Source organism: Natator depressus, chromosome 26 (assembly GCF_965152275.1).
Source record: "Natator depressus isolate rNatDep1 chromosome 26, rNatDep2.hap1, whole genome shotgun sequence".
Taxonomy (NCBI): domain Eukaryota; kingdom Metazoa; phylum Chordata; order Testudines; family Cheloniidae; genus Natator; species Natator depressus.
In genome coordinates, this window is record NC_134259.1 from 688,793 (window position 1) to 759,824 (window position 71,032).

A 71,032-nucleotide genomic window follows, 5' to 3' on the forward strand; every position below is an offset into this window, starting at 1 on the left:
GCTCTCTCCATTAGCTGGCATCCGAGAAGTTTGCTGCTTCCTGCAGGGAAGATGCAGTTCACTCTGTTGTGCAGCTTTGGGTTTTGTTTTAAGGGGAGTTGACCTGTATCTAGCTTATACCCAAATGAGCCTGTGCTAGGGAGGTGATTGGCTAATTGAGTCTGTGACTGACACTTGTAAATGAGTGCACTAGGAGCAGCTCAGTGCTGATTGGCTGGTGTGTGAGGCTCAGAAACTCTCTCCAACAAGAGCTCTGGCCATTCTCAGTCTGGCTGCCTCCAGAGTAGGTGCTCCAGGCACAGCCACCAGGCGAGGGAGGCTGCTTCCTTTGCTCAGGCACTCAGAGGCAAGGGAAGGAGGGCAGACCTCTGCCTTGCACCGGGCGGGAGGATTTCTCTGCAGACCTCCAACCCAGGAGGGGAAAGGAAGCAGAAAGCTCCTGGAACTTGATTTCATTCAGCTTAAAGAATGGGCAGAGTCCACAGTTCAGGAGGCCCCAGCTGGAGCGGAGCCGGGGCTCTGCTGGCCTTGGCGGCCGGACTCTTTGCTTGCAGTGATGCAAATGAATATGACTATGTGAGTTTCCAGTCCGACATAGGCTCTTACCAAAGTGGGCGATTTTACACCAAACCCCCGCAGTGCGTGGCCATCCCAGCGGACCTGCGCCTCTGTCACAGCGTGGGCTATGACAAAATGGTCCTGCCCAACCTGCTGGACCACGAGACCATGGCCGAGGTGAAGCAGCAGGCCAGCAGCTGGGTGCCCTTGCTCAACAAGAACTGCCACATTGGCACCCAGGTCTTCCTCTGCTCCCTGTTTGCCCCCGTGTGCCTGGACCGGCCCATCTACCCCTGCCGCTGGCTCTGCGAGGCCGTGCGTGACTCCTGCGAGCCCGTCATGCAGTTCTTTGGCTTCTACTGGCCAGAAATGCTCAAGTGCGACCAGTTCCCCCAGGACGACGTCTGCATTGCGATGACCACTCCCAACGCCACAGAGGCTTCCAAGCCCCAAGGTAAGACTCACTGGTGCTGGCCCTGTCCCTACTAACCCCTGGGTTCCCCCCTTTCCTAGCAGAGCAGAGGCTGGCCTGAGGGAGATGCAGCTCCAGTACAAAGAAGAACTCCCTCCAGAAGTGGTAGCACGAATCACCTGAACTCTGCTCCAGGGTAGCCGCCCCTCCTCCAGCCACAGAGGGGGGAAGAGAAGGGAAGCAAGTTCTCCCTTTAGAACTTGTCCCAGCTACCACTTTGCGAGCAACTCTTCTCTCTGAGTGTCCCCTCTCTGCAGCAAGCGTTCTGCCAAAGTTCAGTGTCTTAGACACTAGCAGGATCAGCCTCTAAGCATGTAAATGTTCTCCTCCGGGCTGGGCTCCTTCCTGGTGGTTCTGATTCTCTTAGACCGGAGCCTAGTATTGATATCTGGGACTCGTCTACCACTATTGACAGTGACGTGAAAGGGACGGCTGCTGCCTCTGTTCTAATGGACCTTTCTTCGCATTCCTAAGTCTCGTGGAACCATTTTAGAGTAATAGCCCAGGCCACACATCTAAACCTGGGGAAGCAGTGAAAATAAACCTGTCAGGAACACCCTGTTTTCCTAGCAGCGCTGAAGTTTGAGGCTGGATGGGCTTGCTTCAGTCATGCCACAAAGCAGCCTCAGTGCAGCAGGTTACACGTATTTAGAAAAACAAATCCTGTTCATTTCAGGTAAGGGCTGTAAACCTGGACCTGGGGCTGGAGTTTTGTACGGGGTAACATTTCTGATCAAGAATTTTATTGTAAGTTAAACAGACTTCCAGGTTGTTTGGACAAAGCAGAGGCAAACTGCTTGTTTGATTCTATTGGACAGCAAGTCTATTTGATATTCCATGGACTTGCGTGGATTGAGTTACACTAATCTTTGCAGTACTTGTGGCACCTTAGAGACTAACTAATTTATTTGAGCATAAGCTTTCGTGAGCTACAGCTCACTTCATTTGAGCTTATGCTCAAATAAATTGGTTAGTCTCTAAGGTGCCACAAGTACTCCTTTTCTTTTTGCTAATACAGACTAACACGGCTGTTACTCTGAAACTAATCTTTGGTTTGTTGCTTAAAACTTTTAAAACAAATAGAGGACCAGGTGTTTAGCTCTCCAGTTCTGGATCCTAAAAGTATTTCAAAGGTCAGTTGGAAAGAAAATATTAAAAAATGAAGACAATGTATTTAAAAAATGGGTTGCAGCTCTCTTCTTCTGGTGCCTCTAGCTTCACTTGGAAGGGACAGGATCACTTGGTTTTCCTGAGCTGCTTTTGGAGGGAGTTCGTGGCAGCCAGGGGAATAATTCCAGTGATTTATTCCCTGTGTGTCCAGGGTTCATCTGAAGATAAATTTGCCATTCGCTATAGCTGCTCAAGTGCAGTTACCTTTGGCAAACAAAGCACTTTATGTTCTGCTCAGTGCTGAGGGAGAGCCCTTGCCCAGCCAGCCTGGGTTTCTCCTCTCACTGCGGGTTATATAATATTATGCTACTTTCCACACCAGAAACTGTACTGCCCAGAATCCTCCAATTATCATTTAATTTCCACTCTCTAGGGCAGGAAATGAACGCAGTCTGGAATCAAGGAGTAACATCCTCAGAGTGTCTGTAAAAATGAGAGCACGGAGCACTTGCAGAGAGAGAGGCACAGCTCCGTTAACTCTTAGTGCTGAAAAGAGTGGGGAGCAGGGGGGTGCTTTCTCCCTGTCCATTCACAGCTAGGATCCCAGCCCCTGCCAACACGGGGGCTGCTCGGCTAGGGAAAAGAGTAAGAGTTCTGGTGCTTTCGTTCAGCAGGGATGGGACTGACCTGTTTCGCCATCCCTGTCCCAATGCAGCAGGGGCTTCCACAGAGTTTCCGATCTCCTGAGCCTTCCTTGGCAGGAGGGAGGGTGGCTCCTTGGAGAACAGGGAGCTGGATCGTCCCTGCTGCTGTGAATTAGAGCATCTTAGCCCTCAGTTTAACACTAGGTGGAAAAGGGCAGAGTGACGCCATGTTTGGGTTACAAACCTGACCCGGTGACAATGTGTGACAAGGAGTGTGGGGGGGAGACACCATCTCTCAGGGGGGCCCTGGTGCAGCTGCACCAGCGCAATCTGTCTGGACATCAGCATGTGGGGGGCATGACATGCACTGCAAGGTCCAGCCATGGCCAGTAAATGGTTGGGGGGAGGGGGGGAAGAGGCTCTTAGTCTGCTATCACGTCCCCATAGGGAACCCACCACTCCACCCATAGTCGAGGCAAGCTGGGCAGCCGAAGTGAGTTCCCAGGTACACTGAGAGTCCCACCTGACGGGTGAGTGCAAGGGGCAGGACATGGGGGAACAGCAGGGATTTGTGGAGCACAGTCTGCAATTTTCTGGCTTTTGCGGGGTTTTGTCCCAACTTTATCTCTTGGAAAAGTCCTTTACTTTGAAGGAAGGCTGTGAAATCACTGTCTTGAAAGGCTACGGCAACTCAGCAGAGCTGTGCTCTCGTCTTCTGAGAACGTAGGAGGACTTGTTCTGTGCCTCTTGGAATTCCCAGTGTAGTGCTGTCCCCATATGCTTTCCGCGGTAACCCCCATCATTACAGATTGCCACTGCTTTGGGTCAGCCCAGACTCAGCACTTCCCAACTTCTTCTTTTAAAATCAGTGCTGTTTTCAAGGGCTAGGAAAGAAGTTCTTTCCAAACAAACCGATTCTGCTCAGCTTTTCCATATAGGTTAGGCCATGTCTACACGGGAGACCTTACAGCCTCTCAGCTGTACCGCTGCAGCTGCGCCATTCTAAGGTCTCCCGTGTACCTGCTCTGTGCTGGCAGGAGAGAGCTCTCCGGTAGGCATAATTAAACCATCCCCAATGAGCGGCGGTAGCTACATTGGCAGGAGAGCTTCTCTGTGCTGCTGCTTCTGTCGGTGTAACTTATGTCGGTCAGAGGGGTGTGCTTTTTTTCACCGACAAATGCTTTTCCGACAAAAGTGCTAGGTGTAGACATAGCTTTAGAAATGTCCAAAAATAGTTTCGGATAAACACAGGATTTAAAACTCAGCGCCCTCCCCTGGGCAGTGCTGATGAGAACTGTCCCTCTCTAACCATTTCTAACATGCTCGCCGACACAATATAAATATCATTATGCTAATCACTGTAATCAGTAAAGTGACTTCGTTACAATAAATGATGTCAACTCTGGTTCCAAGCATTTGTGAATCCTCTTCTGTGGGTTGCAGAAAGGACCGAGGCTTGGCCCGCACTTAAAAGTTACCTCAACATAGCTACAGTGCTCAGGGGAGTGAAAAACATTCACACCCCTGAGTGCTCTGGTTAGGTCGACCTAGAAGTGGGTAGGTTGATGGAAGAATTCTTCTGTTGACCTAGCTACTGCTTCTTGAAGAGGTGGATTACCTACAGCGATGGAAAGACCCCTCCATCAGCATAGGAACCCGTAGCACCGTAGCAGTGTCTCTGTAGTGCCCGTAGTGTAGACGTGGCCCTGTCCTATCAGCACTTGAGAAACATGCCCATCACAAAAGCTTCTGGATCCATTGGCTGTTCACTTAAAAGCACAAATTAGTAACTAGGGTTGGGCAAGTTGTGGAAAGAAAGTACCGAAGTCCTCAGCTACACCCACACCTCTGTTAAATGGCATTCACACTCTTGTTTGCCATGAATGATCATACAATTGCTTTTGTTTGTTTGCAAAAACATTCCCAGAAAGCAGGAGTCTTTGAACGCTCATGTAAAAGTGTGTTCACATGAAGGCATGTGCTGGGAAAGTTCCTGCAGCCATCTTGAAATCCCTTTCACTTTCCTGGCTCCTGCTGGTAAGGTTTTAGTTGTGTCCATTTGGAGAAAAAACTACGATGTGACGTAGCTGACCAGTCATCCACCCGGTATAACAAATAGTGACTGCTTTGTGCCTATTCCATCGGCAGGGTATTTCTGCATCAGGCACATAGTTTCAAATAGAGAACATTTTGCAACAATCAGAGGGCTTGATCCTCAGCTGGTATCACTTAATATAGCTGCACTGATGTTAGTGGAGTGATTTTACAGTAGTGGGGGCTGGCCCACAGTCTCTTTGTGGGTAACTGACAAACAGAGAAGTGGGATCAGTTTCCCAGATGCATTATTTACTAAGAATTGTTTGCCCCCTTCTGTTAGAAACAAACAGCTAACAGGCAGAGTGAACTTGCAGGTTAATCCCAACCTACAGCAACTCTGGGACCCCTCCCCAGCCAATGTCTCGTACCCAACCTCCTAGCAAAGAGTTGGACCTTGGCCTGAAATCAATAAATGCAGGGGCCTGATCCTGCAGGGTGCTGAGCCTCTGCAAGTTCCCAGCACCTCACACTCCTGCAAAGAACCACTGCAGAGCGAGTTGCAGAGCACACTCTGAAAGCCCCCAGCCTCCCAGCTGTGGGCTGATAATGGACCGCTGGGGGGTGAGTCTGTTGCAGTATAGCAGCTCAGCCTGGGCTTTTCTGCTGCTGAACCGCTGGGGCTGTTGGGCTCCTCTGCTCCTGGGGGTAGATTTTTTTTTTTTTTTTTTTTAATAAAAAGAAAAATCCAAACTAAACTGGAGCCCCCCTTAGATTTCAGGTGCTGGGACTTGTTTCCTGTTGACTTAAATAAGGTCAGAGCCCAGCACTGCTCCCCCCTCCCATATTAATAAAAACGAACGAACCCTTTCAGTATTTTTCCCCATTAACACCTTAGCACTGGAATTTGGTTCTGCCTCTCAAAGAGCTGACCTGCTGAATTCCTTTCTCCTTAAGTAGGAGGCGGTAAAGCCTGCAGGCCTACAGGATGCATCAGGGGAGTCACAGATTAATATAGCATTACACATTCCTCTTCCTGCCCCTGGAGTAAGGCTGCTTGAAAGCTGAGCGGTAGGAAACGGGCAGCAGGGGAAAACCAGGCTGGGAACAGACTGAGGTTGTGTTCAGAAATGCTGTCAAATGCAGAAAACAGCGTGTTGGCCCAGTCACAACTCATACCAGCTAGGAGATGCCCAAGCCAGGCTTTGTCCAGGCCTCCGGTGATCTGAGCTCACTGTGTAGCCCGGGACCCCAGGCCAGCATCAATTTCCTTGCAGCCCCAGAGTGTTATTTTAGGCCAGGTCTGCACTACAGGGTTAGGTTGACGTAAGCTGCCTTGCATCAACCTAGCTGTGGAAGTGTCTTCACTTAAAGTTGGCTCCAGATGACGTAAGTGCCTCTCTAGCAAATTTGGTAACTCCACCTCCCCAAGCGGCGGAGAGTCACGGTCGATGCAGTTAGGTCGACGCAGTGTCAGTGTAGACACCGCGTTGCATCCGGCGACTGTTACTGACTGTCAGGGGCAATCCCACAATGCCCCACGCTGACAGTACCATCGCTACATGGTGAGTACCCGCACTGCCGACACCAGGAGCAAGTGTGCACACACGAGATTTAATAACTGCGGGGGCCGTATGCCGATGTAAGTTAGGTCGACGTAACTTCGGAGTGCAGACAGGGCCTTGGTGCTGCTGGATGTTGGTCCACGCCAGAGCCCGGTGTTGCCTTGCTCCCCAGTTTGTTCTGGGTTCCTCCTGGGCTCTGTGCAGGGGCAGTGAAGCTGGGCTATGGGCTGCAGGGAAAGACTCGGTCCTGTTACTGAATACATTCTGAGCAGCCTGGGGGCGAGTGACTGTTCAAAGTCAGACAGCTCTCACAAGTGCCCAGCGAGGAGTCTCGGAGTCTGAAGAGTCCCCTTTGTCCTTGAAGGGCATGCTCCCTCCCCCATGGCATCATGGGGTTAAGAGACACAACGCCTGGGAATCCTGCTTGGCCCAGATAACAAGTCACTTGTTTCACCCGAGTCCCTCAGGCATTTTGGGGTTGCCCTGCCCCACAGTGTCCACGCAACCCATTCCTGGGAGCCAGCCAAGTGCCAGCTTCTGAATATGTACTGCCAGTACACAGTGCTTAATTTGTAATGAAAGAGGGGCTGGGTCTCAAGCAATTTTTTTACATTCATAACTGATGTGGCAAGCCCAGATGTGCCAGGCTCTGAACTGCCAAGCTGAGAGGTGCTGGGCTGTGAACCTCCAGGCCCAGAGGTGCCAGGGCTCCGCCCTGCCAAGCCCTGGCACCAATTAATCACTGCCAGTACAGGAATATCCATCACCTTTCTCTCCCCCTTCCAGCTGGAGATCTCCAAGTGCTGTTCAAACAGTCGCATTAAATCCTCACGCCATCCCTTCAGGCAGGTAAATGTTACTAACCCCGGGGCAAGTTGGTGGCACAGGGCGGGGTGGTGACCTATCCAGGCGCATGCCCGGGGGCCAGTGGGACTAGGACCTCTGGTCTCTGCTCTTGTATCTGTGATGAGGCGATGAGTACATAGCTGGCTCCCATGTGCATTTCTCTGTGGGTTGCAATATCATTTGATAACCATAGGACAGCACATCCCGTACCTTAGCCTGCACCTCTCGGGCCACTGTCTCTGCCCTCATCAGGGGCCTGACAAGCAAGCAGGGTGAACTCCAGCAGGGTCCTGGGTACGGGATGTGATGGCCTTCTCCCCTCAATTGGAGCTGTCTGTGCACAGGACGGGGGGACGTGGCCGTTCAGGGTGGGCGAGAGAGAGAGGAGAAAACGGAGCTATCATTAGGAAACACCACGGAGGCGCTTGGTCTTAGTGCTGGTGGAGGTGGGGCTAAGCATGTGGCAGCCAAAGCCATGCAGAAAGAGAGAGAGAGTGTGTGTGTGCGTGTGTGTGTGCGTGTGTGTAAGCAAGCTTGGTTTGGCTGCTCTCTGCCACACCTTCCAGCATGGGGATTGCACAGTCCCTGTTCTGCGTCCTGCCATGCGGGGAAGCTTATGCAGAGCTGGTAATTGCTTTTCATGTTGAAAGGGATGTGGCCGAAAGACTTTAACTTCCATGAGGCACGCTGGGCGCTGCTCTGCCTTTAGATGGCAGCCTTTTCCCAGGAAGAACCAAAACATGGCTTGTGTGAAACTATGTGACAACCCCCGGGGGCAGATATTATCAGCAATTAGCTCACAGATAGGCTTGGCAGAATTCACTGCTTTTTATACAGTATTGATGGATAACGTCAATGTTTATTTTTAAGGATTTGTTTTTTCAATTTTTATCATTTAAATTTTCACAGTTGTGGGAAATTATGGGGGGTCAGACAATTATTTAATGACAGTAGATGTTGAGACTCAAAAAGTTAACTCTTTATAACTATTAAAACACAAAAAGAAAAACACAAAAATAAAAGACTTGTGGCACCTTAGAGACTAACCAATTTATTTGAGCATAAGCTTTCGTGAGCTACAGCTCACTTCATCAGATGCTGTAGCTCACGAAAGCTTATGCTCAAATAAATTGGTTAGTCTCTAAAGTGCCACAAGTACTCCTTTTCTTTTTGCGAATACAGACTAACACGGCTGCTACTCTGAAACCTATTAAAACACAAATTGTCAACATCATGTGTAAATAGACCATGTAAACAGCCTTAAATCAAACGCTAACAAGTTCTCGTGCAGCATTTTCTTCACTTTGCCTAGCTGTGAATTTCGATTATTATTGATGGAAATGTTTGTGGTCAGTTTGTTTGTGTACGGTGAAATCAGTGTTTATTGACACTTACTGATAAAAATCTAATCCTTCTGAGCCTGATGGCTCCCCACAGCACCGGCCCTTCAAGCCACAGAGAGCAGCAGCTGCTCTTTGGGCTTTCCTATGTTCAGCTTTGGTGTCATGTTCCTCAACAGTTCCCCTCTTTTGTGGGCACGCTGTAGAAGTAACTCCTGGAGCTCCTGACCAAGTGGAAAGCACCCTGCATTCGCTCTCGAACCAGCAGGAAGTTTAGTAATGGTCTGAGGACACTGATGCTATTGTCTATGCCTCACGGTTATCATCAGTAGGCTTCAAAGCACTTTACAAAGGAAGTCAGTATCATTAACCCCCTTTTACAGATGGGGAAACTGAGGCACGTAGATTGGAAATTACTTGCCCAGGTCACTGGCAGAGGTAGGACTAGAACCCAGGTCTCCTAAGGCCTAGGCTAGTGTTCAAGCCACTGCTGCTTTCTTTGGGTAAAGTCAGACTAGAAGCTATTCTGCAGGTGCTGGAAGTGAGAGGGGGCCTGTACGTTCCACCCCACAGATTGCACCTCCCACAAGATACAAAGCAGAGTGCCCCTGCCGGTGTGAGGCTGGTTCTGAGCTCACCCTGCACCTCAAACACCTACCTGCATGCATGTCCCAGGGATGTGGGGGCTGGCCCGACAATGGATTAAAGTGCAGTGGGACCAGACCCAGGAAAGCCAGTGGACAGCACAGGAGAGTAGAAGGTCCACTGGCAGCCCCAGTGTAGGTGAAACCTCTGTTCACAGGTCAGTTATTCTGTGGGAACCGGGAAGGACTCTGGCACCAGATTCCCTCTCAGCTAGCGCTTTGCTGGCTGCAGCCTGTGTCCGGGTCTGATGCTGGCTGGGACTTTCCGTGAAGCCAGCTGGAGATGTTTTCTTATCTACCAAGCTCATTCTCGATTGAAACAGAAATTGGCTTGATTCACCCCCACCCAACAACAGGTGTTGGCACCCTCCGGCTTCCAGGTGGGCTCCAGCAAGGGAGGGCAGCTTTAAAGTACAGTGAGCTGTCTTGGGAGAGGCTGCACAGGGGACGTGCTGAGTCAGCAGATTGACCAAAGGGTCAGTTACTTTCAGGACTTTTCTGCTGGCTCTGGGCCTTTGGTGTAGGGGGCACCTTGCACAATTGCTATGCACTTGGCCCCTGGGGTAATTCGTGCCACCAGGTAATTCTGCTGCCATAAACCCTGCAGCAAGTCTAGCCCTGCTGCAAACATCTTTTACAACTAGCCTTTTGGTGGTGAGTCTGCTAACAGGAGGAACGCAGTGAAAAGTCACACAGAATGATTGATTGACAGACACTGAGCGAGGGGATCGGGGAGTCTAGGGCGCAGGGCACTGGGCTGAGATTCAGGAGCTCTGGGCTCTGCTCTCATCTCTACCCTGCCCTGCTCTGTGACCGTGGTCGAGTCACTTCCCTGCTCTGCCTCCCTCCCTCCCCACTCTTCCTGTGGGTCTGTGCAGCACCCAGCACAACGGGGAGTCTCCGGGGCTCCAGTGACACGGACGCCTGCCCTCACTAGGGAAAAGCTGGGTTAACACATGGGAAAATCCTCGCGTGGACAAGGCAATTGTGGTTTTCATATGGGCTAACTGGCTTAACTCTTCAGCTCCCCCCAATGTTTGCCTCAGCCCATTAACAGGTGTGCAAATGACACACTGCCCTCGCCACACAGCTGTTTCCAGGTGTGAGCTAATACGTGGGTGGTGCGTGTGAATAGGGGTAATTCAGCTGTGCGACTAACCTCCCAGCTCTGAGCTGTTCTCGGAACATGTGGCTGAAGGCCTCCTGGCTCTCAGTCCAAGCACTTGGAGGAGAATGCCCTGGCGAGGCCCTGTGGCTTCCTCTGTCCATTTCATACAGTTCATTAAGGTTTGGAGGCTGGATGGAAATCTTTCTTGACTGCTTATTGAAAAATAACTTCCTGGGGAGTTAACAGGCCCTGGCTAAAGCTGCGAGGGCTGGATCCTGCTCCTATCAAAGTCACTTGTAAATTGAAAAGATAGAAGTGGTGATTGCATGGTATTGTTTCACAAGGGGCCTGCGCCATACATCCTGCCCACTCCTCCTCCCACCCGTGGTGGAGAAAGAGAGACAGAATCCATGGACACATGGATCATGAGATGAGCTAAATTCTAGATGTTATATGAACACTGTGGTTAATTATTTGTTCCCCAGTAGCATCAACAAACTTGACTGAGATCAGGGCCCCATTGGGCAGGGACCTGCACATGCAAATAGTAACAGACAGTCCTTGACTTAAAGCATTTAGAACCTACATAGAAAAGGGAAGGTTTATCATCCCCATTTAACAGAAGGAGACAGAAGTACTATGTGACTTGGACAAGGCTGTCCAGGGAGCCAGTGGCAGAGAACTGACCCTCTGCGTTCCTGAGTGGCAGGACAGTGCCTTAAGCACAAGACCATCCTTCTCCTCTGAGTTTACACCTCACTTCATTTGGGATCTGTCTGTTTCTTTGTCCAATAATCCTGAAGGCCGTCAAGGAGGGATGCCCATCCTTCTGCCCTCAAGAGCCCGGGGGAAAGCCATCCCCTCACAGAGTAACAGATTCCAGATCCAGAAGGGACCACTGTGATCATCTAGTCTGACCTCCTGGGTAGCACAGGCCAGAGACCTGCTGCAAAATAACTCCCGTAGCAGATCTTTTAGAGCAACAGCCAGTCTTCATTTAAAAATGGTCAGTGAGGGAGAATCCACCCTGACCCTCAGTGACTTGTTCTACTGGTGAATTATTCTCGCTGTACGTTGTACCAGGCAGAGGTGTGTTCTTATATTCCCTGGGAATCGCTCTCCCGTGGAAAAGGGCCCTTGAGTTTGCTGGACCAAGAGCAGAAGTAGCGTCTCCCTTTTCGATAAATGTACCCGTCAGCGGCATACACCTGTGGTCTGGGTGACCACAGCCCGTCTGCCGAGAGCTGGCTGCAGGACCTGGAAACAGGGCTGTAGGTCAGGGCACAGTGTCACCGCGTCACAGGGCAGACCTCAGGAAATGACCCGGGATGGCATGTCCCACCCTCCCCTAAGAGCCCCGCTGCAGTCCAGGACGAAGCCAGGGCTCAGAGTGAGACATGGGTGGGAGGAGCGTAGCTGCCTTGCTGCCACCCAGGGTGGGCTTGTTCTGGGGATAAACTCCAGCCATTAGGGCTGTCAGACCTGCAGGCCCCCGCTGCGGCTGCAGGAGTCCAGCCTCACCCCTCCTCTGCATTGTTAGTTCCGGATCTTACCCGGCGGAGCCGTGCTGCCCGTCTGGGGCTCCGGTGAGCTCCAGGATGTCACTTATGGGGATGCCCTTTCCCCCCATTCATTGGAAGCGTTGGAGGCAATATGGAGTGACGCTGCTTAGGGTCTGGCCCAGAACAGCTTCTCCCTGCCAGTTTGGCAGCAGCCTTCCCCGGCCGGCTCCTCACCTGGCCCAGCAGCTCAAAGCCAGGCCACTGTTCTGTGCGTGTCTTGGCTGGGTGCACCGTATCGCTCTTAGGCCACCCCGGGGAGGGCCTTGTGCCCCTGCTGCAGCAGAGAACCCCAAGTGCAGTCAGACCTTTAGGAGCAGGAGCAGAGACTAGTTTCTCAAGAGCACAGCCGTGGGGCTTGGGAGTGGGGAGGGGCAGAGAAGCACCAGTGCAGCCCAGAGCGTGGCTCATAACAAGGAGGGACGGTGTGAGTGCGGTGCAAAAGGAGAAACAATGGGTCCCGTGCTTCCCTCCACTTCTCAAATAAACAAGCTCGCCTGTACTTGGTGGGAATTCCTGACACATGCTCAGAGGGGACATGCTCAGCAGGTGACACGGTGCTAAAACCTTCCTGACTCACAGAGATATTGTGTGACACACAGACCCCCAGCACACACTCACGCTAGCGGTGAAAGGGTTTTGTTTGCTCAGGGAGGGAGGGGAGTGAGCTGAGTCACCCTGAGGAATTTCTCCTCAAAGCGTGTGGAAAGTAGCACCACTGCAATAGGACCAGTAACAGGTAAAAGCCACATCTCAGTCGAATAATTTCCTCCCCTCCATCCTTTAAATCTAAAACCAAACCTCTGACTGGGTAACAAGCTTTCTACAAGTTTGGGTAACCCTTTACGTCCCAAGTTGGGCCACCAAAAAGGTGGTATTAATGTAGATGGAATAACTCCATACATTTCCGGTTCCATAGCTTCTGTTCTTACCAGGCAGGATTTCACCAGTCAGCCACAAGAGTGGCAGGTCTGGCCCATTCGCTGAGCAGTGACTTGTGGCACTCAATCCCAGCCGGCAGCCTTTAGCTTTCAGCTCCATTGTACAGGGAGGTGGGAACTGCAGAAGGAAGTTGGTGCAGAGAACTCCTGTCTGTAGGAGGCTGTAGCTGTAAGCCCCACTTCACCACAGAAAGTTCCCGGCCAGGGCTCTGGGAACCTGTTTCAGCAGAGTTCCTTAGGTCTGGTCTAGACTAGAAAATTAGCTACGTTGTTCAGGAGCGTGAAAAATCCACACCCTGGAACAATGTAGGTAAGCCAACCTAAGTCCCTGTGTAGCACTTGGGAGGAGCCAGAAGAATTCTTCCGGGGTGGGAGAACCCCTCCTGTCGGCATACATAGTGTCTGCGCTGTGGTGTTTTAAATGTAGACCAGCCCTTTACCTGCACACCAAGCCAGGCTCCTCATCCATCTGAAAGCGGCTCCTTTAGGCCTTCCCATGGGCTTCAGGTGGCAAAATGTTTCCCAGGCCTCAGATCCTCCCCAAGGCTGGGCCATTGGTCCAGCACGTCATGGGATGCATAGAGAATGCCTTGTGGGAGGGTAGCCCTGGTGGGAACTGGTCTAAGAACGTAACCAGTTTGGCACCAAATCTCTCCAGTTTGAGTGTGCTCTGTACTGATCCCATCTCTCCTCCCTGGCTAGGAACGGCTGTGTGTCCCCCCTGTGACAACGAGATGAAGTCGGACGCCATCATTGAACACCTGTGTGCCAGTGAATTCGGTAAGGAAACATTCCGGCCTCCTCTTCTCCCTTTTCAGAGTTTCATTTACACGAGGGAGGAGAAACTCGATATCATGCCGAGCCCCCTCTCCTTGGGCTGCTCAGCTAATTACTGACAGTTTCCTGTCTTGGTTAGGAATTGCCATGGTGCAGTAAATTCGATGAAGGAGGAGCAGCTCCCTCCTAGCATGCTGGGAGCACTGCATGGCTGCTGCAGGGCCATCATGCTTTGCCTTTTCTTTCTGGTGCTTGCATCAAAAACTAATGCGGATCCACCCTGCTGAGCCAGCAGGAGCCCGGCTGGAAGTTCCCCTGGGGCGGCCATGGCTGTTCCGCTGAGTCTCGTTATCAGACTGGAAGTGCACTGCCCACAAAGTGTCTTTGGTGCTGGAGCTGCATGGAGCCGAGTCTGGGACTGCTCCCTCTGAGCTGTGCAGAAGAGAGCTAATCGCACCCAGGAGCAGGGCCTGACCCTGTACGTGTCCTTTGCCCATGTCATCGTCTACCCCAGTGCCCAGGGCTACTGGCCTGGAGCAGCGGAATGGCACCCCAAGTTGGCAGTGGGGAGCATGGCCACTCAAGTAGCAGGGCAGTGGGGGATTGGCCCCCTGGGGTGCCTCCCCGCGAGGCCCAGGAAGCTGCAATGTCACCCCAGCCGGGCCTCCCTGAGGCACTTGGGTGGCAGGTTTCTCTCTAGGAAATGGACGTGCCCCTAGATGTCACTGTTGTGCTGTGGGAGGCCGGGAGAGGGGAGCGGAGAGATCAGGAGGCTAACGGGAGGGCAGGCAGTGAGGGATAAAAAGCTCGGGTGCTTACAGCCGGGACACAGCTGGGCCCTGGAGTTTGAGTGACTCAGACTTAGCCACACAGGGAAGCTGGGGAGGTGGCGGCAGTGGGAAGTGGAAGGGGCGCATTCCCAGATCGTGGATCCTGCCTGGCTTTGCTAACCTGGGCCCACGTGCAGCTGAGTTTTGGGGCTGGGATTGTGGAGGGGGAAACTCTCCCACTCCTGTTCGGGGGGGAGAGAACTCGGTTTCCCCTGTGGTGCTTTGCCCTTCTCCGCCTTACACAGCGGGCCCTGTGGTTATTCATCCAAAACCAAGACTTTTTTTCTGCAGAGTCCTCCACTCCGCACAATTACATGCAGTCCCGGGGCCTGCCCGCCTGGAGCGGAGGCAAGGACAGCAGGGGGTCTCGCAATCTCTCTGACCTGGCTATTGTGATTTCACAGGACTTGATAAGGTCTCTGACAGCCAGAAGTCACTTATTGTTCCCTGTCCCACTCTGCAAACCCCAGCCATCACCCACCTCACCCAGATTACTTCTTCCCTTGTCTCTCCAGAGCTGCAATGGCCTGGCTCCAGTTCTACTCCTTCACCCAACAGCCTCCCCACCGCCCGTGCCTGAAGGCCCTACTCTTCGCCTATCTCTTTCTCTGGGGGCTCTCCTTGGGAGGCCGTGCATCCCTGCTAGACCCTGCTTGGGGCATTTCATGGCCTTGCCTCTAGCGCAGGCGGGTCCCCTGTGCAGAAATGGGGCAGCCCCTCCTGAATAACGCCTCCTCACCCTGTTAACTCAGCACTGTAGGAGACATCGCCTAGTGTCTGTGTCGGTCACAGGGCGCGGAGGGGGCTCGGTGGTTGCTGTAAAGATTGTTCGGCGCTCCAGGGTTAACGTGTCTTCCCCGGAGCCTTAGCACATTTGTGTTTTGACAGTGTCTCTGGCTCTAAAGCCATCCGTGTGGGGAATTTGTGTCCTGGCCAGTCAGCCTGTGGTCTGCCTTGGGGAAGGCTGCAGCCGAGCTGAGCTGGCTCTCTGCCTAGAGCGTAAGTAAGATTAGTAACTGTGAGTGACATCCCAGGAGTCTTGCACCTGCAGCCTCGGCTGGAGGAGAAGGGAAGAGTGTATTCCCCACGCAGAGAGATGCAGCCTCCCAGCTGGGCTGAGCTGCTCTGCAAAGAAGGGGCCCAGCGCCCACTCTCTGCTGGAGCTCTGGCACTGCTCACTGTTCAAGCAGGAGCATTTTTGACCCACGTGGGAAGGAAACTCCCTCCAGATGCCTCCCAGTCACCAGTGATTCTTACAGAGTAAACTTCTAGCAGGTTTCCCTGGCCATGTGTGAGACGGGGAGGAGTCTGCAGGATTTCTAGCAGGATTCCCTGGCCATTGCAGAGAGGAGGCCAGCTTGGTCCGGCTGAAGTGGAGGGGACAGAGCCAGGCTGTCAGCAAAGTGGTTGGTTCGGGGACATCGTCTGTGCTGGGCTGCACCCCTGCTGGCCAGTCTAGAGCTTCAGGGGCTCAGGTGTGCCCGTCAGGTGGCCGATGAGTCCAGGACTGGTTGAAGTGAATGCTCTGAGCTCCCTGGCTGATGTGGGACAGGCTGGTGCTGCTGACACATCGTAGAGCCAGCCAGTGTCCTCAGTTACTCCATTTTCATGTAAAATGCAGCATTTCCCCTCCAAACTGCCCTGGCCACCGTCCTCTGCCAATTGCGGGAGCCATCCAGACTTCAGCCCCCTCGCCCCCTCCTCCTGCAGCCCCATGGGGCAGCCTGTGTGTTTACAATAGCTACTCTATTGCTCACAGAGCCCCCGTCTCTGCTTGGAGCCAGAGGTCAGGAAGGTTCAGCCAGTCAGTTATCCTGATTGGCCGGCCATTCACCAGCGCCGGGGAGCAGGGGTGTCCAGGCACAATCCCGGTCAGCGCTGAGATGGACAGTTCTATGGAGCCAGCGCAGAGCAGAGGAACCACAGCCTTTCCAAAGATCCTCCCAGGCCACTGTCTTTGTGATAATTCCTCCTCATTCGGTAAAAAGAGGAAGCTGTCAATCAGCATTGCCCCTGCCTGAGAGAGAGAGAGAGATCTCCCTATGGCTCCACTCAGTGGGTCACTCTGCCTTTCTCCTCTGGTCCTCAAATGAATAACACCCCAGGAGACACCCTGCCCCACCCTGGCACCTGGTAAGCCAGAATGCTGGGTACTTTAAACTATTGCTTTAAGACATCGTCCAAAAGTCCTAGGGCAGGTGTCCCCATTGTTGAATGGGGGTGTGTGTGTGAAGGTTTGGACTCAAATGGGGGTTTCTTGAATGTGGCTGTAACTCCAACTGGCTGAGCTGTGATGTTGATAGGGCTTCAGCTTTCCTGGGTGAGTCTGTGTGCTGCAAGAGGTCAAACTAGATGATCATATTGGTCCTTTCTCACCTTAGAGTCTGTGAAGAGTCTAGAGTCTGTTGCTAGCTGGTCCCACAATATGCAGCCTAAAGCCCACAAGGCAAGTGTGTGCCACATGGCTAGTGCAGTGCAGGAAAGTGTGAGCAGGGTCAGGGGAACTACGTTGCCTTGTCCCATGACTCCTTGCATTGCCTAGCACATCTGCCCGGGGGCTCCCATGGGGCGTGGGGCTGCAGGGTGACAGCCTGGCTTAGAACTTCAGAGTCATCCAGATGCACCCAAAAGTTTGGATGCTTCTCTGAGCTCCTTTTGGCCTGCCAGACTGCTCTTCAGGACTTGCAAGGCCTCCTCGTGCTCGGATATCTAGGCAGAGGACACTAGCTGAGAAGGCTGTGCTGTGCTGCTCCCCCCTGCCCCTTTTGGAGCAGGAAGGAGGAATACCACACCAGACTTTCTGAGCCTCCTGAAGGCTTGTGGTAGGCTTGGGGTGGGAGATGAAGAGGGAGGCCTGTCCTGAGTGGCTGTTCAGGCGTGGCTGTGCAATGAATTTGGTTCACTCCATTATCTACTTCAAAGTGTCACATTCCAGCTTTGATTCTTGCTTTTGTGGACAAGACACAAACTTGCAGCAATGAGCGAGTGAAAATCCCCAATGGTGGCCTGTTCTGCTGGCTTCCTTTTATCAACTCTGCGTTCGTCTGCCAAACCCATGTGCCACTTTTGCAGCTATGGAAAGCAAAAATAAGCCCTTATGTTGCTAGTGTTGAGCAATGAGGAAAAGAATGCAGAGCTGGTGGCTTAGGATGTGAGGCAGACAATCATAGCTAAACAGAACTTAATGAAAAATAGTGTAGGGAAAAATATTAGTTTTCTCAGATCAAACCAGCATTAACTGTTTTTGACATCCTTGCTGGTAAACGTAACTTTCCTGGAAGGTTCTTAAAGGCCTTATGAACAAGGTGTGCATTCCTCAGGGATTAGCATTTGTGCCAAAGGGTGCTATGCAATCCCAAACCTGCTCAGCATGCAGGCCTCATTATCCTTTCTGCTGGCAATGAATGCGTGACTCTCCGCAGGTTTGATTGGCCAAATGTCCCAAGTTCAAGGCAGATTTTTTCCAACAGGGAAAAACAGACAGGAAAACCTATGTAATTGTTTCCCAGGAATGCATATGCTTCAGACCAGATCAAGTAACAGATGGGGAAGCCAAAGTGGAGTTTGAATTCAATATGGCAGCCAGCCTGCTGTCTTTAGAAATGTTCAGGGGAGAGAAGGCAGTTTGAGTTCTGCCCCGTTGCACGGGTCTCCTCTCAGTCTCCTGAATCATAGAATATCAGGGTTGGAAGGGACCTCAGGAGGTCATCTAGTCCAATCCCCTGCTCAAAGCAGGACCAATCCCCAACTAAATCATCCCAGCCAGGGCTTTGTCTGACTTTCATGTTGAGACTATTGATTACTGTAGAGAGAGATGAATAAGGGGGGACATGGTTAAAGTATTCAAAATAAATAATGGGACAGAGAAGGCTGCTGGGGATTGTCTCTTGTCCCTGTCTCAAAGCACTGGAACCAGGAAATGGAAAGGAGGCTAATTCCAAACTGATCAGAGGAAATATTTTTTCACACTCGCAGTTATCTGGTGGAACTCACTGCCACAAGATATTATTGAGGCCAAGAGTTTAACAGCATTCAAAAAGGGATTTACATTCATACAGGTGAAACTAATATCTAGAGCTGTTGCAGTAAATATTGAACAAATTTTGGGAAGGGATACAAACTCTCCTGCTGTAGGGCAGGCACCATTCTCTAGCTATTGGGGGTAGGGAGGAAACTTCCTGGGGGCAGGTTAGCCCATCACTCCCACACTGCAGGGTTCTTGCACCTTGCTTTGGAGCAGCTGGTACCAGCTACTGCCAGGGACAGGATACCAGGCTAGATGGGGCCCTGGTCTGATCTGGTCTGGAGATTTCTGTGTTCCTAGAAATCAGGCTACATGATCATTAGCAGCTGAACACCGACGTCTATAATTTTGCTTATTCCAGGAGAGGAATGGAAAATGTCATTCCTGTTTTCCATAAGATCATGTCTCTGCACTGGACTGTCGACTCCGTCTATCTTCTCCCACTGTTCAGCAATTCCCTTTTGGCCTCTCTAGCATTACATGGTGATAGAGCTTTCCCAGAGGTGTGTCACATCCTTCTCCCATCGAGTCTCAGATGCAGCTTCTCCTCATTGCTGGGCTTGATCTCAGACAGCAGCACTTGCTGCCTGCTGTCTGGTTTGCTCTGTCTATAAACAGAGGCTTTTCTTTGCTGTTAGACGTCTCCCTTGTCTTTTAGCAATCCTATTTCCTACACTGATCATGCCCGCTCTTTATATTGCGGCTCAGGTGCACTTCTGGACTTTGCAACTCAGCCGCTGAGTTGACTGCAGCAATTGGAGCCAGCACTACATTGCACACCCAGTCTTTGCTCTTGCTTAGTCTGTGTTTGGAAAGGGGCAGACTGCACTTGGGACCAAAGCAAATGCCATGGTATTTTGTTAGACCTAGCTATGGCTTTGCCAGAAGAGAGGAGGGGTCCATGCCTGCTGAGCCCCATGGGTAGTGAGTCAGCAAAGAAACTTCCAAGCAATTGCTAGTAAACCCAGAACGCCAATCTGTACTTCATGTTTGAGTGCAGGGAACAGCTACAAGCAATGCCTTGGCACCAGAGTAGGTGCACTTAAAGGGGAAGTGTAGCATCTAGAAACCCACTTCGCTCAGAGCAAAAATAAATAAACCTGGGAGGAAGAGCTGTTCCCCTGAAGTCGGGCTGGCAGGCTCAGAACAACTGTTTCTCATTTTTCCTGGAAGTCCCTGCAATGCACCTTACATCCACAGAGACTGGAATGTGAGGAATGAGCCATTATGGCATCTCCATAGCGGGCAAACAGTGGGAAGGGAAATAAACATTTAACCACACGCTTGTCATCAGTGTCTTGTTCTGAATATTCTTCCCAAATGCTGGGACGGTTACACAACACACCAGGGTGGCCAAACCAGAAGTATTCAGGCCCTTAGTGGAGCAGCCCAGGACATTAACTAACCCATATGGCAGTCTGATTATTGAGAAACTCTGTTGCAACAGAGTCCATGGGGCGGAAATACTCCTTTGGAGACAATTTCCTGGGCCAGGCTGCCCATGTAGCTGCCTCCCCTCAGGTCTCGTAGTGTTTGTGGGGAGATGAAGCAGTTGGGTTAAACTTAGAACAGGCTCTAGGACCCTGCGAGGTGGGAGGGTCCAAAAGTTCAGACTGCAACCAGAGCCCAGTCGTCTACACTGCAGTTAAACAGTCCTTTGGCCAGAGCCCCATGAGCCTGCCATGAGCTGCGGGGGTCTAACTGCAGTGTAGGCAGACTCTTAGATGCTGCCAGAGGGCTCGTGCCCCAACCAGCAGCTCTCAGGAATATTCCTATTGGCTCTACTCAGATATTATTCTGGGGTATAAAATATATAAATCACTTGGGAGTGGAAGGTGGGGGGAGTCCCCCTCAAACAATGTAGATCTAGAACCCTGGGGTTAGTGGTATGTGCCAGCACTGCTAAAATCTACCTAGAGTCCATTGCCCATTGGCAATGCCTGCATATGCATATCAATTGAAATATAATTATAAAAATTCATATGCTCAGAACCAGAGTTACGGCATCTTCAGATCACTGTAAGATCCTGAAGTTTTACTGTGATTTGACAGATCTTGAATTCCTGGTGTCCTCAGGGTCCCAGACCATTTGGAGTTCAATAACCAGATCTGAAAACCCACCGCAGTGTGTGTGGCTGCAGGATAATGTAGTCTCTGGGACTCATTTTATTTGGCCTGAACTTTTCATAGACTGGACTATTATGGAAATACATGTGCCATGTCTGGCCATTTTTAAAAAATAATGTTTTTTATTAATTTTTCAAGAAAAATGCAAAATCAAACCAATGCAATGAGCGAGATATTTAAATGAATAAAACAAACATCATGACAACACCAAACTACTGCAGCATACTTTCAACTTCTTTGTTAGTCCCAGATACAGGAAAGAGGCATAGGGTTAGTGTGTACTGGTCGCAAATGTAATCTGAAAGAAAGTTGTTTTAGCAATGACATCACACAGGAGCTCTGTTACATCATAACGGCGTGAATGCATCCATCTGGCACCAGATACTAGTGTATTTCCCCATGTTGTCATTGGTAGATTTTTCTCTCCCAAGCCTGGGTTGGACAATTCTTTCAGCCATTCCAAGTCACCTAGAAGTCAGTCTTTGTTTCCCAAACCAGCATGACTCTGAGGTGTATCTGTATTTTTTAAACAAGCGCTGAAACTGTTGCAGGTCTGAAGTGCAACCCACTCCTCTCTTTTCCCAAAGCCTCTTTCCCCTGGCTGTCCCAGAAACTGTTTCTATTTGAAAACAAAATGCTCTCCCAAGTCTAGGAAAGGTTCCAATAAGCTGATCAGCACATGACTGGTGTCTGTTGTGGATGAGTTTCCTGGTCCTGCCCGGCAGCTGGTGAATCTCAGTGACAATGGGAAGGTGGCCGGGTTTTTTATATCCTTTCGTGACCATGTCCGTTTTCACTGCTGTTCTTCTGGGGACAGATTCACGGTTCATGCAGCTGTAGTTCATGTTCCAGCTCCTGCTGCTGTGTTTTCTTCTCTCCGTTAGGTGGAAGTCCTGAGGAGGGTTAATAATGCTGCTTCCAAATCTGCCCAGTCAGGAGGGTGGGAATAAGAGACACTTAACGACTTAGTTAATTCAAGGTAGCTGCAAATGTGCTGGTGGGCAGCGTGTTCCATTCATACTGGGGAGTGGGAAGTGGGGCAGGATGGAATTCTGTGAACACCTGCCAAGACTTCATGCCATAGCTGGAGGGGGCGTGAACCTTTCGTGTCTTGCTCCCTTGTTCATGTGGCAGGGAGATCTGGGCATCGGACCTCTGGCTCAACTCTGGCCACTCTTGCATGAAAGAGGGTCAGCAGCAGGTGAAGCTAATTCACCAGTCGTCTTTATCCATCCTGCCATTCACTTCATGGCTTGTCCTTGTTTTGACCAACGAATGTCTTTTGTCTATGTCATTTACTTGTAATGACGAGGGAGCTTGCAGTGGTTGGTCATGGGATAGCAGACTACCCAGCCAGGCTTTGTGCAAGGACCTGGGTTACCGTGTTATACTTTTATAAAAATCTTTTTGGTGTGTGACAGGGTCGGGCCAGATGGCTACAGGAGAGTAATAGAAGGCAGATATATTAGCCCCAGGTTAAGTAGGTCCCTTTTCCCTGGGTAAGGTAACAGGGAAGGTTCCAGAACAACCAGGAACCTTTTGGAGACAATTAAGACAGACAGGCTGATTAGAACACCTGCAGCCAATTGAGAAGCTGCTAGAATCAATTAAGGCAGGCTAATCATGGCACCTGGGTTTCAAAAAGGAGCTCATTTCAGTTTGTGGTGTACGTGTGAGGAGCTGGGAGCAAGAGGCACTAGGAGCTGAGAGTGAGAACGTGGACTGTTGGAGGACTGAGGAGTACAAGCATTATCAGACACCAGGAAGAAGGTCCTATGGTGAGGATAAAGAAGGTGTTGGGAGGAGGCCATGGGGAAGTAGCCCAGGGAGTTGTAGCTGTCGCACAGCTGTGCCAGGAGGCACTCTAGACAGCTGCATTCCACAGGGCCCTGGGCTGGAACCCGGAGTAGAGGGCAGGCCCCGGTTCCCCCCAAATCCTCCCAACTCCTGGTCAGACACAGGAGGAGTCGACCTGGACTGTGGGTTCAGAAAAACGGCCAAGCTGAGGGCTGCCGTGAAGCTCCAAGGCGAGCAAATCCGCTGATAAGTCCAAGACCCAGCAAGGTAGAGGAGGAACTTTGTCACAGGTGTCACTAAAGACTTGCCAGGCAAGTGAAGGTGACACAGAGGCAGGATTCTGATTTGCACGGAGACAATTGGCTTCAATACTTCCCATGGCACCAGGAGGAGATGTCCTAGCATCTTGCTGCTCCTGCTTTAGCTGCACAGTTTCAAACAGCGCATGAGCCTGTTACCAATTTCCTCTCCAGAGGAAAAGCTGGGAACTTTCAGAAGTGCCTAGAGCCCCAATCGCACCATCACATCTGTCTGCAGTGTCTTTCTTCATCTATCCAGCCCTTTCTTTTTAGCCCAACCATAGGTAAGGCATCTGCTTAGCTGTTCAGAGAGGTCTCTCCCGTTCACCTACAAGAAAGACTTTGGAGGACAAGTCATTTTTTCAGTGAATGGCTCTAATGTTCTTGATTCTCGTCCTCTCCATCCCTGGAACTGTGTAAGTTCATTTCCTCTCTCCCCACAGATGTTCCTGGTATTTAGCTAACACCTTTAGCACCCTTGGCAAGCAGCACCATTTAGAAACAGTAAATCTTACCTGTGGCCTTAACAGAGAGGAAAGTGACAGGAGGAGTGTCAGCACATTTCAGATCCTGCCCTGGGCATCTGCTCCAACCTGTTAAGAGCAACCAATTAAGGATGCATTAGCTTTTGGAAAGTTCCTCAAAGAGCTCTGGATTGTGCTTGAGATCTTTGTTTAGTCTTTGAGGGGTACTGTCACATGGGTGATTTATCAAGCAGAACTGTTTATCTGGCACTAAAATAAACTCTAAGCTGTTCAGATTGAGATTTCTCGTGAATTTCCACCAAGGTAAACACTGGTAACTGGCAGGTTACAGATTCTCTGTCAAAGCCAGACACATACAATAAATGTTTAAACTAAAACTTGCTATAAAGGGCAGCTGTCACTGGGTCCACCACACCTCTCTGCTCTCTGCAGCCTTTTCCCATTCATTCCTGTAATTCTAGTTTACACTTCTAAAGCTTTGCCTGCATCCCCATGGCATTTACAGACTAGGCTTAAGAATTGTCTCACCCCCTGCTGAAATGCAGTCATGTCTGGGGTGGGAGGCAGCAGCAGTTTAACAGCACACAGCAACACTATGCAGCTAATTAGGACATGGAGTGAAGAACGCTGTATCCATTTGAAACCACAGGAGGAATGTTGGGGAGTCAGGACATTGGGGTTCACACGCTGAGGCCTGGAAAAAGTGCTAGGGGGATCTTTTATGAGCACAAGTGGTGAGGAGCCCAGTGTTGCATTTCATGTGGAAGACGGCACCTCCAGCAGCCCCCTAACACCAGCACTGACTCACTGGGAAGCGCCACTTCCTGGAGAGCCGATGGTTCCCTGGAGGCTTCTCCTCTGAGTTCTGGTGCAGCCAGACCTTGCTACACTTCTGATGTCTGATGGGGTCACAGCCCCCTGTACTTTCCCAGGGGCTGCCCAGAGAGCTTTCTGTTGGCACTTTGGGGTCTATTTTCACACAGCCTTGAGCGATGAACCCCTGATGAACCCAATGAACTGAATAGCTTCACTGCAAAATGTGATTTTTTTCCCTTGTTATGAATAGGAAGCATTTCCCTATGTAACCAGAAGGCTGATGGCGGGTGAGGTTTCCACAGCAGCTGGGTGGTGTGAAAGTGGTGCTCACACATTTCCAGCTATGATGGCAAACGCTCTGCCAGAACAGCTCTCCCCTCCTCACCTTCTTATAATGGTGAAATAACCGGCAAAATACTTCACAACTCTCCGAAGAGGAGAGTCGTTGGGTCTAGGAGTCGAGCCTGGAAGGAGTTCTGAAAGGTAGGGCCTGGCATGGTTCATAGGAGTGGGAAGATAAAGGAGAACATTCGCAACTCAGCCTGTCTGTGACACCTGGCTGCAAAGCCCGGCACCTGTTGGGAATCCCAAGGTCAAAGGCAGGGCCATGCACAGCTAAGTTGAGGCTAGAGGAGCTGCTTTTCCTAATGCCCTTTCTCGTAACATCAGTGCTGCTGGGAAGAAATGGGGCTTTGAATGGTTCTTCCAGCCCTTGTAATGCACGTGGGACTTTGTTTCCTTAACACCTGTGATGATTATTGTTGTTATTACGGTAGCATCGAAAGACCCATCTCAGGGGTCAAGGCCCCATTGTGACAAACCCTGAACTACGGAATACCTGGCCCTGCCCCAGGCAGCTCGCAGTTTCTCTGTGCAAGGGTAACATCTCAGTTATGCAGCTGCACCCAGCTTTAACAACCACCTTCAAGGTTGAGATTGTTGAAAGTGGCCCATGGGATCAGCCTTGCCTCAGCAGCAGGCACTGCACCTCGTCAGGTGCTTTCCCCCGACCACCTGCTAAGGGCATGTGGTCCTAACCGCAGCAATCGTGTGAAGGACAAAGGGACGGTTGTAACTCCTCAAGGTGGCAGTTTAGTGGGATCATGGCATGGGACTGGGGTGTTCTGTGTGTGGGAACGGCGGCTAATGTTACAGTCTGTGCCTGCAAAGGAAGGCCAGCTCTGCAAACAGGTGTCACGTGAACACTGATGTGTTAACAGATGCTTGTGGTTGGGATTGTGCTGTCCTCACTCTTCCATTGCGGGAAGGGGAGCGGGACCCTGTCATGGAGTGACACTTCTCCCCCATATCCAAGGGGAGAAGCACAACCCGCCAAGGAGCAGAGCCAGAGAGCCATGCCCTGGCTAGCCACTTCTCAGGGACCAAGCTGATGTTCACTCCAGAGCTGTCTGAGGGGAGTGAGGTTGGAAGAGGGGGAATAGTTCACTCCTGGCAGGGGTGAATCTCTGATCCAGGCTTATCTTCCCTGACTCCCAGTCGCTTCTGACAAGCTCCTGGGTCCCGGGCTGCAATAGACGCTTCTTTGTGATTCATTCCCCTCTCCCTGAGCAGTGCGGGGAGCAAGCCAGGCAGCCCCAGTGTAACTGGGGTGTGTTGGGATGATACGCCCCAGGTCCAGCAGGCTCCTGCCCTGTGCGCTTCCACACACAGGCCTCGTGTGGGTGCAGCTGCAGTTAGATGTTCATGGCTCGAGCGCTGTGCTTGGTCCAAGGCCTGTGTTTTTGGAAGGCAGTTGGCAGAACTGGGGCTGGCACTGCTGTATCTGCCGTGGGGTGAACCCTCTGTGTGGGATCTCTGAGATCCCTGTGTAATATGAGCACAGGTTCACTAGCTCACGCGGGGGTGACGTTTGGAGGATTGCTTACTGGCTGGTAACAAGGCTGGAGAATGCACTTGCCAGTGTTAAAGACGTTTCTTTGTGCTTTAGAGAGAGCCTCAGTCTGATGTGGGATAACTCACATGACTGGAGTACTGTCATGGATGGATATAAACTGTTCAGGAAGGACAGGCGGGGCAGAAAAGGTGAGGGAGTTGCACTGTATGTAAGGGAGCAGTATGACTGCTCAGAGCTCCGGTATGAAACTGCAGAAAAACCTGAGTGTCTCTGGATTAAGTTTAGAAGGGTGAGCAACAAGGGTGATGTCATGGTGGGAGTCTGCTATAGACCACCGGACCAGGGGGATGAAGTGGACGAGGCTTTCTTCCAGCAACTAATGGAAGTTACTAGATCGCAGGCCCTGGTTCTCATGGGAGACTTCAGTCACCCTGATATCTGCTGGGAGAGCAATACAGCGGTGCACAGACAATACAGGAAGTTTTTGGAAAGTGTAGGGGACAATTTCCTGGTGCAAGTGCTGGAGGAACCAACTAGGGGCAGAGCTCTTCTTGACCTGCTGCTCACAAACCGGGAAGAATTAGTAGGGGAAGGAAAAGGCGATGGGAACCTGGGAGGCAGTGACCATGAGATGGTCGAGTTCAGGATCCTGACACAGGGAAGAAAGGAGAGCAGCAGAATACGGACCCTGGACTTCAGAAAAGCAGACTTTGACTCCCTCCGGGAACTGATGGGCAGGATCCCCTGGGAGAATAACATGAGGGGGAAAGGAGTCCAGGAGAGCTGGCTGTGTTTTCAAGAATCCTTATTGAGGTTATAGGGACAAACCATCCCGATGTGTAGAAAGAATAGTAAATATGGCAGGCGACCAGCTTGGCTTAACAGTGAAATCCCTGCTGATCTTAAACACGAAAAGGAAGCTTACAAGAAGTGGAAGATTGGACAAATGACCAGGGAAGAGTATAAAAATATTGCTCGGGCATGCAGGAGTGAAATCAGGAAGGCCAAATCACACCTGGAGTTGCAGCTAGCAAGAGATGTTAAGAGTAACAAGAAGGGTTTCTTCAGGTATGTTAGCAACAAGAAGAAAGTCAAGGAAAGTGTGGGCCCCTTACTGAATGACGGAGGCAACCTAGTGACAGAGGATGTGGAAAAAGCTTATGTATTCAATGCTTTTTTTGCCTCTGTCTTCACGAACAAGGTCAACTCCCAGACTGCTGCACTGGGCAGCACAGCATGGGGAGGAGGTAACCAACCCTCTGTGGAGAAAGAAGTGGTTCGGGATTTAGAAAAGCTGGATGAACACAAGTCCATGGGGCTGGATGCACTGCATCCGAGAGTGCCAAAGGAGTTGGCGGATGTGATTGCAGAGCCATTGGCCATTATCTTTGAAAACTCATGGCAATCGGGGGAGGTCCCGGACGACTGGAAAAAGGCTTATGTAGTGCCCATCTTTAAAAAAGGGAAGAAGGAGGATCCTGGGAACTATAGGCCAGTCAGCCTCACCTCAGTCCCTGGAAAAATCATGGAGCATGTCCTCAAGGAATCAGTTCTGAAGCACTTAGAGGAGAGGAAAGTGATCAGGAACAGTCAGCATGGATTCACCAAGGGCAAGTCATGCCTGACTAATCTAATTGCCTTCTATGACGAGATAACTGGCTCTGTGGATGAGGGGAAAGCAGTGGACATGTTGTTCCTTGACTTTAGCAAAGCTTTTGACACGGTCTCCCACAGTATTCTTGCCAGCAAGTTAAAGAAGTGTGGGCTGGATGAATGGACTATAAGGTGGATAGAAAGCTGGCTAGATTGTCGGGCTCAACGGGTAGTGATCAATGGCTCCATGTCTAGTTGGCAGCCGGTATCGAGCGGAGTGCCCCAAGGGTCGGTCCTGGGGCCGGTTTTGTTCAGTATCTTCCTTAATGATCTGGAGGATGGTGTGGATTGCACCCTCAGCAAGTTTGCAGATGACACTAAATTGGGAGGAGAGGTAGATACGCTGGAGGGTAGGGATAGGATACAGAGGGCCCTAGACAAATTAGAGGATTGGGCCAAAAGAAATCTGATGAGGTTCAACAAAGACAAGTGCAGAGTCCTGCACTTAGGACGGAAGAATCCAATGCACCGCTACAGACTAGGGACTGAATGGCTAGGCAGCAGTTCTGCAGAGAAGGACCTGGGGTGACAGTGGACGAGAAGCTGGATATGAGTCAACAGTGTGCTCTTGTTGCCAAGAAGGCCAATGGCATTCTGGGATGTATAAGTAGGGGCATTGCCAGCAGATCGAGGGATGTGATCGTTCCCCTCTACTGGACATTGGTGAGGCCTCATCTGGAGTACTGTGTCCAGTTTTGGGCCCTACACTACAAGAAGGACGTGGAAAAATTGGAAAACTTCCAGCAGAGGGCAACAAAAATGATTAGGGGACTGGAACACATGACTTATGAGGAGAGGCTGAGGGAACTGGGATTGTTTAGTCTGCAGAAGAGAAGAATGAGGGGGGATTTGATAGCTGCTTTCAACTACCTGAAAGGGGGTTCCAAAGAGGATGGATCTAGACTGTTCTCAGTGGTAGCAGATGACAGAACGAGGAGTAATGGTCTCAAGTTGCAGTGGGGGACGTTTAGGTTGGATATTAGGAAACACTATTTCACTGGGAGAGTGGTGAAGCACTGGAATGGGTTACCTAGGGAGGTGGCGGAATCTCCTTCCTTAGAGGTTTTTAAGGTCAGGCTTGACAAAGCCCTGGCTGGGATGATTTAGTTGGGAATTGGTCCTGCTTTGAGCAAGGGGTTGGACTAGATGACCTCCTGAGGTCCCATCCAACCCTGATATTCTAGGATTCTATGATTCTGTGATATGGGCCTCTCAGACCCGCTGCTTTGGCTTTCACTGTGTGCCAGTAGCAAGGGGCATTTTGGCTCTGTGTTTTTAAATCAGGTCTCAGAGATCTGCAGGGAGCAGAGGGGTGTGCAGAGGGGCCTGGAGGGGCTGGGGCAGTGAGCAGAGACCTTCCGAGAAAGGGAGGTGGGACTTTTAAAGTCAGAGCAGTAGTTTTGCCCCAGACTGTCAATTGGCAAAGCCAGGCAAGGCGCAGTTCCCATCAAAGCAGAGGCTTTCTGAGTCCCAAGGCCACATGGTGCCTTCAGGTTGCCCCTGTGCCAACCCCACTGACTTCCATGCAGCAGAGCAGCATTTGTCTCAATCTCCATTATGAATCAATGGTGACCGCTTTGTGTGAGATGGTGACATGAAGCGTTTCCACGCCTTCAGTGCTCTTTGCAATCATCCTCACAGCTCCATTCTGCAGGGGGGAAACTGAGTCAGAGCAGGTCACCAGCAGAGCATCTGTGCCACAGCTGGGACTAGGACCCACCAGGAACTCTTGGGTCCTGTCCTGAGCAAGCAGCCGTCTCTGAAGCAGAGGAAATGCTGTAGTGCACGCGGACGTTCTCCCTGGAGGAGACACAGCTCTGCAGGAGGGGGCAGAGCGTGTGTTGCAGTACCTGAACTCCCAAGTACTTGGCACGGCATGGCTCAAGCCCTGATACTCTGCGAGCGCCTGGAAAATTCACTATGGGGCGGTTCAGACTGTCGGAGGATCAGTGGGGAAATGTCCCCTGCCACGAGCCCAGGAGAACAGCAGTCCTGGTGTGTGGCTCCAGAGCACCAGCGGTTCTTGAGGTACCCATGTGGCCTTGGCCAGCGGATGGGTTGTGCAGACCTGTCCTCGCTGGGACCAGGACTGCGGCTCTCTGCCGCCATGGTTGGCGTCCCCCTCATCCACGGAAGGAGCGGGGCTCTGACCCTTGGTAATGGAGGCCTCGATTCATTGGAGCGAATTAATGAGACTTTGAGGTTTGCATTGCCACAGGAGCCACGAGGGATCATCCCTTCAAGGCAGCTGGATGCCTGGAGATTAGCACTGGTTTTTATTTGTGTTATATTAGCAACGTCCAGAAACTGCCTTTCGTCTCCTTCACAAGGCCCTTCCTGGAGAGGGAATCTGCGGAGAACCCCGAAATGCGCTTTCAGGGTGATCCTTCAGGGTTTTTGGAAGGAGACAAGATGGGAGCATTGGGAAGCTTCTTCAACCAGACTTGGTAATCGAAGGGTCTCCCTTAAAATCCATTCTCCCTCCCCTGTTGCAACTGTCATTTCTCAGCTCCTGCCAACAGCTGGGACTTCTTTCCTGGAGCTCTAGGCTCTGATAGTTCTGAGCTCTGCTTTTATTAGGCTGTCAGCTCTCCAGGAGAGGGACTGTGTTTGCAGCGTGCTCAGCACAAGGTCAGCAGAGTGGGGCCATTCCTGGACGGGGTGGGCAGGCAGCAGTGGGTTCTGAGGAGGGGGACGTTGCGTGGTAGGCAGGATCTGAGAGCACTATGGGTACAGGCGGCAGCAGAAGGGGAGTCAGAGACAGAGCAGCGATTTGCACTGCATTGGGAGCTGAGTGGCTGTCCCAGCAGAATGGGTCCCAGGTTCAAAGTGGGGGAAAAGGACGACTCAAAAAATGAGATGTGCGTCTCCTGTCAACACCATTGACCAAACAGTGCACTCTGGTGTTGAAGGCACAAACCGAGAGCATCTCAGCCCTTATTGCCACCGCTTGGCCAGGGTCTTGGCACCGTTACTCCTGCCCATGCACCCAGCCATCCCTGCTCTTCCTACCCCACCAGGACCCTGCATCTCTCCTCATTCCAGGGGATGGCGAGACCAGCCGGGAGCTCAATCATTTTATACACTGGGAATGTCACAAACTCCTGAGAGCTACCAGTTGACGGGATGTCAACCTGAAGAGGTGCCTGGTTAACGGGGCTGGTCCCAGCCTGAAAGGGCTCGGCACTGCAGGTCATTGCCCCAGCTGGGAGATAAAATCTAACAATAAAGTCATCTTCCCCGTTCAGTGCTTCTCACCCCCAGTGGGTAAAATGCTGAGCTTTGGGTGCGAGAGCCCATCCAGGGCCCTTCACAGGAGCAGGTGTGTTAGCCTCTGGAGTCATGGCTACAGATCCAGCCGTGCCAGCAGCCTCCCTTCAGCTCCTGCTGTGGGTCTGGGAGAGAGGGCTCTTTCACTTCCCTTGCTAACCTCATGGGTTGTGTTAGCCTGCTGCCATGTCCCACCCTGGGCTTGGCTGCCTGTCAGTGGTGGGCCAAACGACTGCTGTGGGTTGGACCTGGTCAGCGCAGGGTTATTGTGCCTGTAAAGGGCTTGGGGATGCCGTGAGCTGGAAGGCAGCAGAGACTCGCATGAGATTATTTAATGTTTGCTGGTGCTACAGACCAGCTCCAGGACTGGTCGTGTCAGAGACTTTCGGGGGAAGTGCTGCTTAGGTTTCAGTGTGCCTCCATCATGCGGAGGGCACTGACAAATGAAGGCTGGAATGCAGGGATGCCCTCCTGGGCCTCCCACAACTCCTCCCAGGAATCTCGCTCCCCGACATGTGACCAGACTTCGCTTCTCACTCCTCACTCGGGCCGGGCCAATCCTGGAGCCTCCTGGGATTCATTCCTGGGTCTGTTTCTCTGGGTGATTTTATTTATTGTTCTTGCCCTTTCTCTGGGGTGGGAGGGGATCCTGCTGAACCCGTGGCTCTGATTGCAGTGGCAACTGGAGTAAAATCAATACACTCTATTTATTTTCCTCCTTGACTGACAGCTCCTTGCCTGCAGCCTTCTTCTCTTACAGTCCTAATGTGTCTCCTGGCAGGTTTCCTTGCTTTGAGTGGTTTTTAAAGGAAGGAGCAGTTAGGCTGAAGGAAAAGCCGAGTTTTTCCGTTCTCTCTTTCCCCCACCCCCCAGTGGTGCTGGAGTGGGGCCCTGCCAGCACGCGTTGGGAAACTGCAGCAGATGGAGGAGGATTTTCCCTAGTGCCTGACTCCACATTCTGGACAACGGCAGGGACTGCAGATGCATGTAATGCCACAGGGCTAATAGTTTAGCTGCAGGGTCACAGTAAGCCATGGTACACTTGACTCTTCTGTAGATTGGTGGCTTGTGGCTGGGAGCTGACACTAAGTCTTTTAGTGTAGGCTAGTGTAGGCTTGGCTTTAGCAGAACGTACTGGTGGTTAGCAAATCTCTCTTTTCACCTGGGCACTTGCCATGCTGTCAGCATTAGACCTAGGGTAGTTACCTGCCTTCCCCAGCTGCTAAGCCCCGTGTTTTCTAGTACCCAGAGCTTGCCAGGAATACAGGTCCCTTATACCCCAGTTGCTTGTTATTACAGCGACCCAATGGCTTTCAGTGCAGTACAAGTATGGAGGTGCACCGGGGAAAATTACTTTGTCTTTGAGTTTCCTTTCAGCCTTCTCTGTGTTATATTCAGAGGCGTGTGTTGGGGAGGGATGGCAAGGTCACTCGCCTGTGCCCACCCTGCTGGTTTTGTCACAGGTCACATGAGTTAGCCTTGCTGGAGCTGACAGAGTTTGAATGTTCGTGACCAGTGGAGCCAGCCCTGGGATGGTAAGGGCCCTCTGTCACATTGCATCATCAGCAGGCTCAGCCAGAGCATCCAGAGAATTAAAGCTGGGATCAAAAATAAAAAAGGAAAACGTGATTCTCCTGGTTTGGTTTTGTACTTGGAATTTTCATCAGCTCTAGAAGGGTGGAAAAACTGGGAAAATGTCATCAATGATTTTCCAGTTTTTGTTTTAAAATTTTTAAATTTTAATTGAAAAATTTTGACCAGCTCCACCAAGAATTATTTGTGGAACCCAAGTGTCAGGGCCAGGACAGGTTCTGGAGCGTAAGAACCGTATAGGAGAGCCTGGGAACTACAAGGACGTGGGGCTATTTTGCCAGACTTCAGTGAATCAGCAGGAGCAGCATAGCTAGACACAGCAGCCTGGGCTTTCTGTGCTGGAGGTTACTTTACACAGCCATCATGTTCACCTTGACTCCTACTTCTTGGCCCACCAGGAGTTCAACTGGCTGCAGCCTCTCTGAGGTGAGTAAATAGAGAATCTGATTCTAACTAGAGATGGAAGAGCCAGTCACAGCTGAGCTCCCCGTATGGCACAACACCTACCTCAGAGGGACCTGACTGAGATTTTTAGGGATGGAGTGTTTCTTGTGCTAATCCTTACAAAGAAATCTGGCATGCATCCCGCAAAGGGGGGGAGGGGATCTCTCCCTGTATTGGGGTGGGGTGGGGTGATTCCCAGCATGTGTAGACTTACCCATGGTAGCTCTGTGCAGGCTAGTGCAGGAGCAAAAGCAGTGTCGCTGGGCAGCACTGGCAGCAGCTGGGGCTGTGGACCCAGGGGTCCCCGTGGGGCTGTCCTGAGGCCTTGAGCCCAGCGCCCCGGGTACTCCAGCCACAATGCTGTTTCCTAGCACTAGCCCCAGCGGAGCTAGCACGAGGACATCGACGTGAGCTGGGACTCACCCCTCCTAGCTTGCAGGTAGGTGTCGCTGCCTCCCCTGATCCTGCCGTCGGAGCTGAGCCGGCCCAGGCCCCTCGCTCCTGCTCCTGGCATAGAGATTCTCTGTCAGAGGGGCGTCCCATTTAGGAGGCAACACTAGGTTACAGGTGAGCTCTACTGACCCCGGCAGACCAGGGTTAGCTTCCTCTGCAGGCAGGGGGTGGGGATTGGGCAGGGCAGGCGGCCAGCGCAGGTGTTCAGCGTTAAGCCAGGAGCGCTATAAAACCTGCTCCCCGCCAGTGGGATGGAGGGTTGTGGTTCCAAAGGTGCCTGGGTCTTGCACCAGACCTGGCTCCTCGCAGCTAGAGCCTTGGAGGTTGGGGGACTCTTGTTTCAGTGCTGTCTCCTGCGCTCTTGGAACAGGCTGCCCATTCTGTCAGTTCACCCTCACTGTGGTGAGTGTCTGATGGAGGCATCTGGTTTGTGGCCTTCCCTACCATGCCCAGTGTGGGGCGTTTGCCTGGCCACTCACCAGCCCACCTCCTGACTCGAGAGAGGAGCGCAGTTTAGCCTGTAACCTGTCATGGCTATTGTAGTGGATTGGCTTAGGGAGATGAATAAATAGACTCCAGTGCTCTGACACCCCACCCTCCTCCCGAGGTAGAAGGAGCATGAGATCCATAGTGTCAGCGTTGGGGTGCAGCCTGGGTAGCCAGGTGGAGGAAGAGCTTTGAAAGGTGTCCCTTGGTAAGAGACAAGGCAGCTGGATCCCACCGAAGCTTCTGGTGCTGCACAGAACTGCAAACAGGGTAAGGTCACCAGACTATCAGGGGTTGCTAGTGGGGCTTGGCCAGACCAGTTCCTTTGGCAAGAGGTAAAGAACTGGGGACAAAGCAGAAGACAAAGTGTAGCTCGGGGAGGAGAAAAATGTTCCTTAAATCCTGCCCATCCCAGTCGACCTCCCCTCCCCTCTGCCGTTAGCGCTCATCCGGAGAAGGGAATGGAGCAGCAGCAGAGCCCGGTTCACCTAGGAACCTTTTCCTCACAAATCACAGGCCTCTCTACCAAGGACTGGCAGCTCCTCTGAGCAGGAACGGTGCCTTCTGGGTGTGTCCTGTGGCGCACTGAGGGCACTGTTGAGTGCTGTGAAACAAAGAGCAAACTAGACAATCCCAGCTCAAGGGGCGTTGTGGGACAGCACGGCCTTCCCTGCTCACAGGGGTGTGATGAGGTGCTCTGGCAGTCACACGGCCATGGGGGCCACGTAAGTGCCACCGACAGATAGCCGGAGGGGTGTGCCTGGGGAGGGGTCGCCAACCCGCCCGCCAGCACTGGCTGAGTCTGATATAAGCAGACCAGACATCCCACCACACAGAGGGCATCTGGGCACAGCCACGCTTCTTACAACATGGTGCTTGCAAGTGCTGAAGATGTCACTACAGCTTTCCAGAGAATTTCCTGGGGAAGGGAATTTGGCAGGTCTGGGGCTGTGGGAATGTGAGGCCAGGTTTATCTCAGCTCTCAGGAAGCACCAAGGCAAAGCATCTCGTTTGCTGGAGAGACTGAGTTTCCTCCTTCCCCATTTGGGAGATGGGGTTTGACAGCCTGAGCCTTGAAGACTATTGATAAAGAATTGCAGGAGCGATGAAAAATGTCTTGCACTCTCCCAGACTGGAGCCCTACCAACTTCTGGGGGCCTTTGCTCTTTCTGGAGCTGTTGCTGCCAAGACTAATTTCATTCTGAGTGAACAAACATTTTCATAGATCCTGTTTCATGTGAGCGGAAATCAGAAGGGACACTTTTATATCTTCAGTGCTTACTGCTCTATCTGCATTAGTGATAGCAGAACTATGCTACAATCTGATACAGGCCCTTTGTAGTCAAGGCCAAATTCCTGGCTTCAGTCTAACCGGGCTGCATGTTGTCTTAGCAGAGGAATACTGCTCCGGGAGACCCAGATTCATGGTGGTGTCAGGGCTGAGCTCCTAGAGCCACTGGCTTGTCCCTCTCAAACGTGCTCTTTGTGCTCCAGGAAGTGAGACAAAAAACAAAAGGACAAAGTAGAAAGCAAAGCTGGATGCACAGCAGGGCGAGGGGCCCAGATGGGGATGCCAGGGCACGGCAAGGGGCCCATGGGGGATGCTGGGGCAGGACAAAGGGCCTGCCTGGCTGGGAAATGTGACCCAGTGCAAACCACTAATGTGGACATGCTACACTGGGAAAAGCAGGGTCTGCCTGGAGGCAGCTCAGTCCCCTAACAGTCTGGCGCTGGCCTGCTGCAGCCCGTCTGCACTGGGGCTGTGCCAGTCTAACCAAGTGGAGGTCATTGCTGGTGTGAAGATCCTTATTCAGGCAGAAAATTGGACTGAACTTTGGTTTCACCCACCCATAGGGTGCTGGGGGGCTCCCGATTGCCAGCTGCCCTCTGGAAGGGGGGCTCTGAACATCGTGACTGGAGCCATCTCAGACAGCAGCCCCCCAGGAGGGGTCTGTGGGAGTCTGCTCTCCTGCCCTGGTGCAGTGTCTTGAGGTAGGGATGCTGGGGGAGAATCAGCTCCATGCACACACTCGGGCTGTGAACCCACCCCACTCCCTCGGCGTCAGAGTCCGAGCTCCCGCCTGAGCCCTAACTTCAAAGTGCTGTCTCGGCAGCTATTTTTAGAGCACTAGTGTGAGTCCTGCTAGCCTGAGTCTGTCAGCTGGGGCAGCGGCTTGCTCCCAGTCACTCCAAAATGCAGGGTAGACGTACCCTGTGTGGGCCTGGATGTCACACTGCCACCCCTTCTGGTTATGCTGTTGTGGCTTGGGTCCTTTTAGTAGCTGCTGTCCAGACCCTAGGTCTGGGGAAGTGCAGGTGAGTCTCTCAGCTGTTCAGGATTGTATCGGGGTGAGCCCTGGTGCAGCCTGTGAGTTGATACCCTGGGTTAGAATTTGTTGTTGTAAAAACAATATGGTTGAAATATGTTGAGGTCTGAGATTAAAAATATTTCCTATAATCTGGCCTCGTTCCCCCCCAGATGATTCTCAGCCTGAATAAAGCTTGAACTTTCGGGCATTCTGGGAAGAGGCTTTGAAGTGGGTGGTTGGAAACTTGTGCTCACAGTAGTAAACTTTCGTAACTCACCAGTAAGTGTCCTCAACCGCAGTACTCACAGGGACGGCGTGTTTCATAACGGCATCTGGTATGAAATGAAATCCTAACCCAAACAGGAACACCACCACTCCTTGTGCCCAGTACTCCACTTCAGCACGGGACTGGGCAACAGGGCATGGATCACTCGATGATTGTCTGTCCTGTTCATTCCCTCTGGCGCACCTGGTGTGGGCCACTGTCAACAGGCAGGATACTGGGCTAGAGGGACCATTGGTCCGGCCATGTATGGCCATTCTGATAGCCCCAGTTTTGCTGTGGGAGGAGTTCCAGGGCCTTCAGTGGCACTACTCAGATGCTTAAAGTTAAGCACGTGCGTAATTATCTTGCTGTGTTGTGGCCAAAGCACGGAGTAGGTTTTATAGCTGGAATGCCGCACGGAACAGGTGGCTTGTAGGAAATTACCCAGCAAACTAGAGAGGACGACTGGTCTTGGGGTCGGGGCTCTGGATTGGGCCTCCAGTGACCTGGCTTCAATTCTGGGCCTGTCACTGAGTTCCTGTGGGACGTCTCAGTCCTGGGAGAATGCTTACTAGCTGCTGCCTTGTTCACGTAGTCTGTCAACTCTTTGGGGCAGTGACTGCTTCTTGCCTAGCACCATGGGGTGCCAGCCTGGGTTGCGGGGCCACTTTTAATATGACCAATGAATAATAATAATGACATCCAGCTGGGTCCCTGTGTGACTCTCACTGGCCCCATCAGGTCTTGCGTTACTATTCTGGGAAAGTGATCATGGCTCTGGCATTCCAAACAGGAAATGCTACAGGGGAGATTCCATTCTGGGACTGCATCGCCTCATCAAGCCCGATGCGCCTCTCCCTGGGGCAGTCGCACATTGATTGACAAGTCCTCTCAGCAGACACTACTTTTAAAAATTGTATTTGGATTTTCAGATCCACATAAGTAACATCTGGAAACAATGACGCACAGGGTGTGTGCGTTCTGGGAGAGAGGCTCAGGTGAGGAGCCATGTGCTCGCTAATGCTGGTGCAGGGGGACACTTTGATCTCGGCAGGATTGGTCATGGAGACCTAGAGCAGGCCTGGACCAGTTCTGTCGTGAGAAAGCGTCCTATGCAGCGTCCTTGCTTGGGAACGATTGTGGTCAGGTTGAGGTTGAGTTTCTAGTGTCGACAAGCCTGGAGAGAAAGGAACACACTAAATTCGACTCAGTTCTGTACAGGTTCTTATGTCGGACTCATCACCATAGTATCTGAGTGCCTTCCAGGTGTTCATTAAGCGATGTGACTAACATCTGTCACGTGTTTGTGTGCAGGGGAGTGTCTTGCGTTGGAATTTATTTTAGAGAGATGATAGATACACTCTCTGTCTCTCACTCACACACACACACACACACATTTGTGTTGCTCTGTGTTTCTGTTGGAGAAGACAGGTCAGAGAAATGCACCTTGCACTGGGATTGGAAGCTGGTGAGGTTTGGGATGGCCCTTAGTTACGGGGGCGTTCATTCCACAGTCTTGGGCCAGCCCCCAAGAAAGCTCCGTCTGTGTCTCCTAAACAGGACTGGGGATGCTGCACACACAGCAGTGACCCCCATGTCATATCTCTGAGTTGTCTGTCTATGTGAGACAAGGTGGGTGAGGTAATGTCTTTTATTGGACCGGCTTCTGTTGGTGGCAGAGACAAGCTTTTGAGCTTACACAGAGCTCTTCTTCAGGTCAGTGTAGGTGTGTGTGAGCTCGAAAGCTTGTCTCTCGCCAATAGAGGTTGGTCCAGTAAAAGATATTGGCTCCCACACCTTGTGTCTCTAACATCCTGGGACCAACATGGCTACAACAACACTGCACGGATCTGTATATACGTATCCTTGTTGGCGGACCGGGTACCAGACTAGATGGATCATTGCTCTGACCCAGTGTGGCTGGTCTTATGTTCTCATATTGCAGCTCACGCAGCGTCTCAGCAGCGGTGTGATGTTGCGTACAAGAGCTGGTGTAATGGCCTGATCTTAAGTAGATCACAAGCGAAGGGCCTTTTCTTGTAACCGTCTCTCCTGGGGTGGGGCAGAAGCTTTGCTGTGTGCTGGGCACTAATCCCAACGACTCCCCGTAGCTCTGAGTTTGTTGCTGGGGATGGTGGCGGATGTCGTTTGCTCAGCTGTCAGACAGTGCTGAAGGATGGCTCAGTTCGGGGCAGCCAGTGGGGAGGGAGCAGTAATTACTGCACGTTCTGTCACTCCTGGAAGTTAACAGCTCCTCATTGACTAAATCTCAACTGATGTGAGAGTTCGTGTGTGTGTGTGTGTGTGTGTGTGTGTGTGTGTGTGTGTGTGCGCGTGCGCGCTGCTTATCTGGTTTAAAAACTGGTTTCATGCTCAGCTGAAAAGGAAATGAAACATTAAACCAGAATCCCATTTGCTAACATCCTTTTCGCCTTTCTCGGCGAGAAGGGTTAATGGCCAGCCTCGCAGGCTCATTCACGCGTGTCTGGGGGCAAGTGAAGTGAGTGCGGCTGGCTGCATGGAGCAGTGCTTGGAAGATGGTGGGGAGAGTCTGTAAAACCCCCCTTTATGGTGACTTACATTAATAATACTGGTGTGACCACACCTACCCATACCCCTCTTAATCTCGCTTACCCAGCAGATCGAGGGACGTGATCGTTCCCCTCTATTCGGCATTGGTGAGGCCTCATCTGGAGTACTGTGTCCAGTTTTGGGCCCCCCGCTACAAGAAGGATGTGGAAAAATTGGAAACAGTCCAGCGGAGGGCAACAAAAATGATTAGGGGGCTGGGGCACATGATTTATGAGGAGAGTCTGAGGGAACTGGGATTATTTAGTCTGCAGAAGAGAAGAATGAGGGGGGATTTGATAGCAGCCTTCAACTACCTGAAAGGGGGTTCCAAAGAGGATGGATCTAGATTGTTCTCAGTGGTACCAGATGATAGAACAAGGAGTAATGGTCTCAAGTTGCAGTGGGGGAGGTTTAGGTTGGATATTAGGGGAAAAAAATTTCACTAGGAGGGTGTTGAAGCACTGGAATGGGTTACGTAAGGAGGTGGTGGAATCTCCTTCCTTAGAAGTTTTTAAGGTCAGGCTTGACAAAGCCCTGGCTGGGATGATTTAGTTGGGGTTGGTCCTGCTTTGAGCAGGGGGTTGGACTAGATGACCTCCTGAGGTCCCTTCCAACCCTGATATTCCATGATTCTATGATTCTATACCCAATGGCACTATGGCTATCTGAACTGTACCAGATCTGCTGGTGTGCTATCATGTTGGTTTGGTCAGCTCTGGTGTGTCCCACTTCAAAGAGCCCCCATGAAGGAAGGGACTGCGAAATACAATCCTCCACCTCTTCCACTACAGGCACTGTAGAAATACCTTAGATAGGGGAGCTGGAAAACAGCCGGTTCAGGTCCCAGCTCTGCTATTGATCTGGGCATGTCACTTGGCCTCTCTGTGCCTCAGTTCCCCATCTGTAAAATGGGGATACTCCCTTTGTCTGGCTTGTCTAGTGAGACGGCAGGGACAGTCTCTTAGCAAGGCCATGTCCACATTGCCCCACAGGTCAGACTACAGAGACATGAATAGCAGAGAGCACCAAAGTGCTGCTCTGTAACTGCCTCATGGGGATGCTACGGGCCTGAACTAACAGGTTCCTAGTTCGCACTCGTGCAGACTACACTAGGAGCCTTTTGGTCAGGCCCACAGTGTCCACACGGGGGACCTTCCAGTGCAGCACTTTGGTGCGCATTGCTGTTCAGGCCTCCACAGTCCGAGCTGTGGGGCAGAGTAGACAAGCCCTGCATGTCGATGCATCACCCAGCACCGCAGAGCCTGGATCTTAGCTGGGGCTATCGGCACTGCTGCAATGCAAATAACACATGAGAACAGAAACAATAAGGTGTCCGTTCTGTAGAGCCATGCCACTGTTAAAGTGCTGAGTGCTCCCATGAGTCAGCTGGATGTGGGGGTGCTCTGTGCACCTCTGGAAACCAGGCCCATCATGACTGGCAAAGGGGGGTTCAGAAATGTAGCTGTTAATGGATCAGCGCTGGCCTGAACATGATTGGGGTTCTGCTGCAGCAACTGGGGGGTTGTAACGTGCAGCTAGCCCTGCAGGGCCCGCTATACAGAGAGGGGCTTGTGCGCATTTCCATGTGAATTCAAGCCGCTTCACTGCATGGCACTGCCTGCCCATTTTGGGTTTGATTCCTAAATGAGAGCTGGCACCAGGCTGCCCTGGAAATCCTTGGTGGGCAACTCGCCCCCTTCTCCCGAAGAAATGCTGGGCAGGACCATTGTCCCTCACTGGAGAAAGCTGCCTCCATTTGGCTTGCTGTGATGTTACAGGGAGATGGGAGCATTTCTCACTGGGTCCTGAGCCTTCTGCTGGTCTCTGCTCTCTTCCTGCCAAGTGACCTGCCATGACCCCGCCATGGAAGTTTTCTGTCCCACTGCACTAATTAATACAGGGGCACAGCCCTTCCCAGACTTGACTGGTAAAACTCAAGTACTTGTGCTGAGTCACTGGTGGAAGGGGAGGGGAGCAGGAGCTCTCCCCAGACACTTTGCAAGTGTAGATCGTGCTTGGTCAGTGGTGGGGCAGTACTGCCAACCACAAGTGTTCAAAAATCGTGAATCGGGCTCACCAAAAATAATGAGGTTATGTAAAAATAATAGATTTGGAGTTCTGTGTCATTGCCTTCTGCTCTTAGAGCCTTTAGGGTGCACTGGGGACACATTCTGAAGCTTTCTCCACAGCCACGAGGGCTCAAAACTAAGTTTTTCTTTAAGAATGAAGGCTGAAATCATCACAGATCCACTTGACTCCAGGAGCTGGGGCTTTAAGGAAAACAATAATTGTCATGAGACTCGTGACAAAATCATGCGAGTTGGCAGCAGTTTGCCCAGATGCAGGGCTCGGGCTGGAGCAGCCCCCTCCAGCCAGTCCCCATTCGTGCTCTCTTTGCAGGCGAGAGGCAGGCAGCCCAGCTCCTGGGTTGGGAACGGCTGCAGATGCTATAGTGCTATAAATAGCTCTTTGTGCTGAGCTCTCTCCGGGGTCGGTACCTGCCTGCATGAGATGGCTGAAAACCGAGGCAGTGTGAGCAAGAGCTTCCTGGGGACTGGAGTCAATTTCAGTTCCTCCAGCCCCAATCTCCCTGACTCCCATCTGGCATTAGGTTGTCAAGACCATCTCAAGCTGAGTTTGGTTTAATGCTGGGGGAGCTGGAGGGCTGGGGCTCCGAGGGAAGGAAGCTGTTTGTGTTGGCAGCGCAGTTAGACCCTGGAGCCAAGATTCAATCCGTCCTGATGACTGACTTTATTTAAACCCGTCTCCTCCTCTTCTTGCCTGTTGCTGGGAGTGAAGGTGTTTATTGGGATGGGATCAGTGTGTGCCAGGACAGGGCTCCCCAATGACGATTCGCACAATGGTCTCCACTGCCACAGCATTTCTTCTTAATAAAACCACAATACAAGGGGCCCTGCCTTAAATAGCCAGTGTTAACCCTGCAGCATCAGTCAGCAGCATCAGACAGCTTGGGATGAATCAAGCCATTAGGCTAAGGATCCCTAATTGCCTTCACAATGCTCATGCAAAAAGCAGTGGAGTTGGCCAGGCCCTGCTGTTTGCAGAAAGTGTCCTTAGTGCCCAGGTGGCTGACAACCAGCAAATACATCCGACATTAAATAATCTACCTTGAGACGTCCCAGGGAATTGCGAGAATACAGGTCACCAGCAGAGGGGAGAGAGGGAATGGTGCTTTTACGCCATTTTTTTCACATATATCCATTGAGTCTATAACCTAGGAGCATCTGATTTGTTAGACTGGATGGTGTTTTAACGTGACATAACTGCAAGTTCTGTGTGTTGCTATCAGAATGAATGACCAGAATGTCTTTGCCGTGAACAGCAGAGTCTGCTAAACTGAAATTTTTGTCCCTGGTCAGCCACCTTTTTTTCCTCTCATCTCCCTGTTCTCTGATCCCAGTTCTGTACATTGGAGACACCGCTGTACACGGGTGAGGGATTTTACAGTGACTTAGCCGAGTCCTGGATTTATGGTTTGTCTGAGCAGGTTACATGTCACCGCCTAGCATGGATCATTGTCCCATAAACACTGGTTAAATTGAACAAGGAAGAGGTCAGAGCTGTTGGGAACAGGACGGTTCCCAGGCATGGGGGTTCCATTACATGTGATGCCTGGAGCAGAACAAACCCCCACTAACTGTGGGGCAGCGTTCTTTCCGAGGGCTTTAGTAACAAGGATGTAAACCAGCAATGATATAACTAAGTCAGTTTGCAAACAGGACATTTCCAAAGAGTCCCTGCATATTCATTATCTCTAGGATTATACAGGTTTCCTGGACCCTTCATCCTGCATAGACCTCTGCAGTGCTTAGTATGGAGTTAAAATTCTGAACCGCTAAAGAAACTGGGATTCATAATGAAGGAGATCGCAGCCCAATTCGTGTCTTAGAGCATAGAGTGTACGAAAAACGGTTCCTGTATTTTCCAGACCCGTTGAAAATTGATCTGGGTCAATTTCTTTAGCTCCTTAAACATCCTGAATCCAGAAAACAAATGGAATGAAAATGTAACTGAGGTTTCCAGCTCCATTACACTCTTGTATGGTAATAGTATCACACAGCAGGGCTCTTGGCAAGTGGGCTGGATATTTCTGGCACACAAGTGGATAAATACCATTATTCCCGCTGCCAATGCAGTGGCTAGGAGCATGGGGGTAATAGACAGATTCCGCTGCCTTTTCAGTATTGTCATCACCATCTCCTTCCTCCCTTTGTGTCTGGAATGGCCCACAGAGCTGCTTTCCAGAACTCAGCATGTACCCGTGCAGTGCCCTGCTAGAGCCAAAGGCTGCCACCATGTCTGCTTCTGCAGATACATTTAAGATGCAAAAGGAAAGGGGCACAAGACAATTGATCAACTATTCAAGCCCTGCCTCTCTGCAGCCCTAAAGTAAACCCCAAACGATGGAAGCATGTTAGCAATTTTTGGCCATATGTGCTTTTCCCCCAAAAACAGAAGAGGTAGAGCCAAATGGCACTGAAGGGATACTTTAATGTACAACACATTTTCATCATTTTCTCCCATGTAAACTAAATTCCTCTGCATGGTCGCGGAGAAGGAACATTAATTTTTTATTCAGGTTGCCATTAGCTCAGGAAAGCACGGAGCCCAGTGAGAGAAATCTTTTCCATTGAAGTCATATTGGATTAGCTCGCCTTCTCTTACAGGAAGGTGTCAGCACCTTTGTTAGAGCAATGTGGTTCGCCCTCTGACACCGCAGGTCCCCATTAGACATACCTATTTCCAAGGAGGCTTCATTGCTCAACTTCACTGCAGAAATTCACTGTGTTTGGAAACTTGTTTCACAGACACCCCAGGGCCAGGAGCAACTAAAAAAATGTATTTGAAAAGCTGAGTCGACCTTTTAATTGGCCCTTTCAGGAATCTCTCTTTGTGCTTGTAAAGTAAGGAAATAGCTTTGTTTATTCAACTAACATTTTGCCAGCAAATTGTGCACAGTGCCAGCTAAACACATCTGTCTTTCAAATAAAAAGCATGCAGCATGGTTTTAAGAAATAGCCTGCCTTGCTCTCTGGCTTGAAACAAGGACATGAAAATCCCAACTTCACCCAGACCTTCCCCCCTTGGTGGTTGGGTAGGATGCAAGGATAGCAGTGGCAACTGATGGAACAGACATAGGGTCTAAAGGAGCAGAATGGATATCTGCAGTGCTGGTTCATTTGGCTTTCTGTTGTCTGTACATAGCTATTGACACAGCAGGGAGGTAACTGCTGCTGTGCCTCTATGGGTACAGGTTAAGCAAGGGGCTAGTTGTTCTTTCTTATTTGTATTGCATGGCACTGAGGAGCTGCAATTATGGACCAGGACCTCCGTTCCTGCCCCGGAGAGCTTACAGTCTAAGGAGAAGACAGGAGACAATAGGCAGATATGGACAGTTAGGTGGGGGAGCACAAGGAAACAATGAGACGTTATTGCTCAGCCGTGCACTCAGCACACCTGGCCCAGATGTGCAGTGTGCTGGCACTGTCTCGGTTCACTTTGGAAGGCCCAGGAGCATTGCAGTGCTTCTGTTTCATGTACGCAAATGGTGCTCAGGAGTTGTTTTCTCTCTCTTGTTTTTCAGCTTTCAAGATGAAAATAAAGGAAGTGAAAAAGGAGAACGGGGACAAAAAAATTGTTCCAAAGAAGAAGAAGCCCCTGAAATTGGGCACAATCAAGAGAAAAGACCTCAAGAAGCTAGTACTGTATCTAAAGAACGGAGCAGACTGCCCTTGCCACCAGCTGGACAACCTCAGCAACCACTTCCTGATCATGGGCCGCAAAGTGAAGACCCAGTACCTGCTGATGGCCATTCACAAGTGGGATAAGAAAAACAAAGAGTTCAAAAAGTTCATGAAGAAAATGAAAACTCTGGAGTGTCCAACGTTTCAGTCTCTCTTCAAATGATCAGGTGGCTAGAGGGACTCCTGCTGGCCCAGAACTTGCACAGCCCTAGGACTCGGGGGTTCAAATATTGCTCCTTCTGTAGTAGTGGATGTTGTACCTGAGTCAGTTTTGTTTCTTTGTAATTTTTTTGGCTTCCTTTAAAGCTCCACCCCCAGTCTCAGTATTTCCCTGTAAGTGAATGTTTGAAAACGCAGCACATTCATACAGAACAGTCACTGAGGTCACAAACTATTTACACCTGCAATGTCTGAAGTAACCTGTTGCTATAATGATATGCAAATCTATTTAAATAAGGAACTTGTCAGATAAAGAGAGCAAAGGGGGGGGTGATACTAGATAATCCTATTAAATTGGTCTAAAGTGAAATAATTCTGGGTAAATTGATTTTTCTTTAGCTCAGGGGTGTTTATTCCCTATATGGGATGTTTTCTGCAATTCTCACTGAAGGCCAATTCCACAAAGTGTGGGGATAGGCCTTTTAAAGCTAATGGGGTGGTGGAATTAGGACATGAATGCTGCAGAAAATCCCACTTTGTAATCTTAGACCAGTATTTGCAGTGTCGTCTTTGATGCAAAACTAATTCTAGATAAAGAACTTTATCATTAGTTGCTTTTTAAATTCTGCAGACTTGAATGCCATAGATTGGTTAGGACATGGGGGAAGCGACAAACCTGGAGCCATTAGGAGGTGGAACAGTAAGGAAAACACAGGCTCAGTCGGGACTATAAGCCATAAAGCAGGTGATGAGGTTATTTTAAAACAACATACACTTAAGATGTCTGCAAAGCACTATGGGACATGGGGGAAAGCCTGCCAAGTCCACACAAGGATTGTTTCCATTGGCAGAGCAACAGGGACAGAAAAGAGATTAGTTTTGCATCAGAGAAGGGAGATGCTAAAGGGTTTTAATGATATGGGAATTTTCATGCTGGTCCCTCTGGTTTTATTGGCCTTCTCTCATCACTGCCTCAGCCATAGGAATGTACCTTATGCCTCTTGATGGGCAAAAGCTGATTGTTTTAAACAAAATTCAGATATTTCAGCAGGAACCATCAGCTCAAATAGAAACTCAATTCATGTAGATTTAAACTCACACTCACCCCCCGGCACTTCTCAGAATTCGGCTGATTTCTATAAAGTGGACATTGAGCTAAAAAGTCCAAGTTCAGAGACAATTGGGGCCACAGAACTGAGCAGTACGTCGCTTTTTTCAGTGTTCTAGTGTATTGCATGAAACAAAATATCTGATCCTTTTACATTTTAAGCAGTGTCAATTAGTTTCCTACACAAATCCTGTAAGGAAGCAAGTTTAGAAGGATAATGTGTTCTTTGCATTTCTTTCTCCCTCTGTAACTATTCTGTACAGGATGTTAATTACCTGGTAAAAGTCAGGTCGGTTACAGTAAGGACCAGCTCTAGCAGACATTTGTGTCATTTTGCAGGACCAGGGCCTAAAGAAGTATCTGATTCCAGAACATAGTTGGTTGGTTGGCACGAGGTAGGGGTTCTGCAGTCAGTCAGACTGTGTGCCTTGGTTACTGGGACGGTATTGCTCTGCTTGGGACAGGAGGACCGAGAAAAGCTATCACCTATCAAAGTTACATTGTGGAAAAGCAATTTGTTACTGTAGTTACCTATTTAAAGCATAGCATAATTGTATGCCTCTAGGTACTGTATCAGTTAGTTTACCAGCTCTCTGATCTTGTATTCTAGTCCTTTGAAAAGAGGATAAGCTAGATCCTTTTATCAGATTTGTGTGTGATATTTCAGTCAAGGTGTTTTGGACATTTTTATGGAGCTGAATAGTAATTTTACTTTCCCTTTTGCCAGATTGCTTGGTGAACTGTCAGCGATTCTGAGACTGCATGGATCTAGCTTTTAGGTTTGATTGGTCATCAGTCGGACTTTTTAGTTCTGTTTTATGCATGTGCAGTTTTTCATAAAATTAACAGCGCCCAAAAAAATGAGTCCGATGTAACATCACGTTATTTGTGGGCAGTGAAAGTATCTTTACATTTTGTCTTAATGTAATTGTTTAGAGCGTTAATTTAGGGAAGTGTGGCAGATTGGGAGGGGGGGGAACTTGTTTTTTGTTTGTAAATAGAGATTTTGAGAGAGGAAGTGAAATGTAAAAGGTTAGAAAGAATTGGAACTGAAAAGAGCTCCCTTCTAAGGGCTGTGAAAATGAACACAAGGCTTTCGTGTTGTTCCTGAAAGTGGCCTGATTTTTCTACTTTTACGAGCATTATTACACCTTTCAAAAAACAAAAAGGATACTGCAGCCACTCATGTGCAGGCTAACGCAGCCCCACATTCTGGAAATAGGACCTGAAAAAGCACATCCAAACCATTTCAGTAGTGTTGGAACAATAACAGGCTTTTACCTAGTCCTGTCAGACTAAGCCACAGATGGTGAGAGAGTTTTTGTGTTATAGGAATTTAGCTGCAATCGTTGCTATAACGCCAGTTTGCTAGATAACATTATGGTGTTTCCATGTAATCATAAAAATAAACCTGCCAGGGAAATGAAGGGTTCACTGAGAGACATGATCTGAAAATGTTAGAATTGGCACCAAAGGAAAATCCTCAGTAATGCATTGATGATTTCATGAGAAAATAGTGTCTGGTTTTTGTAATGTACTTCATTGCATAGTTCTAATAGGTAGTTCTTGAATTCCTTCTCAGAGCAGCAGACATATGGTATGTCCTTGATTTTTAAATGATTCCTACACTGACAGGGCAAATGCATTTGAATTTTCGGATGAAGATGCCTTCCTAGAAAAGGTCCAGTAAGTTTCATGCTCTCGAAAGTCAGAACCCAGTTCTTGTCTCTTTTTCAGGAATCACCATCTAATAGCTGTTGATATATTTAGTTCCACATGCATTTTCGCTATATACATTAAGCAATTGATGTATCCTAATGGACTGGCAGTACCTATCTTTCATGCAGTAAGGGTGAAACAGCCCAGTGCAGGGAATATGCACAAGGCGGTATGCACCACTTAAACATCATGTTAGCCCATGTCACAGATGCTCCAGGCCTGACTCAAAGTCCATTGAAGTCTCCCAGCGTCTCCTCCGATGTCACTGGGTTTTGGCTCAGGCCCTCTCTGAGGAGCTTGACTCTTCCCTAGAACTAGTATCGGCTTCTACTTTCTCCTAAGATGTGTATAAAAGCTTAGGATACTGTGAAAATGTTTGACATTCCTCTTTTTTTTTTTTACTTCAGCGTTTTATTCATGTTACATTATTTTACCAGCTGTTTTGATGTTATGACTTATGTTTAATAGCAAGTCCAGTATCTGTTCCTTATTCTTGCATATGCTTTCCCTGTTTTTCCATCCATGTATCAATATTCACTTAACTAAAATTGCTGAATTAATCAATTACAATGTGATTTCCCCTCCCCCCCCATTTTTTATAAAGAGATGTTGTTTTCTAACCCTGGTCTGGTGCCTTTCAAATGGTCTCTGTAGAAGGATGGATTAAATCAGGCACTTGGGAATAATCTGCAGCAGAACCCATTGTGTATTTACACAAACTGCAAAACTTCCAGAAATGCTTAGAATGTTCTTGTGGGGAGTGTGTGTGTGTGTGTGTGTGTGTGTGTGTGTGTGTGTGTGACACATAAGTCCTGATGCTGCATTCCTCACACACCCAAAACACCCACTGAAACTGGTATTTGGAAGTCTTATGGTGAAAAAGTAATGTACAGTCAAGCTGAGGGGAAGATCCTTGTTAATTCCTGATGATGCCCTGATGATGCTCACTCCCTCTGAAGCACCTGGCATTGGCCACTGTTCGAAGACAGGATCCTGGGCGAGACGGACCGTTGGTCTGACCCAGTTTGGACGTTCTAACATTCTTAAAGGAAACCGTCACAAAGGCTTCTCCCATGTGCACACTCCTGGATGAGCTCCTTTCACGTTCACTCCCCAGTTGGCGCCGCAGCTGGCTGGGCAGCTCTATAAGCTTCCCCCCCGTGCTGCCCAGCCTCTGGCTTCCTTCTCCTTTCAGGTGCGTTTTCTCACCACAGTGTGTGAGTTTAAACCCAACCGCCATCGCATGGCCAAGTGTGCCCTGGGCACTCCCTGCTGAAAGATGAAAGAGCCAGAGTGCCGTGGGGACAAGGGATGGGGAGAAATCAGGCTTGTCAAGGGAGTCCTGCTGGGTCCCTGATTGCTTAGCGGGTGAATCCAGCCCCAGCTGGTTAATAGGGCGGCCTCTGAGGAGCGTTCCAACTAATTGAATGGAATAACTGAGCCTGGGGTTTCACATGGGAAACACCTCATGAAGCTCTGTCCAGAATGGAGCCGGCCCAAACTTTGTGGATGAAAAGATATTTCACTGGAAAAATGGCCTTTCCGAAAATGTGTGTTTGAGAGGCAGAGAGAGAAATTATTGACATTGGCAACATTTTTTTTTTTTGCCAAAAATTTCATGGCTTTTAAAAATAAAATCCCCTAATCATGCAATTGATACAATTATGTTTTTGTGAAAGTTTTGAAAAAGAAAATGGAAAAAACCTCACAACAAACATAGCAGCACTGAAAATGGGTATGTTTGAACCTTTCAACATGAAAACAACTTTGCAATTTTGAAATTTTTTGCAAACATAGATTCTCTTTTTCCAACCATCTCTAGTTCAGACCGATACCACCCCCTCTCTAAGCACCTGTGGATAAAGCACTGGACTGGGATTCCGGAGACCTGGGCTCTAGTTTCAGATTGGCCACTGGCCTGCGGGGTAACCTTGGGAACATCACTTCCCTTCTCTGTGCCTCAGTTTCTCCATATGTGACCTGGGGATAATGATACTGTCCTCCTTTGGAAGCACTTTGAGATCTGCTGATGAAACGCGAAACGTAAGAGCTGGGTATTATTGCCATTAAAGCTCTGGCACATCAGACACATCACATAGAATCACAGAATCATAGAATATCAGAGTTGGAAGGGACCTCTGGAGGTCATCTAGTCCAACCCCCTGCCCAGAGCAGGACCAATCCTAACTAAATCATCCCAGCCAGGGCTTTGTCAAGCCTGACCTTAAAAACTTCTAAGGAAGGGTATTCCACCACCTCCCTAGGTAACGCATTCCAGTGTTCCATCATCCTCCTAGTGAAAAAGTTTTTCCTAATATCCAACCTAAATCTCCCCCACTGCAACTTGAGACCATTACTCCATGTCCTGTCATCTGCTATCACTGAGAATAGTCTAGATCCATCCTCTTTGGATCCACCTTTCAAGTAGTTAAAAGCAGCTATCAAATCCCCCCGTCATTCTTCTCTTCTGCAGACTAAACAATCCCAGTTCCCTCGGCCTCTCCTCATAAGTCATGTGTTCCAGACCCCTAATCATTTTTGTTGCCCTTCTCTGGACTCTCTCCAATTTCTCCACATCCTTCTTGTAGTGTGGAGCCCAAAACTGGACACAGTACTCCAGATGAGGCCTCACCAATGTCGAATAGAGGGGAACGATTACGTCCTTCGATCTGCTGGCAATGCCCCTACTTATACACCCCAAAATGCCATTGGACTTCTTGGCAACAAGGGCACACTGTTGACTCATATCCAGCTTCTCGTCCACTGTCACCCCAGGTCCTTCTCTGCAGAACTGCTGCCTAGCCATTCAGTCCCTAGTCTGTAGCGGTGCATTGGATTCTTCTGTCCTAAGTGCAGAACTCTGTACTTGTCCTTGTTGAACCTCATCAGATTTCTTTTGGCCCAATCCTCCAATTTTTCTAGGTCCCTCTGTATCCTATCCCTACCCTCCAGCGTATCTACCACTCCTCCCAGTTTAGTGTCATCCGCAAACTTGCTGAGGGTGCAATCCACACCATCCTCCAGATCATTAATGAAGATATTGAACAAAACCAGCCCCAGGACTGACCGTTGGGGCACTCCGCTCGATACCGGCTGCCAGCTAGACGTGGAGCCATTGATCACTACCTGTTGAGCCCGACAATCTAGCCAACTTTCCACCCACCTTATAGTTCATTCATCCAGCCCATACTTCTTTAACTTGCTGACAAGTATACTGTGGGAGACCGTGTCAAAAACTTTGCTAAAGTCGAGGAACAACACGTCCACTGCTTTCCCTTCATCCACAGAACCAGTTATCTCATCATAGAAGGCGATTAGGTTAGTCAGGCATGCTGACTGTTCCTGATCACTTTCCTCTCCTCTAAGTGCTTCAGAATTGATTCCTTGAGGACCTGCTCCATGATTTTTCCAGGGACTGAGGTGAGGCTGACTGGCCTGTGTGATGATGTGACGCAGCAGGGAGGGGGGAGTGTTGACCTGGGAATGTGCCCTGGGGACGGGAGACCTGAGAGCCTGTTACCTGAGCCAGGAGGGGGAGGGGGAGGTAACACCTCTGCCCAGGAATGTGGACGGAGGCTGCAGCAGGGAACCTGCTGGGTGGGTTTAGTTTCAGTTTGGGGCTGGGTGGAGGAACACAGGGAACCCCAGGGCTGGGGTCTAAGCTCCCTGCTCCCCCAGAAGGACTTGACTGAGGGGTCCTGGGTGTACCCACAAGCTCTGTTTTGGACTGTGTTCCTGTTGTCCAATAAACCTTCTGTTTTACTGGCTGGCTGAGAGTCTCAGTGAATCCCAGGAAGAGCGGTGCAGGGCCTGGACTCCCCCACACTCCGTGACAGCCTGTAGTTCCCAGGATGCTCCTCCTTCCCTTTTTTAAAGATGGGCACTACATTAGCCTTTTTCCAGTCGTCCGGGATCTCCCCCGATCGCCATGAGTTTTCAAAGATAATGGCCAATGGCTCTGCAATTACATCCGCCAACTCCTTTAGCACTCTCGGATGCAGCGCATTCGGCCCCATGGACTTGTGCTCGTCCAGCTTTTCTAAATAGTCCCGAACCACTTCTTTCTCCACAGAGGGCTGGTCACCTCCTCCCCATGCTGTGCTGCCCAGTGCAGCAGTCTGGGAGCTGACCTTGTTCGTGAAGACAGAGGCAAAAAAAGTATTGAGTACATTAGCTTTTTCCACATCCTCTGTCACTAGGTTGCCTCCCTCCTTCAGTAAGAGGCCCACACTTTCCTTGGCTTTCTTCTTGTTGCCAACATACCTGAAGAAACCCTTCTTGTTACTCTTAACATCCCTCGCTAGCTGCAACTCCAGGTGTGATTTAGCCTTCCTGATTTCATTCCTACATGCCCGAGCAATATTTATATACTCATCCCTGGTCATTTGTCCAATCTTCCACTTCTTGTAAGCCTCTTTTTTGTGTTTAAGATCAGCAAGGATTTCACTGTTAAGCCAAGCTGGTCGCCTGCCATATTTACTATTCTTTCTACACATCGGGATGGTTTGTCCCTGTAACCACAATAAGGATTCTTGAAAATACAGCCAGCTCTCCTGGACTCCTTTCCCCCTCATAATGACAGGTTTCAGAGTAACAGCCGTGTTAGTCTGTATTCGCAAAAAGAAAAGGAGTACTTGGGGCACCTTAGAGACTAACCAATTTATTTGAGCATGAGCTTTCGTGAGCTACAGCTCACTTCATCGGATGCATACTGTGGCTCACGAAAGCTCATGCTCAAATAAATTGGTTAGTCTCTAAGGTGCCACAAGTACTCCTTTTCTTTTTCCCCCGCATGTTATTCTCCCAGGGGATCCTGCCCATCAATTCCCGGAGGGAGTCAAAGTCTGCTTTTCTGAAGTCCAGGGTCCGTATTCTGCTGCTCTCCTTTCTTCCCTGTGTCAGGATCCTGAACTCAACCATCTCATGGTCACTGCCCCCCAGGTTCCCATCCACTTTTGCTTCCCCTACTAATTCTTCCTGGTTTGTGAACAGCAGGTCAAGAAGAGCTCTGCTCCTAGTTGGTTCCTCCAGCACTTGCACCAGGAAATTGTCCCCTACACTTTCCAAAAACTTCCTGGATTGTCTGTGCACCGCTGTATTGCTCTCCCACATATTGCACATATTTCCACTTGCGTGGCAGGGCGTCTCAGAGGTGCCCCAATAAAGCAGATTTTAAAGCCTATTAAATGAATGCCAGGAAGCAGATGTCCAAGCATGCAGCCCAGCAAGCAGAGTTCTTCTTCCCCCTGCTTTGCTGCGAGAGCCGGGGTCCCTGTTCCCTGGGAACCTGCAAAGTCAGAGGTAGCACTGACAGCAACGCAGCTCTGCAGCTATTCCCATGCTCGCTCTGCCAGTGCTCCCGGCTGCCCTAGCCAGGTGTGTAGACTGCTCAGTGGAATACATCTAGATGTATTGTCCCAGGCAATGAGCTGGACTGGAGCACCATGGAGTAAAATACCCGTTCCTCGGAGCTGCAGCGTGGTGCCTGGGAGCCATGCAGGGTTATTCCTCACCAGGGTTGCATGGCACTCAGGTTTTCCTAGTTGTATCCTGTTTTTCAGTTGAAATCCCGTTTCTGGCTGCGCTGTCTCCTTTATGTTTAACAAGCTCTCGGTGAATATTCGGGAGGCATAGAGCCTGCTGGTTTGCAGGAACGATGTGCTCTGGCTCAGCCCCACAACGTGGCATCAGGCCTGAAAAGAACAGAGTGGAAGGAGTGTAGAGTGCACATCCCTCACTGCTGCGCCATTTGGCTGCCTTCACTGAGTCCTGCTGGACCATTTCTCCCTGTAGGCTCAGCGCTGTCCTTGCACTCACTTCACTTGTGTGCTCAGTGCGATGGAATTGTTGCCAAGAAGGCCAATGGCATTTTGGGATGTATAAGTAGGGGCATTGCCAGCAGATCGAGGGACGTGATCGTTCCCCTCTATTCGACTCTGGTGAAGCCTCATCTGGAGGAGTGTGTCCAGTTTTGGGCCCCACACTACAAGAAGGATGTGGAAAAATTGGAAAACGTCCAGCGGAGGGCAACAAAAATGATTAGGGGACTGGAACACATGAGTTATGAGGAGAGGCTGAGAGAACTGGGGATGTTCAGTCTGTGGAAGAGAAGAATGAGGGGGGATTTGATAGCTGCTTTCAACTACCTGAAAGGGGGTTCCAAAGAGGATGGCTCTAGACTGTTCTCAGTGGTAGAAGATGACAGAACACGGAGTAATGGTCTCAAGTTGCAGTGGGGGAGATTTAGGTTGGATATTAGGAAAAACTTTTTCACTAGGAGGGTGGTGAAACACTGGAATGCGTTACCTAGGGAGGTGGTGGAATCTCCTTCCTTAGAGGTTTTTAAGGCCAGGCTTGACAAAGCCCTGGCTGGGATGATTTAATTGGGGATTGGTCCTGCTTTGAGCAGGGGGTTGGACTAGATGACCTCCTGAGGTCCCTTCCAACCCTGATATTCTATGATTCTATGAATTTACTCCTGTTGTGTGGTAGCCTCTCTCTGGGGCACCTCGCAGGGTGGGGACATCACTGACTCTTGATGCTAAAATTATGGGTTGTGAGGGGGAAATTGTCAAAACTTTTCAGCCACCAACCTGCTGAGGACAGAGTCCAGCGGCCCCCAACTAATGGGACAGGTTCCATCGGCACTGGTTTTACAGGGCCTACAAAAATGCATTATGCTCCCTCAGCTAGTTCTACAGAAGCAGTTAAGTGAAACAAAAAAGCCAAACGAGCAAACATTGCAGCCCAAACTGGGCCAGCATAGGAGGTGACGTGGTTTAAAACAAAACAGCAAAGCATCCCTCCGCTTGAATGTCACCTCTGCATTCCACCCCCCAGAGATGCAATCAAAACAGAGTTTATCCACACAGGAAAATGACAGAGCAGAAAGGGGGTTTATGGGAAATTTCTGGCTTGCATTCTGTACCAAGGTAAGTTCCATGCTGACTGGCAGGCTGGCTGCACCAATTCTACAACGAATATTCACACCCAGCTTGCCCAGTGGCACGGCTCAGCTTGTGTGGCTGCTGAGGGCATGGAACCTGGGCTGAACTGGGAAAGCTTGAGGTGGTTTTCTTCAGAGTTTCACCTGGAGCAGGAATGTGGACTAGGAAGCCTGGTGACAGGACTGTGCTTCCATGGTTCCTTTGCTAGCAACTGGTTTGGTTCCCTGCAGAAGGAAAAGAATTAAGACAGAAAAATACTTTGATCCACTGGCAGGAGAACAACTGGGGCAGGTGGCTGCTGGCCCTCTAGAGGAGTCTGTAATGATTAATTATGCCCAGTACGGACAGGCATGGGCTGCAGCGTGAAGGCCAAGGGGAGATGGGTGCCAGCTCCAGGATAAGTCCAAACCCCACTCAGTCATCAGAGAGTGGGGGCCCTTCTGAGCAGTGGCTGTTAACTCCTTTCCAAATCAGATAACTACCTCCAGCATCACACCCTAAAGCCCTGGACAGTCGCAGCTGGCTCTGGGGTTCTGTTGAGCCCTTTGCTCTCAAGTGGTGGAGTGCTCTGTGAAACACTGCTGTCTTCCCTCTCAGAGTCAGTTGTGCTTTAGCGGTGGGTACAGAGTTGCTGCCTTTGTAAAATGCTTTGCGGTTCTTCACTCTATCCTTGTAAGGTTATTTAGGCCTTGATTTTTGAAGGGATTTAGGCATTGCTGCAGTTAGCATTGCAATGCCTAACTGAGTTAGAAGCTGATTTAGGACAGTCAATGAGATTTTAGCTCCTAAGTGCCTAATTCACTTTTGAAATTAAACCAGGTGTTGCAAAGTGGCCTGCAGCAGCACCTAAATACCTTTACAAATCTGGGCCTCCTGGAAGATAAACAGAGTTGTTGACAGGACAAATTATTTTCTCATCTACATGTTAAAAGAGAGGGCAACAAGCACGAGTGGGGAGGGAACACAGTCAGTACGGCACTGTGCAAACGGCCACGTTTGCAAGCTTCTGTGAATCCTCTTTGCTTTAGCAACGAGAACAGCTCAGCGTGTCTAGTGTATAACGTTGGTTTGGAGGAAAAATAATGGACGCCAGCTCACAATCTCTGCTCCTTGCAAATGCACAGACGAAACTGAGGCAAAGCCAGGGAGACCAGACCCAGCACTCCCCCAGCCTGAGTGACGAGTTACCACCTCACCCTGCTGCACCGGGGGTGATCCCCGGAGAAATGTAATTTTCTGACTCTGTAAGCTGACCCATTCTCACTTTCATCTGCATGAAGAATACAGTATAATAAGCCAAGTATATTTGGAGTCTTTTCACTGGGACAGGGCAGGCACAGCAAGGTGGCACTGGGTGTTGATCTGTGAGGAATAAAGGAAAGAATATTGACTGAAGTCCTTTATAATTCCCCCCCTCCCCTCCCCCAGCTAGCTATACTGCAAACCTCTCCCAAAAGCAGAATGGAGCAAAGTATGTCTGGAGAGGCAGCTTTTCCCAGGAACTGAGAGGGGGCCATTCTTCTCCCATCACCTGAATAAACTACCGCCTTTGTTATCTTCTGTGTGCTCCTGCCTGGGGGAGTGAAGAATGGCATGTGCTGCCTTGAACCTAAACTTGTCTGGATACCACAGAGCAGAAGAATTTGTGGCCAGTTGTAAACTTGGGCTAGGAGAGAATCGCCCAGGGTTAGAATGTCCAGAAGGATCTCAGGCTTTATGCAATTATTCTATGCCATGGGCCCGGGCAATTCTGTACTGACACTGAGCTTAAAACAGGTCCTAGAGGAGAGAGATGCTCTTGTCAGCTTGGTACCTGGCAGAGATTTCCTTTGGTTAAGGGCTGCCTGTCCCTCCATTGATCTCTGAGTTTTAAGATGAGTAAATCTTAGATTAGCCCAAACTACATGGAGTCCATTGTCTGAGCAATGCACCCCAAAGACATACTTCATGGGAAAGAGACACAAAAACATATAGACCCTCGTTCTCCTTAGCACTACGGCTCTGTTCTGCCTGGCTGTGTAAAGAGCCCTTATGTGGAAGTAAACCTCCAGACCAATGTCAAGGGCCTGGGGTATAAATAAGATACATAGTGTGACAAAGCTCTATCCTTGCCTCCGTGGGTCCTGCGTTTCCTGGTGGATTTCGCTAGCCTCAGAGGCTCATTGTGACCCTCCACGTAACCCTTCTTTCTCTAGGGACAAGGGTCACAGTCTAGTGAGCCATTTTCATCATAAGCCAGCAAGGGAGGTGAGGAGAAGTTATCCTTCCTTGCACAGTCTCTGTTGTCTCCCAGTCTCCATGATTAATCAGGGGGCAAAGGTGGGGGGGGGAGCCCGGGCCCACCCTCTACTCCGGGCTCCAGCCCAGGGACTCTAATAGTATCAGCTATGGTAACTGACCTTTTAGAAACATGATGTACAATTTCCTGGCCTACTTCCCCAACAGCAGACCTCATTTCCTCAAGCTCCACTTCACCCTTACCTCAGGGCCTCCTTCCTTGTGCCTGATATGGTGTGTACTACTCAGCCTCTCCAACAGCACAACTTCCTCCCACAGCTCCTGACATGCCCACCCACCTGACTGACTGGGAGGCTTTTAACTAGTTTCAGCCAGCCCCTGATTGGCGTCAGGTGTCCCAATCAACCTAGCATTCTCCCTGCCTTCTGGAAAGTTCTTAATTGGCCCCAGGTGTCTTAATTGACATGGAGCAGCTGCCATTTCACTTATCCTGGTACCAGGGATTTGTTTAGTCTAGAGCTAATATATCTATCTCTCACTACTTTTCTATAGCCATCTGGCCTTGCCCTGTCACAATAGATACAATGCCTGTGGCAGAGTACTGCTCAGTTCTCTAATGGTACATTTTGATGAGACAATCTGGACCTCTTTGTCTTTTGTTGTTGTTATTTTTAGCCAGTATATAGACTTCTGAGCTTTGCTTTTCTCTCTTCTGCAATGGTACAAAACACCCTCCATAAAACAAATGTAAAAGAAACCAAATCAATCTTTATTATAACTTTTTCCACATAGACGGTATTTCCCATGCCTTCAGATGTTAGCTTCATGTGGAATAATCATATTGTCCGTTTTCTTTTGAGATGTAGCATGTCTACCCTGCTGTCCAGTGATGGATGAAATGAAAGTTCAGAATGTAGTTCAGATAAACGTTTAGATCATAAAATCACAGACATTGGGGATGGAAAAGACTATTGAGAGGATTGATATTAAATAATTATTTATTCTCAGTGTCCGAGGCAGGCAAGCTGCCTTTAGATGATCCATTTGTGTGGATGCTCATTTGAAACGTAGCTCACCTATCCAAATCTCAGTCTGCAAACTTAGTTGGGAGACTAGAGAACGTGCTTCCATGGGACATTGCTGCTGCTTGTGCATGGGAACCCCTTTCCGAGGGGAAGGATTTCAGAGTTTCTGGTTCTACCCTCCATCCAGAAAATAAATAAATATGGAGAAAAAATCCCCAAACAGAACAAACTGTCCAATCAATTCGGCGCCTCAGGCATAGGCAGGGCTTTGGGCATTGCGTGTATACCAGGGGATGGACGACTGCGCTTGTTTTTTCCACGGTGTTTCACCCATTTGTGAATGGAGCGAGAAAGCTAAAGCCAATTAGCTGCCAGCTGGCAGAGGCGTCTCCTGGTGAGCTGTTAATTGCAAACAGTGCCTGCTTAACCTCACCAAACTCCCAAGTGTTACCCCTGAGAAGCTGATAGATTTGGTGCTCGGGGTGTTTGTAATGTACACGCAGCGTGGATAACATGGGAGGAATCAGACTCGTCAGAGAGCAAAGCCCCACACATCCTGCTGCTGAGGCCAGAACCTATTATCCCTGAGCTCTGGTGGGGCAGATAAAACAGGGCCCCCCACGGGAATCAAATCTTCCCCAGGTTTGGGTTTGCAAAGCCCAAGCCTGTTGGACTAGCTCCAGTTCTGCACTCCCCATTCATCTCATTCCCTGGCAGCCTGGGGCTGCCCCAATCCTTTCTATAGTGTCGTTGGCCAAGGGCAGGCCAGAGATCATGTTCTCAGGCACAGCCTGCCAGAGGGAGGGCATCAGGACAGGGGACTCGCACGGTTTGTGCAGCCCCTAGTAAGGCGCCTGGTCCTATGAGAGAATGAGTCACCTCGGGAGCTGAGGGTGTTCAGCATCGTACAGGACCGCATTGCTTTCATGTGTGGGGACTGCAGTAATACCAGAGCACCCACAACCGGGTGCGGCACCATGACCCAGTGGAGAGGGCACTAGCTGGAAGTCAGGAGATGTGGGTTCTCTTCCCAGTCCTGCTATTGGCCTCTCTGTGCATTACCCACTCTGACAGTATACTCCACCCCTAAGCTTCAGCCCGGTATTTTGTCCCTCGGAACCGGTCTTCTCCACCAGTCGGAAATGTGGCTGCCGTTAAGAAAAGGAGCCAGCCTGCATTTGAATTTTGTGATTTGCTTCATGCAGAGAAACATTAGAATATGAATTTACACAAATTAAATCAACATGTTTAACGGCCCCCAGGCACAGTCGCTCGGTTGATCCAGATAAGGCCCAAGCCGCGTCAGTAGACTGCACATTCTTTACAAGAGGTAAAATGATCAATGTCTTAATTTGCTGCTATTGCTTCCTAATCACTGATGTGTTCATATAATTATGACTCACTAGTGGCACATTTGTCTCGGTGCAATTGCTTACACACTTTTCCATATCGGTGTCTCTTACTGTGCTGGTTCTTGTGCAATCCTTTCTGTTACCTGGAGATTCCTGCACTTCCATCAGGAGACAGTATTAGAAGATTATCTTCGGTGATATTTATGTGGTTAGTATTTGTTTTTCCATAGGAATTCAGCATTCAGTTTAGGAAATGTTATCTAGTAAGTATAAGTATTAGAGAATCAGAAGCATCATCTGGGCTTGGCCAACAGCCACTAGCTAAACAAGAAGGCATTACACAACTAGAGACAAGGTTGTGTGGGGATAAGAGCACAGAACAGAACAATGAAGTGACGGTCTGCAGTAGCCTGCAATAAAGAAACTCTACTTAATGCTACTGGATATCTTGTACCCTCTCACGTTCTGGGGAGAGGTGCCCCCAAAATAGCAGCGGGTCATTGCTTCCAGAGCATGTTTAGTGCACAGGTGCTTGGCACACTTGGACAAGGTGGGTTAAACACATAATTTTATGCGTACTGCAAACACAAAAGGTGCCTTTTATAGCTTTACTTTTTAAACATGGACAATGAAGAAAAAAAGGCATGTTCAGAGCATTTGAATATGAATGTTTTTGTTTATACCATTAAACAGCTTGTATTTCTTGCTTTAAGAAGTTAAAACTTCTTTAATTTTTTTTTTTTGACTGAGAAGTACTGTATGTGAGCATTGGGAGGGGATGTACAAACCCTGCAGTGGGTGAGCTGCGGGGGGCTCAGGAAGCTCTGCCCTGCCACACCTGCAAGGCATGACTATCTTGGAGGAGGAGCCTTGAAAGGGAGAAGCCCAGTTCCAAAGGGCCCAGCCCTGGGAGGTGGACAGACCTCTTCCCACTAACTGATAGGCAGGAGACACCAGTAAGAAGAGATGGGCTTGCTGACCCCTCTCAACCTGGGACGCTCTGCCTGGTGAGTTACTTTGCCACAACTATGTTAAATCTCATTTGTGTTGTGGGTGCCAGGGGATTAACACACGGCAGAGGTGGATATTGGAGCTGTTAACACGAGCCACAAGCTTCCTATAAAAATTTCTTCAGTTTTTTTTGCAGAGAGGACCCCTCTGTGGTTTTATTTAGAGTACCTTGAAATACATCCTCATTTCAGCATTGGTCACTCATGCCATCACAGTCTTCCTAGTCTCACTGAATTCTCTGGGTTTTTGAATATTCTGATGTGAAGGGCAGAAAGCAACTAACCCTTTTGGTAGCAAACAGTGTCATTTGGAAAACTTCTTCTATGCCAGTGAATTTCCTAGAGACAGTGAGTGTCCTTGTTTTGTTAGCAGTAATGAAAGCAGGCAACTTTCAAAAAAAAAATGCCCCCATATCCTCCCCCCAACTCAATCTAGGCTTCTACTCTCAGGCCATTTTGATTAAACTAATTATGTCCCCATCACTAAAGAGAAACGGTCAATTGATCTGAACGTGCTGCAGATGGTGATGGTTCACAGGTGGTGCGCATCAGATGTACAATCCTTTTGATATCCCAGTGAAATCAGAGAGAGCTGCTTATAGAGTATTTCTGGCAAGAAAGACTGGAACTGACACTATATCAAAATTATGGCAAGTTAAAGCTAAGGGTCAGAATTCCTGGCCTATTGCTTTGAAGGGCTTTGAAGTTTTATCTTATCTCTGCTCATAGGACAATTAAGAGTTGGCATCTGGGATTGCTTAAATTTGGGGATTTTAATAGTTTATCACATGCTCTGCAACTAAGTTTTTCAGGGTTAGATTTTCCTAAGCTGCTACTTAAAGAGAGAATTACCAAATCGGGGTGGCATGTCAGTGAACGTCACAGGTATGTTTGCAGAGCTGTTTAAGACAAGGGAACGTTTTCTCAGATAATGTGCCCCTTTTTCACTGAAAGTTCTGAAACTCAAAATGTGTTGACCAGCTCTTTTCATCTGAGGGCTTTGGTGGCATCTGGTCAGAAGTGTGGGGTACCAAATTAGAGTGCGCTTCTGGGTTATTGGATTAAAATAGCCAAACAGAGAGCCCATGCTGTGCTATATTGGTAGAGATGGGAGATATTTCTCTTAGATTCTCTTGAAAGAAAAAGTTACTGAAACGTGAAACCCCCAATGAATGTAAACGATGGGGAAATATGCTGTGAGAAAAAGTTACATGGAGATATCAGGTCATGTAGGGATCAAACAAATAGACATGCTGACATTTGAAAGCATGAGAAACTGTTAAATCAGAAAATCTGTAGGGCTCTGCTAAACTGGAACAGGCTGGGGGCTGAAATGCCAGATCATATGCAACTGTCTTGCATATTTTTACATTTTAATTGTAATCTCAGGTTTAAATCCTAAATTGAAATAAAATAGATTTAAAAGGCTGTGTCTGCACATATGCTCAGTTTAAACTAATGCCTTATTGTGCTGGGAGACAGCTTCCCTCTTATTGTTCACATGTGGACAATGGAGTAATTTGAGGGACAGGAATATACTGTTTTTGTGATGTAGTCTCCTTGTTCTTTCATCATTTATATACTCCGATGAGTCTTGAGAGATCTGGTGTGAAATCATCATGGAAAGTTTTTTGACCTTCTCTCAATTCAATCACATAGTGCAAGTGAAAAGTGACCATGCCCATTGCATTGGTGCAATTTGCTTAGTCTGGGCAATCTCTGCCCATGTCCACGTTTCCAGGGAGTTCCGCCAGTTGTCTTTGAAGTTCTGGTTCTCTGCAAAGCACTTAAGCACATGCTTGCATCCCACTGAGATTAATGAGACTCAAATACAGGCTTAAAGTTAAGCATGCGCTTAAGTTCTTTGCTAAACGGGAGGCTAAATTAGTCCCTCCCCTGCTTAGCCGGCTACATGCACAGCAGGAGCCCAAAACACTCCATGTTTAGAAAGAAATTATATTAACTGGAAATTGATTGATCTTCCCGAAGGACTTTGTCTAGAAAACATTAACTGTGTGAAGGCTGAAAATAAGCCTCCAGTGGGACTTGTGCCGGCCCCTCTGCGCTGGGGTGGATTGCACCCACTGGGAGCACAAACACATCTGCATCGGGAGCCGCTTGATACACTGCAGGTGATTTGGGTTCAAAACAAGTCATTTCTCTGGGCTGCAAATCCCACTGTACTGGACTCCCTCTCTCTGGATGCAGCTTCTTGGCTGGCCATGTGGGTATGGCAGGATCTTCTAGCCGCAAAGGTTTCAACACAGACTAGTACAGAGAGAGGGAAACTGGATGACTTTCAGATGCTGCAGCAAGTTGGGAGCTGGTTTCTGGAGATCAGCTTGCATGGTGGTGGTGAGAGTGTATCACTTATGTGCAAAGCCTTGCTGTGGGATGACTGACTGGCTAGCTGTAACCCAGAGGAGTCGAGACTGGGCATTTTAAAGAGAAACGCCATCAAGTACTTAATTTCTATTGAGCATGAAGCAATCAAGAGACTTGGTGGCGTATAGCCAGGCAGGGCAAGCCAGGTCCTGTATGCCTTCTGACAGTGCAATCTCAGGCGTTGGGCAAGTCCCTGGGGGGAACTGTGAAAACGACTTTATTTTGTCTTTCAGCCCTTGGCAAACCGAGTCCCAGCAGAATGCTGCAAGTGAGACCTGAAGGGAGAAGGACTGGTGGAGCAATAGATCCTGTGCCACACAGCACTCATCACCACAGGCCAGAGCTGGTTCCCATTTTAAAGGTCAAGACCACCACATTTTTAATGGGAAACTCCACTTCAGGCTTTCTATCCCCCTTACATTCCTCAGCAGCTGTACGGAGCTGGAGCAGAGACATTGCACTGTCCTGACTGGGAAGCCAGTGCTGATTTATGTGTGGGTTGCAGCAGCTAAACGATGGGAAGAGAGGCCTTTCAAGCTTGGGAGCTGCCCGCCATGTGGATCTTCTAGGTATGAATTATTGCACATAATAAAGAGCCATCACTTTGTGACTCAGTTGATCCTCCCCAATAATGTTTAATTTTTTGTTTCCTCCAGCATTCCTTCTGCTGCGTCTCATCTCTTAATTGAGTTTCTGGCCTTCAGTCTGTAGCAGAGTTATAAACAAACAACATTTCCTTTCACGCTAGACAAAAGTCCTCTTCCAGCCCCCAGTTAATTTTCCACATCGCTGGCAATTTGCATTCTGCCTTGACCCTTGCTGGGAAAAGTGGGGACTGGGAAGAGCGGACGAATCAAGGGGAAGGTTTCTCCTCCTGGGGAGTGCAGAACACCAGTCTGCCAGCCAGCCACTGGGTCTTTTTGGGACCCTGCCAGGACAGACAGCTGCTGAGGAAGTCAGCAAATAGTTTGCAGGACAAGGAGCTGTAGCAGAGCTGTCGTCCTTGCTCCTACTCTCAGGGGTCCTGTAACCAGTGGAACTCACAGCATGGCCAGAAAGAGAAAGTCAGGCCTGCAGAGGGGTGTGGGAGAGTGCAGGGGGCACAGAGGCTCTGCCTTGGGCGGGATGGGAAGGAGGGGGCAGGGACCTGCCTCTTTCTTTTCTAGATATCACCAGCCTAAGATCTGAGTACTGGGAACATGAACATTGTTCCTTAGCATCCAGAGAAACCTTAGCCCTTGCCTGCTCTGGAATGATGTGTCTGAGCCCTGCCCCAGAACTGGTGCCCCAGAACTGGTGCTCCAGTCCCAGCTCCCCCTGAGCAGCGTTATTACAGGGGGTGGAAGGATAGATTACTCAGTCTTCAGACCTGCCCTGGATGGGGGGGGGCTGTGAGCAGAAGGACCCTTGCCCTGGGGGATGACTGAGTTGGCTTCTCTGCAGTGGTTCATATTATTTCACACTGAAACCATTTGCCATTTTGTAGCACCTGGCACATCCCTGGGAATCCACAGTGCAGGCTGCGATGCCTTTACGCCGCTAGCCTGGTGCTGTAAAATGCTTTAATTGCATGTCCTATCTGCAACTGCTCAAGGGGCAGCAGAGCTGCTGGCCCTTCTCCTGAGCCCCAAAAGCCCAGCTTGCTTCACCTCATCCCTCTGGGATTAAACATGAGGGCTCACCCGCACTGACAGCTTCCACCCTGGCCTCTAAGGCTCTGTCCAAGTGCTGAGATAAGGGCTGAGAAGTGCCCATCTGCACCTGGTTAGAGAAGTGGCATCTACATTAGAGTCCTCATCACTCATGGGCTCAGTGATTCAAACGCTACCCCTGTGATCGCTCATGAATCTTCCTGCGCTCTGTCAGGTGTGAACAGCAGGGGCCCTCATCATTCTCAGCAGGGGAATGGAGAGTGTTTGATTCAAATGCCGAGGGAGCAGGGCAGAGAGAGTGTCTCAAATCATCAGGCATGATAAAAGACTGTCTAGTTAAAAAACAGTGAAGAAAAACTGTCCATGTAACCCTGGAGGGAAGGAAAGAGCCAGCGGAGACAGAATCACACCAGTCAGGAGATTCTGAATAACACATAAGCACATGCGGGTCTGGTACCCCAGACATCTGAATTGAGCACTGCAGTCAGATGGTGAATTTCCACAGGGCAGCACTGCACAACGTCCATGGATTCTGATGCATTTAGTGCCATTGGAAGTCTGTAGATGTGCAGCGATTACATTCACTGGTGATTTGATGACCTTGGAAAAACTGCCATAATGCAGCTGACCTAGGGACCTGAAAGAGAAGTCACGGTGCTTGGAGCACTGTTCAGAGTGTTCTAAACTCACTCCATTGCTTAATCCTTTGTGTAGCAGCAAATCAGTAACTTCACTTTGCTGTCATTTTCTGAATGACTGAAATTCGTCCTTTGCATTGTGCTGATGCCAAGGGAAGTGATAATGGTGCAGTATTAAGTCACCCAAGCGGCTAGGGGCAGCCCGCTAGCAATGATCAGTGGCTTCTTCTCCAGTGCAAGTGCACCGCATGCCCCAGTGGAAAGGGACGCACTCACTGTTGGGGTACATTACAAGGGGAGCTGGCAAGGGAAGGAGATGCCAAGGTATTTATGAGTTGATCTCCCCAAAGCAGGAGCATTGTTGTTCTCTGGAATTCCTTGTGATTTCACCCACTTATCAATGCTGCAGTCATTTTGTGAACATTTTGCCAAATGTTTCTATTCCCTTTTCAACGCTCCCAAAATGACAACGTAGTGCAGCACTTTGGCCTGGCTGAGAAACCTGCAGCCTCTTCATAAACCTCCTTACAGAAAAGGTGACCCCCAACCTACCAAAAGGAGGAAACAGCTCTCCGTGGGATTTCACGCCACTCTGCATATCCAGCTTCCACCCCTCCCTCGATAAGGAAAAAGAACAAAGCAGCAAGAGCGTATTTGGTTAGCTCCTCTTCGGAGTTCCTTTCCTAAAATGGGGGGTACTCTGAGCCCTGGGGTGACTCAGCAAGCAACCATGGTCTGCCCCTGATCTCCTGGTGCTTGCACTAGCGATGCAGACAGCAGAGTTCAGTGACAACCTGCGTAAATGCTACAGCTTGCCACGTTCCCTCCCACACACACGTGTGCACCAGCAGCAGAGGAAGCATGCACAGAAAGTCAGCCAAACCTCAGCTACTCAGAAACACACGGAGCTGCAGGGACAAAAGTCATTTGGCTGCTTGTACAATCAAAGGCTTCGTGTCAAGGCTCGAGGTCCCAGACCACTGAGCAGTGCTGAACAAGGTACCCAGGAAGTGCTGAAAAGAGGAGTCTCTATCCTAGTGAGTAACAGAGAAATGGTACCCAGGAAGACAGCTTTCTGATCTGGGCTACTGTAGTTTGCTGATCGAGCAGTGGCCCTATTAGGAAATGTTAATGGAGTTTTAAACTATGAAAACCAAATGAACACTTTTTTCCCGAAACAAAGATCTGGTGCTGTATAGGTATTGGGATGCAGTGCTTGTGTCATGCGATGCTTTGCTTTGGAAGTCAACCGTTTGCTAATCTATTTAGCATCATAATAAGGAGCACCTAGATAGCACTTCTCATGTTTCAATTGCTTTGGAGACATGATCTCGTCTCACCACACACCCAGGAGGACAGGATTATTACCTTCGTTTTTCAGATGGGGGTGGGTGGGTGGGGAACTGAGGTTCTAATTCAAGAAAGTGCTTTAACTTTAAGCATGTGACTTCAAAGGCCCCTAAGCATGGGCTCGAAGAATCAGCAGGTATTTAAGTGCTACAATCTCCCTTTCCATGGACAGATCCTCCACAGGGTCAGGTTTTGGGGGGGGAGGTCATTGGAGGCTGAAATACGTGGGGGCAAGTTTCTTCTCTTTTTTTAAATGTGAGCTTTCCAAAGCAGCCCATCCCACTTGTCTGTGTCATGTGACAGCAGACAGGCAAGAGACACGCCTGGTGCACGTCCCAGCAGGCAGAGCAGCTGCGAGGGCGAGGCAGCGGGTGCCCTGAAGAAATAACGTTTTATAAATGCTGCTGATCAGGGTCCGTTTTGTGCGTTTGTTTTAGTGCTGGTGGAAGGGCTGTCTGTGCGTGAGGGAGGGGAGACAATCCTGCAAAGAGGCAGCGTGCACCCCCCCACCCCCCCGCATGCTCACACACAGTTTGAACGGTGGGACACTTGCCCTGGGGAATAGGAAGAGAGAGCCCCCCAGGGCACTGAGGCGATGGAGAACAGTAAGCAGGGGAGACCTGGCTCCTTCGGGTTAGCAAGAGTTTTAGCCCTTTATAACAGCTAAGCAGCAATACACTGTGTGAGGGCTTGTGGGCACAGATGGAACGGGCACGTGGAGCCAGTAGCCATGTAACAACGAAGTGGCTCTTTTAGTGATGAAGGATTTGCGGGATGAGTGAATTTCAGAGTTCGGCATCAGCAAGAACAATGGCTGCAAACCCTCTGACCTGGAGGGAAGGTGGAAAATTAAAGGGGAAAGCCAGCTCTGCGAATGAACAGAAATGCTTGTTGTGAGAAGCCCCCATGATGTCTGTTAGTCCTATGCACAGTGTGCTCGGGTTTTGGCCCTTGGCATGGATTTTTGATCAGTTTGCAAGTAGCTTGGCCTTGAGTCGTCATTTTGGTGTCAGGCATTATGCGCAGTGTTCTCATTAGTCAGCTTTTCTCTTTCCACAAACAGGCATCCTAGCTCCTGGGGCAATAAAAATGCCCCAATAAACCCAACAATTGGAATACTACATCCACAGCAGGGAGCAAATAATGAGCATTAACGAGGCTCCTTCCTGTTGCCTACAGACAGAAATGCAGGTCAGGTGCTTGTTACTCTGTCAGTGTGGGAAGTGGACAGTGCTGTCTGAGAGAGTAAGAGAGGAATCCCATTGCTGCATCACGAAGGAGACCGTCTATGTTGGAGATGAGCTTGGAAGGAAGAGAGGCGACCTTTCCTTAAGGGAGTGCTGGATCTCTTCTCTGCTCCAAAGGACCACCACTCCTTGTCTTGTATTGGCTGCTTCTAACCCACTTGCTGTGCCGCGTCGAATCCTCCCAAGAAGGATGCACAAGCTAAAGCCAAACTCCAGTCCCAGCCGGTGGTGGAGTTTAGAAACCATTGCCACTTGAGTTAGGGTTTCTGGTACTTCAGCTATATTTGGGAACTGGGAAGCCAAGTCTCTCATAGGCAGCTGCACTGGGTATGTACCCTCTAGGGCCAGCTGTATGGAGAGACATTCATTAGATCAAGTGAAAAAAAATATCCTTGTATCACCAGCAAGTGGATTTAATCTCTCTCTCTCTCTCTCTCTCTCTCTCTCTGTTTTGTAAGGCGCCAGTCACCATAGATTGTGACCCCGTAATATTTCCTCGTTATTTTTTTCACTGAGCTCCATTTGAGAAAGCAAGAGGCTTGCTAACCTGTTCCTTCTTGATTAGCCCTGGATGTCCAACTCAGGCTGGAATGTACATCTTGAACAGGGCAGGGGTAAGTCTGCTGTCTCTGTGGCTGGGTAACCATTGCTGTCAGAGCTCTCGCATGTGTTACAAAGCAGACGCACATGTCGGTTTCAGAGAATCCGCAGCAAAGGGATTCCAGAGGCAAAGCCGCAACCCATAGATTCGTGAGCCGTGCCATGTAAATCAACCTGCCAGGGGAGCTTGCTTCACAACAAGACCCACCCAATGCTTGGAAAATAAGAGTCTTGTTCCAAGACCCTTCTCAAGGGAAAGTGGAATCTCTTCTGGACGAGCCTAGTGCCACAAGAATGTTGTCTTCATTAGGAAAGCACAGTCTGTTACATCCCTGCAGTTTATGTGCAGGACGTGCCAGAGACCACGGGCACCATTAGGAGGCTTGGGCTGTCTCCTAACCATGCATTCCGAGCGATGAATCTGGCTTCTCCAAGCAGCACAGTGCTGCACTGAGGGGCCTGCTCAGAGCTTGCCAGGTCCTGAGGGCCACGTGCAATCTGCAGATAGCGGCACTTCTTGGCATGAATGTGCACAGCCCGGGTAGCCCCTCGTGTCTGTAACAAGGCGAAGATACTTGTCACATCATTTCATTAGCATGGAGGTTAGGGAAAGCCATGCCACAGATGGGAAGGGCCATTTGCAGGAGCAGCCAGTGTGTGCATGGTGTTAGTCATTGGGGCCATAGGTTGCTCCTTCATAGTGGAGATGCAGAAAGCTGCTGCACTTTAGACCCTTTGGGGCCCGCTTTGTACACCTCCATGCTGGTCCTTTGCCCAACCCTAACAATGCCCTGGCGCCTCGCCACATGCTGTGGGAGCCTGCCTGGCATAATAGGCTGGGTTCGCCCCTGGGGGCGTGGGGGTGAGTACAAACGGTACATTTACGGGGGTTCTCCACGTGTCCTGCTGCAGTCCTTTGTGTTGTGGAAGAAGGAGGTAACTTGAAAAGATATCTCGGGTGCCCGCAGCCGCCTATTCCAATTGCCTACTGAGAGAGCCCGTAGCGTGGTCCGGAAAGATGATCTCCGGCAATGAATGTGTGCAAGAAAGGCACTAAATGTGGACATGCACCATCAAGTGCCTATTTCCTAAGTGATAACCAGGAAGCTGAAAATGTCTGCTGCTCAGTGCAGGAAATACCTCTCCCAATGCAGATCGGTCACTGGAAAAATGTTATCCTCAGGATAGAGAACAGTAATGAATGTTGAAACAGCAATAATCCTACCATAACCCTATTCCTACCCACCCCTGCTCCATGCCAGACCCACGTTATGCTTTGCAGAGTTGATCTTCTAACTCACAGCTTTGGGGGCCTATCCATACAAATCTAGATTACTTGACTTTTTTGTAATGCCAGAGTGGACAAGGAAGGCCAGAATTAAGATGATTTATTTTGACCTTCTGCATACTGCACAGGCCAGAGAAATTCAGAACATAGGCCATAGACTAGATACTGCAGTATCATCTTTATCCATCTCATTATAACACTCTCTTTTTCCTGGAATAGTCTGGATTCTTGCCGCTAGGAACTATTTGGGGGACGTTCCAAGGCCTGTGTTATACAGGTCTGGCTAGATGATCACAATGGTGCCTTCTTGCCTTGGAATCTATGAATCTATATTTAGATCTGGGCTCATCTGGGCTTGTTTGCAAACTTTCCTGTCTCCTGTTCTCTTTCCTGTTCCTACTTCCCCTTCAGGAATCTGGAGTTTGAATGGTACTCTTTGACAGTTACTAAGATTAAAGCCTTTTCCTCTTCCATCTTCTTAATTCAACTAGGGTGTCATGATGTTGTGATCAAGCCATTGCTTTCACAGTTCATTATCTCAGCCTGACTCTCCCCAAGCTCTTGGGTTATTAATGTGGCAGTGAGGTTAATTTACTAGGAGTTCCAGTGTTGGTTATCAATAAGTAATTGCCCCAGAAGGATAAAGGGAAGTGAATATCTCATCTGACTGCCACTTTGCTGCTATCTAGGAAGTGATGACAACTCTGGGCAAATCTTTCTTCTAAAATCCTTTGGAAAGCATACCACAGCATCTTGTGTCTGATATTCATAATTGCACGAAACCAAAACAAGTTATGAACTATAGTGTTATAACCAAACACATATGTGATGCCTTCACACAGCCATCTTCAAGGGTGGGTAAACATAAAAAGACCAAATGTTCTCTTTAGTCATTGTCATTTAACAAGTATGAAAATAGCTTTGATTTGGAGAGGATTGAATCTTGTTTTTTGGAAGCTGCTAACTATTTCAACGTGTAATGAGGTATGGGTTTAAATGGGAGTTTAGCTCAGCCAGAACAGACATTAGACAAAGGCTTAGTCAGGGCAGAAGTCATTGTGAAACTGGGATGAATTCTAGGGCCATTGGGAGGCATGGGGGTCATCCGAAATTATTCTCCTTGGTTTAGACAGGGCGTCTGATGTGATGCACATTGCACCTGTAGGAACAGGTTTACAGCCCAGGGCTGGACTTGTTTTATAAGTAAAAAGTTGTTGTATATTAGATTTCTGGGCAATTAATTCTGCATCAAAGGGAACTCTGGGCAAGCATGTAGAGTCAATGATGGTACTGGATGATTCCATGAACTGCTGAATTCAAGCTCTGTCATGAGAACACTGAAGGCCTCTCCTGGAGTGGCAGCAGAAGGATCTCAGGATAAACCCAAAGCTGCTTCGGAACAGGGTACTCCGAAGCTCCTCTGCCTGGTGATTGAGTGGGGGTTAATGAATCAGATCAATCCACAATGGACTGGCTGTAACATTTTTTTCAATCTGCAAATAGTGGAGGAAAGATGCTCTAGACAGGTGCTGATGAGGGGGATGAGCTGGGATCAGCTGTGAGCTTTCTATGTGTTCTTGGTATATGGGTGACTGGAAGGGAGATAATGGAAGCCCCTGAAGACCTCTTAGAAGAGGCTAAAGATCTAATCATTGGGCAGCATAATGTGACAGC

At 49.6% G+C, this 71,032-nt stretch overlaps 1 protein-coding gene across 1 annotated transcript; it reads left to right on the forward strand.

Moving 5' to 3' along the window:
• Positions 1 to 225: 225 nt before the first annotated feature.
• Positions 226 to 48,243, forward strand: SFRP1 (secreted frizzled related protein 1). Its single transcript, XM_074940037.1, has 3 exons — positions 226 to 1,012; positions 13,524 to 13,601; positions 44,481 to 48,243. The coding sequence occupies exons 1-3, from the start codon at positions 469 to 471 to the stop codon at positions 44,801 to 44,803; spliced, it is 945 nt and encodes a 314-aa protein (XP_074796138.1). The 5' UTR covers positions 226 to 468; the 3' UTR covers positions 44,804 to 48,243.
• The last annotated feature ends 22,789 nt before the right edge of the window (positions 48,244 to 71,032 follow it).

Coding starts and splice junctions, on each gene's coding strand:
- SFRP1 (XM_074940037.1), top strand. CDS start 469: ATGGGCAGAGTCCACAGTTCAGGAGGCCCCAGCTGGAGCGGAGCCGGG. Junction 1,013..13,523: donor AGAGGCTTCCAAGCCCCAAG/GTAAGACTCACT, acceptor CTCCCTGGCTAG/GAACGGCTGTGTGTCCCCCC. Junction 13,602..44,480: donor CCTGTGTGCCAGTGAATTCG/GTAAGGAAACAT, acceptor CTTGTTTTTCAG/CTTTCAAGATGAAAATAAAG.